Below are 70,539 nucleotides of genomic sequence, written 5' to 3'. Positions count from 1 at the left end.
CTTTCTTTTTCTTACTTATAAAGTCATTCTGCGATACATGGCCACACCTACTTCATAAAGTTTCTTACTGGAGCCACAGGACGATAGTAATTTGTTTGTCGAACCAGCATGATCTATTGATTGTATTCCTAACGCTTGAACTACAGCCTTTGGACGGGGCATTAAGAAGCACAGGGCAAGACAGATCCTTTAGGGACCATAGATGTGCTTTAGAGACTTTATGAAAAACTTAAGAACTCAATCATTTCTTGTAATAGCAATAACGAGACTAAAAACTTGGCAAAGGTTTGCATAACTTCTGCGGGAGAACCAGACCTGGTGGTTGAGACGTTTAACAACCCTTACTAGTCTAGGAAATGCAAGAATGCCTTACGGGGGACAACAGTTTAGTTCCATCTTTTATTGCAAGTGCCGTGCTTAATCTACCAAAACAAAAATGATCTCACCTAAGCCCACGTGTTTCCCCACCAGCCAACATGACGCACTACGTACTGGATAATTACAACAAAACAAAATGAACTACTCCCTACTCGTTTCTTGATGCGGAACAATGGAATTATAAATCGAGACAGTTTTCAAAATTTGGAACTCTTTGCATTGTTAGACGCGTCAGAATATGAAATTTCAATCTTTTGAGAACCGACTTTTCTTCTGGTCCCGATCCAGGGGATCAGGTTCACATCCACCTGATCTAATGGAAGATTTAGCTAATCCTGGAGAGAGTATGGAAGAAGACCCACTGCCAAATTCTACCTCCATAGAAAAACCATCTTATGCTAGCAAACTAAAAGGGAATCTTGCTCCCTGGTCATATTGGAAAGGAGGATGATGATGTTCTTGCGGCCATGGATCTGCATATTGAAGAACTATCTATCAGTGAATCGGAAGCAGTTGACAATGATTCAATTCCTACAATTCAGATTGATAAGGATACAAGAAGAAGAATCTGTTATCCATGGAGACAGTGTTTAATTGGGAAAGTCATTTCTTTTTATTTAAATTTGATGATATTGAAGATTTAAAAAGAGTTATGTATCAAGGACCTTGGTTCATTGGAGGCCATTTCTTATCCCTACAAAGATTGTCCCCTGAATTCAAGCCGTCTAAGGCCTCTTTAAATTCTTTGATTTTATGGGCTATAGTTCCTGAATTACCTATTGAGTTTTATGATAAAGAAATTCTGAAACAAATTGGGAATAGAATAGGGAAAGCGATCAAAGTAGATATCACCACCGATAACATATCTAGAGGCAGATATGCAAGGATTTGTGTTGAAATTCATGTATCAAAACCCTTATTACCTCAAATTAGGGTGGGTAAATCAATTCAAAGGATTGAATATGAAGGAATTCATAACCTGTGCTTCAATTGTGGTATGATCACTCAGAGAAAGGAATCATGTCCTTTGATCAAGCCTAACCAATGTGATAGTTCTGAAAAAAATGGCAGCTAATGTTACTACAACTAAAGTCTCAGATGATTATGGGCCTTGGATGGTGGTAGAGAATCGGAAGAATCGCTGGAGAAACCCAATCCATGGAAAAGAAACTACTAAAACATCTTACCCAGAGAATCAATGAAAATCACCGATCCAACTCAGAATCGGCTAGACAAATGGGGCTGAATCAAGTCGGTGGGCATAAACATCCAAAGGAAAAGAATATTATTATAAGTGGAGAAACCCAAGATAGATTAAAAAGCAGTAAACAAAATCCTCGCGATAAAGATTTGATAAAGAATAATCATGTTTACTTGCCTAGGAAATCCAATTTTGCAGAACCTCTCTGCCACAGTGATGAGATGGACCAATCCCCTCTTGGTCATGCTGCTACATTTATCACTCAAGCCAAGCAAACTGCATGTAAAGAAATACTTAAAACTAGAGAACCCATCTCTTCAGCTTCCCATTACAATTCAAGCCAGTTTCTTTTTTCAACAAAAGATCAAGCATCAACTCAAGGCTTTAGTGAGTACGGAGAATCAAGCAAACAGGGTTATAATAGAAGAAATAGATCCAGAGGTGGTAGTAACTCTGGTGGAAGAGGAGGAAGCATAGGTGACAGCAAAAGTAACACCACTACCCCTGAATCTGTTTTCTACAGACTCAACCAGGCCCTTGGTAGAGACATGGATAGTGGAAGACTTGGTGAAAGCTGCAATAGAGAAGGAGATAGCTCCATGGGGACCATAATTTCAAAGGTTAGTGATACATCAGTGGCCAATTCTTGTGAGGATCAGGAATGCGATAAATCAAATGGCGGACTTTTATGCAAGAGTTCAGGCGAGAATGAGGATGGTAGGGGAGGAAGCGCATGTGGAAGAGGAGGAACCACCAGTACAGAGAGAGGAGATCAAATCAATGATAGACCAAATCAATTTGCCTCGGGACAAATGGGTTACTCTAGTACAAGTAGTCCGTTCACATGCAAGTCAAGCTCCACCAGGGACAGGATGCGCCTTAAAGGTTTGGCCCACGGATTGCGTCCTAGAGCAAATACTACCCCCAACAATCGAGACACCAGCATTAGTAAGAGGGCCAAGTGGACTCATGAGGTTCGAGATGGAGATAGTGACTGGTTGGGATCCTTCCACAGTGGAAAGAACATTCAGTAACTCGATATGGACAGGGTTGGATCCTGCGAAGTTGGAAGAAGGCATGCACAGGTTGAGGAATCAACAAACTTGCAATTGGTCCATGCTTCCAATGGAGGAGACTCACAACTCGCAATTCAACTCATTCCCAATGAAGGTAATGATGTGGAACTGTAGAGGGGCGGGTAAACCCTCTTTTGAAATTGTAGCTCGTGATTTAATCCATAATTACAAGCCTACAGTTTTTATTATTCTTGAAACTAGATTGAGTGGTGGTCGTGCTAGAGATATTGTTCAAAGACTTGGCTATAACAGTTCCTTAATTGTTGATGCTTTGGGTTTTTCTGGGGGTTTGTGGATGTTATGGAACAAAGAAGATGTTTACATTAAAGCCACATCCATTTCTCGCTGGGCTATTCATGCTGTGGTTAATGTCCAAGGAGTAAAACCTTGGACTCTCTCTTTAGTCTATGTTAGTCCTAATCCAAGCCTCCGTGCTATTGTCTGGGATGAATTGAAGAAGGTCTCTACCCTTGACTGTCCCATTAGTATTTTGGGTGACTTCAATGTGCTTGCCAAGATTTCAGACAAAAAAGGTGGTGTCATACCTTCATGTAATCATTTAAGAGAGTTGAATGACCTGATGAACACTTACAACCTCATCATTTTCCGTTCACGAGAAGATTCAATTTTTATTCCTTTAAAAAAAATTATACTTTTTCCATATCAACTTTTTCAGATATCCAACATTCTATCAGTTTAACTTTAGAATGTCGTAATCCTAACAGAAGACAAAGCATTCGTCTTACCCTTATGGTTAAACCTACAACACCTAATGTAAGAAATTGTTACAAGCTTTCCAACAGGTGTTCGGTATTCATTAAGCAGAAGTTAGGAAAACCCTCCTTATTAGTTGTGCTTATCCTTCTTATTTGTTATCTGAGTTCACTTCGAGCATGCGCTAATATCTTCTCATTAATCATGAAGCCTCAAGTTAAAGAAGTGCAGGAGAAAATGAAAATAACTTCCATCTCTGAAAGGCTCAAAGCCCTGAAACAACCAGTTTTATCCACACAAGACTTGATCCAAGGAGCTAATCAATGGAAGTTCTGTTTTTTTAGCAAGCTCTACCCTTACAAAGAATATATTGTTGGAGAGCTAGATAAAGAGATTAAGAAACTATGGAAGAAATGTAAAGAGATCTATATCAAATAAGAGGAGAATGGAGTTTTCATGATCAAATCTTATACTCAAGAGGATTATGATCTTTTGCTTAACTTAAGGCCATGTTTGATAGAAGGATATTTACTAGTTGTGGAACCTTAGAATGCAATGACTCCGAAGAGTAAGCTCGATCTAGCAAACAACTGTTTTGGCTTCGTAACTCCAACATGAAGCCTAAGTTTGCAAATCCTCCAATAGTTAAAAGTATCGCCTTGGCTATGGGTGAAGTTAAAAAACTAGATCCTCCAGACTGCATTGTGCCAAAAGGGAAGATTCAAAAAGCTCAATTCCTAATTGATGTCAGAGATCCTTTGCGCCAGGGTTTTTGGATGAAAAATGTTGTTGGTGAGGAAGTTCGGATCCGACTTTTTTATGAAAAGCATCCATTCAGTCTTTTTGGTTTTGTTACATTATTGACCACAAGGAAGAAGAATGTAAAGTAACAGAAAACTATCATCTTCAGCAACAGAAAGTATTTCTCTCGCCGGACACTACACTAGATTCACCAACCTGGAGTTACCCGAATACAAGAGGTACTAAAAATACCAACAACAACGCTGCTCAAATGCAAACGGACTCGGAAATCCAACATGTAACGGCAGGAAGTGGTGATCATGTTAGTTATTGAAGATTGATTATTATTTCCTAAAGTTAGCCGTGGTTATTTAGGGAAGGGGTTTCCTAAACCTACTAGGATTCTTGGTGGACAAGTTTTTAACCTATATAAATAGGTAATTAGGCCTTGTAGAATTGTATTGTGTAGAAAACGATTAAGAGATCGGTGAGAGATTTCTTGTATAGCTTTTAGGGCTAAAGCTAGGGTTTCGTTGTGAGAGCATATTGGTGAGGAAGAAGAGAAGAGGTTATCGTCTCGGGTAATTGTTGCGGTGTAACCAAGGGTTTGCTGGGATTCACACGACGTTGTAATCGTTTTTCTTCATAGTGGATTTGAGTTGGTGCGGCTCAAAGTGGACGTAGACAATATGTACAAGTTGTATGTATTGGTCGAACCACTATAAATCTTGTGTCTTGTGAGTTGATTAATCTTTCTCGTATTATTATAGTTGCTTGTGCTTGGTTTACTTATTATTCATCATAATATCTCAAGATCCGTTATTTCGCGGTTGTCAGTGATTCCATAAGAAAATCCTGACAACTGGTATCAGAGCTCGGGTTAGAGATTTAGGGTTTATCGTAGTACGATTGGACTGGGAGTTATGGGTGATAATAACGAAAGTACGGTAGCTAGAGTTAAAGTTTTTAATGGGACTTTGAGTTTTGGAATTCTCAGATGGTAGACTACCTATATGAGAAAGACCTTGTTGATCCATTGGGTGGAGTTGCAGAAAAGGGAGCACGCAAAGACGATGAATGGACAACTCTTGATCGCAAGTGTGTAGCCGTGATTTGTAGATGTCTAACGGAGGAAGTCTACAATAACGTACAAGAGGAAACTAGTACGAAGTATCTTATGGATAAACTCGAAAAGTTGTATCAAAAGTCATCAGCCTCGGGGAAGATTATGTTGTGTGAACAACTATTCAATCTGAAGATGCAAGAAGGCAAAGCGATTTCATCACATCTTGGGAAGTTTAAATCGATTATTTCTCAGATTTCAAAAGTTAGTATTAATGTTGATGATGAAGTTCAAGCTTTACGGTTGTTGTCGTCATTACCAAAGAGTTGGGAGAGTGCAAGGACAACCATTAGCAATTCTGCAGGGAGCGAGAAGTTGAAGCTTGATGATGTGCAGCAAAGATTAATTGTTGAAGAGGAGAGAAGAAAGGTTACGGTTCTAGTACTTCAAGCTCGGAATTAACTATGCAAGAAGAAGATAGAGGCAGGAGCAACAACAACAAATCTAGATGGAAGTCTAGAGGGAGATCTCAATCCCGGCCTAGAGGTGTTGTTGAGTGTTGGGCGTGTAAGAAAGTAGGACACTTCAAGCGCGATTGTATGGAAAACAAAGGTGCTAATAATGGTGGAAACAAAGGTAATAAAGAAGAGGTCAACGTAGTTGCAGCTGCGGAACCGGTGGAGGTCCTTGTTGATAACAAGAAGGTGATTACGGAAGGTTTTCTACTACTCTCTGAGGACAAGCAAGATGAGTCTTGGATTATAGACTCGAGAGCTTCTTTCCATGCAACGGGTGATAAGAGTATTATGATATCTTATAAAGAAGGATACTATGGACAAGTATTCTTAGATGACGGTGAAGCATGCGACATCATCGGCTTGGGTGATGTGATCTTGAAAGTCAATGGTTCGACATGGAAATTGAAGGATGTACGACACGTTCCAAATTGAAGAAGAACTTGGTATTTGTGGGCCAAGTTTGTGATGATGACTATGAAGTTGTGCTTACGAAACGCAATTGGAAAGTGAAGAAATGAGTTATGGTATTAGCTCGTGGAGTTAGAGTCGGTACTCTATACCGGACTTCAGATGGAACTACTTTAGCAGTGGCTAATAGTGGTAAAGACAGTAAATTATGGCATAGAAGATTAGGTCACATGAGTGAGAATAACATGAAGATTCTATGTTCGGGAGGATATCTACCTAAGGTGAAGTCTGTTGATATGAGTTTTTGTGAAAACTGTGTTCATGGAAAGAAAAAACGGGTTAGTTTCAGCAGAGGCGGCAGATCCTGGAGAAGTGAGAAACTTGATTTGTTTCATACTGATGTATGGGGACCAATTGATGTTGCATCTCACAGTGGGTTCCAATATTATGTCACCTTTATTGATGATCACTCAAGGAAGGTGTGGTTTTACTTCATGAAGAATAAGTTTGAGGTGTATGAAGTGTTTAAGAAGTGGAAAGCTTTGGTTGAAATAGAAACTGGTCTGAAGTTGAAGTGTCTAAGATCAGACAACGGTGGTGAGTATGACAAAACAGAATTCTTACAGTTATGTGCTACAAATGGAATTCATTTGGAGAGGACAGTTCCAAGGACGCCACAGGAGAATGGAGTAGCAGAACGTATAAATTGGACGTTGAATGCACGTGCTAGGTGCATGAGGTTGCAGTCTGATTTTATCGAGACCTTATGGCACGTGCAACAGAGACGGCTGCTTATCTAATCAATATGATACCTAGTAGTCCATTAGATATGAAGATACTAGAGGAGGTTTGGACCGGTAAAAAGGTAAATCTTTCATATTTGAAAGTTTTTGGTTGTGTTGGTTATGTTCATCTTAGTCCCAATGAGATGTCTAAGATAGGTGCTCAAGCAAAGAAGTGTATATTTCTTGGTTACGGAAATGACGCTTTTGGGTATAAAATTTGGGACTACGAGGGTCACAAAGTTATTAGAAGTAGAGACGTCACTTTTAATGAGAATGAGTTGTACAAGGACGAGAATAAGACACAAGTTGAAGATGTCGGATCAAAAAACGTCGATAAGGAGTTGTTTATCGATATTGATGATGTTTCTGGAAAAAGTGTGGTACAAGAAGAGCACGATGTTGCTGATGGCGGAGAAGTACAAGAAGGGACTTCTGCTGCAGTAGGAGTTACTCCTACAGTTCCACAAGAAGTACGAAGATCATCAAGAACTCCAAATCCAAACCTAAGGTATGCTCTGAATTATCTATTACTTACAGATGTAGGTGAACCTGAAGATATTAAAGAAGCACTAGCGGCCGATGATTCAAGAAAGTGGCAACTTTCTATGGAAGATGAGATGAATTCACTTGAGGAGAATGACACTTGGGTGTTAGTAAAATTACCAAGAGGTAAGAAGGCGTTGCATAACAAGTGGGTTTATCGGATGAAGTCTGAAGCAAATGGAGATATTCGCTACAAGGCGAGGTTGGTTGTCAAAGGTTTCCAGCAAAAACCTGGTGTTGATTACAACGAGATATTTTCTCCAGTTGTGAAGATGACTACTATTCGAGTAGTGTTAAGTCTAGTGGCTTCTGAAGATATCTAACTTGAACAGTTGGATGTAAAGACAGATTTTCTTCATGGTGACCTAGATGAAGAAATTTACATGAAGCAGCCAGAAGGATTCATAGTAAAAGGCAAGGAATAGATGGTGTGCAAACTAAAGAAGAGTTTGTATGGTTTAAAACAAGCCCCGAGACAGTGGTACAAGAAGTTTGAGAACTTCATGCATAGAGGTGGTTATTCACGGTGTAATGCAGATCATTGTTGTTACTTTAAAAGGTGCGGTTATGACTACATCATATTATTACTGTACGTGGATGATATGTTGGTTGCCGGAACATCTCTACAAGAAGTTGAGAATTTGAAGAAACAATTAGCCAGTGAGTTTTCTATGAAAGATCTTGGTGAAGCAAAGAAGATTCTTGGTATGAGAATCATAAGAGACAAAGCTAAGGGTGTACTTATGCTTAGTCAGGCTGAATATACTGAATGAGTGTTGAAAAGGTTCAATATGGAGAATGCTAAACCAGATAGTTCTCCACTTGGAAGTAAAATTCGTCTTTCAAGTATGCAGTGTGCGAAGACAGATGAAGAAAAGGAGTACATGGCTAACGTACCATATTCTTCGGCGATTGGGAGTCTAATGTATGCTATGGTGTGCACGAGACCGGATATTGCACATGCATTGGGAGTAGTGAGTAGATATGCAAGCAACCCAGGAAAACAACATTGGGAAGTTGTGAAGTGGATTCTCAGGTATTTGAGAGGTAACACAAACATACCACAGTGTTATGGAAAAGGTGGTTCTATCTTGAGGGTTATGTGGATGTAAACTTCGCAGGTGATGTAGATAAAAGGCGAAGTACGACCGGTTATGTTTATACTATGGTCAGCTGCAGTGAGTTGGAACTCACAGTTACAGAAGTTGGTAACATTGTAGTAACATAAGCGAGCAAGGAGATGATTTGGTTGTGAGGTTTGTTAGATGAGTTGGTAAAGGAACAACGAGATAGTGTTCTGTTTAGGGACAGTTAAAGCACTATACATTTAGCCAAGAAATCAGCCTATCATGCTAGGACGAAGCATATAGATATTCGTTATCATTTCATTAGGGATCTCTTAGAAGAATGAGAGTTCAAGCTCGAGAAGATTCTTGGTTCGAAGAATCCGGCGGATATGTTTACCAAGGGAGTTACATCAGACAAGCTAAACCTCTGCAAGGCTTTAGTTGGTCTCTCAGAATGAGGATCTGGGAGGGGAGCCGCACTGACATGAAGATGTTTTAGCACCGTCAAATCCAAAGTTGAAGAAAAGAAGAATTGAAGACAATCAATGAGTCTTCAAAGTGGGAGATTGTTAGTTATTGAAGACTAATTATTATTTCCTAAAGTTAGCCGTGGTTATTTAGGGAAGGGGTTTCCTAAACCGGCTAGGATTCTTGGTGGCCAAGTTTGTAACCTATATAAATAGGTAATTAGGCCTTGTAGAATTGTATTGTGTAGAAAACGATTAAGAGATCGGTGAGAGATTCTTGTATAACTTTTAGGGCTAAAGCTAGGGTTTCGTTGTGATAGAATATCGGTGAGGAAAAAGAAACAAGGTTATCGTCTCGGGTAATTGTTGTGGTGTAACCAAGGGTTTGCTGGGATTCACACGACGTTGTAATCGTTTTTCTTCATAGTGGATTTGAGTTGGTGCGGCTCAAAGTGGACGTAGACAATATGTACAAGTTGTATGTATTGGTCGAACCACTATAAATCTTGTGTCTTGTGAGTTGATTAATCTTTCTCGTATTATTATAGTTGCTTGTGCTTGGTTTACTTATTATTCATCATAATATCTCAAGATCCGTTATTCCGCGGTTGTCATTGATTCCATAAGCAAATCCTGACAGATCAAATACATGCATTAAATGGAAGTCAACAGGAAAATGAAAATGAGAATATTACAGCTCCTGATCAAAGTACCGTGCCGATGATAATTATCTTTAATGAGCAAGTACAACTGGATGAGAATGTACACAACAAGGAGGTGACTCAATGACTCAGACTGAGCCAACTACTTTGGTTGAGTGTAACCAACAAGGTATGATTCAATTTAATGTCACGTATCATATTCAAACTGAAGAACAAGCAAAGTGGGGAAGCTTTGCAAGGGTAAGAGTCCAAATCGACATAAAAATCATTGAAGCAGGAAATGACTTTCCTTCTACCATCAAAAAAGAAATTCACAGTTGCTTTCAGATTTGAAAGACTTTCAAGGGGTTTGTTTCTTTTGAGGAAAATTTGTCCATATCATGAAGCAATGTCTAGAGCTATCAAAAGAATGTGAGAAGCTGGGATTTATCTCCCCATATACTTTCATGGAGAAAATGCAAGACAAATCAGTAGACAGGCTCACTGAAGAAATTAATGCCAACTTCAAACCGGAGCAACCACAAAAAATCCAAATAACTAGAAACCACCAAGAATCCCTAGAAGCCATTCATGGAGGAAACCCTAATCCTCAGTCAACAAATCTGGTGGGTCATACCCAAAATAACAACAACCCCAATATTTCCTTAGTTGAACCACTGAGTCTACTACATAGTTGGAAAATCCCATCCAAAACCCAATTCCAGGAATAACATCTTCTGCAAATCTGAAAACTTTCCCTAATAAGTCCAATCCTCAATAAATTGAAAACATTTCGTTGTCACAATCCAAAACATGCATAATGTTAATTCTGGCAATATTGGAGGGAATATTTCAAATATCCTGGCCACCTCAGTTACAACCAACCCGATAGCATCCCAAATACCCGAACCTATTCTCCACCAAACGTACCACCAACTACCCATTGTATAAACATCCCTACACCTATCACCACCACGAGCACTAGCAAAAACCCAAATTCTCTCTTCGATAATCCTGAATCAAACCTTATACTGCATCTTACCCCCACACCACCGGATATCTCTATTTCATTTCCAACTCACAACCTCACCACCTCTGCTAAAAATACATCCCAACCATCATCACCACAACCACTTACCAGTCTCATTAAAGCTGTGACTGAGAACTCAAAGAGCATCAAATAGTGGAAAAGACAAGCAAGAACTCTGCAACACCAAGAACCAAAGTTAATGTTTTCACAAATGGGAAACAAAAGACTAGTCTGAGCTAATGGACTGTGGTCCACCTCAAAAGTACCATTATAACATATTAGGAAAGGCTATGGCGACTTTCCTAGAAAATTCTCAAGGAAAATATTAGTACAATCTTGGAACTGTCATGGACTAGGGAATGAGACGACAGTTCTAACCTTTAACTCATTCCTGCGTAGTTTCAAACCTTTCATCATGTTTTTATCAGAAACTAGACTCAAAGAAAGCAACAGCATAAGAGTATCTAGCTCTCTCAACTTCCAACATTATGATTTTGTTGCTGCAAATGGCAGAAGTGGAGGTCTTGCAATCCTTTGTCAAGATAATGTTGAATTGTTTGTCATCTCCAAAAGCCAAAATCTCATCTATTGCAGCACTGGTGATCCATTCCGAAATGGACTCTCATATGTGTCTCTATGACCCTCCTTCACATCCTCACAAACACACAAGCCATATAATAGCATCCATTAATGACCCCTGATGCATGATAGGGGTTTAAATGTGCTCATGCATCACTATGGGAAGCACAGTGGTAATCCAAATTCAGACATAAGCTGCACATAATTCAAAAACATGCTCCGAGACAGAGATGTGATTGACCTGGGATATGCAAGCCCTGCATTCACATGGTCAAGCAATGCAATGCAAACACAATCCATATTTGAGAGGCTAGATAGAGATTTATGCATCACTGATTGGAGACTTCTGTTCACTGACGCGGCAGTTCTCCATTTACCCAGTATAGATATTGACCATTCACCTATATTGCTTAATACCATGAGAAGACCACCAAAGAGAAAACGAACTAGAAGTTCGAATACTACTGGACTGATCACCTTCAGTTTGATGAAATCATTCAGTCCAAATGGGAAAATACGTAGGGTGACACGGTGAATAGATTACAGAACTTGGGCAAAGAACTTCAGAAGTGTGGCAGAAAGTCATTTGGAGACACTAAGATCATATCCTATGGGTAATCCCCAAATAAAGACTAATTCTTTCATATATTAGAGGACTCATTCAATTGAATGACTGAAGCCACTATGGGAAAATTTAAACAGGAACACTACACGGGAGATTGTCTCGCGTGTAATAAATTTTTTTCGAAGAAGACGGGGGACTGTCCCCCGTCCAAAAAAAAAGAAGAAAAACTCTACACAGACGGGGGGATAGTCCCCCGTCCAAAAAAAAAGCAAAAAAATTACATAGACGGGGGACAGTCCCCCGTCAAAGTCAAAAAAAAAAAAATTATAGACGGGGGACAATCCCCCGTCAAAGTAAAAAAAAACAATTTTTTTTAGACGGGGGGATAGTGTTCCACTTACAACCACTCGTTCAACTGAACGAGTGCACGGTAGTGTTGGGGTGAAGGTGAGGTTGGTAATCCTCATAGTGGCCTCTAATTAGACCAAATTGGTAGTCACTCTTTCAAAATGAAAAAGTTACAATACCCATATGATTTGCTCTAGAAGACAGATTGAGATTGAGAAGCAGAAGCTGGTTGACTTGATGGATATTGGAAAGGATGAGAAGGAAATATGTCAGCATATTTTTTGTTTAGAAAAGAGGGATATAATCTTTTGGAAACAATGAAAAAATTCCAAATGAGTACCAACTATAGATAAAAACATACAAGTATTTTATGTCTCAGTAGTCCATAGAAGGAGTAGAAATAGGATTACTTCTCTAAAACAAAACAACGTAGAATGGATTTCTGATCATGAAGAAAAGAAAATATTATCATTTTCAAGACATGTTTACTAAAGACCCTAATGTTCACCCTAGTTCATTTGTGCTTGAAATATCTAATGTGATTAATCCAGATGAGTGCAGGTCAATTAGCGCTATTCTAAGTGCTGATGAAATTTTCAGTGTTGTTAAAAAATGGGATCCTTAAAGTCCCAAGAACCGGATGGATACCCAGATCTTTTCTACAAAAAGAGCTGGAATGTGGTTGGCCAAGAGGTAGTCCAATTAATTCAAAATTGCTTCACATATTCAGCAATTCCTCCAGGGTTGAATCACACATACTTTGCTTTGATCCCAAAGAAGAAGAATGTGGTAACGACGACATACTACAGGCTTATAGCTTTCTGGAATGTACTCCACAAGATCGTCATTACCAACATGCTAAGCAGTTTTCTTGATGGTCTCATTGAAGACAACCAATTGGCTTTTTTCCCAGGAAGGCATATTATTGAAACATTGTTGTGGCTAAAGAATTGTTTCATTCTATGCGCACTCCATCTACATCTCAGGGTTTTTTCGCACTTAAGCTTGACATGAGCAAGACGTATGACATATTAGAATGAGAATTTTTGAGAAAAGCATTAAACAGTGTTGGCATTATAGAAAATGCTCAAAACTTAATTCTGAGCTGTAATCAAACTGCATCCTACTCTATATTGCTCAGTGGCCAACCGAAAGGATTTTTCACCGGAGAAAAATGGATTAGACAGGCCCCGTACCTCTTTATTATCTGCTCTCACTATTTATCAAACATCATCAACAAAATGGAAGAAGATGGGTTTTATATTGGATATAAAATAAACAAGTGGGCTCCAATTGTCTCTCATATCATGTTTGCAGATGATATCATGCTTTTTGGTAACACCAATTCAATCAAAATTAACTCGATCTCCACCATTTTACAACAGTACTACAATGCTTCAGGTTAGTTAGTCAATCATTTCAAATCATCGATGCATTTTAGCAAAAGTGTGCCTGATTCTTATGCTGAAGAGATAATCCAAACTCTAAGGGTCTCAAGATTGCAGAAAGAGGAGAAATATCTGGATTTAAAAATATTACGGCAAGGTAACAGATTATAGTACTTTAACTACCTGATTGAAAAATTTGAGGAGAATATTTCTGGTTGAAAAAGAAACAACCTATCCCATGGACACACAAAGCATTCCTAAAACTATCCTCAATAAACTCACACAGATTATCAGAGATTTTTGGTGGGGGAGAAATAGAGACAAGAGGAATATGCACTTCCTTAGATGAGAATGATTCAACTTTCCGAAGGAAAAAGGTGAAATGGGAGTATAAGGTCACTGTCAGACCTAAATCAAGCCTTAGTGGCCAAACTGGCATGGAGATTCTTACAAGTTTCTGCGTCGTTATGGGCAAAACTATTAAGAGTAAAATATGGCTTTCTGGGATGCCAAGAAGCAAAAAAAGTATTCGACAACTTGGTCCGTTATGCTTGATAGCATAAATGATTTAAGACAAGGTTGTATGTGGTTAGTGTTGGGGCGATTGGTATCTAACATAATGCTCTGATACCAATTATTGGGGTTCAGATCCATCTGCGTGCTAATCTTGCGGAAACATATTAGCTAACAAGAAACACTTGATCTCTCAGATTGCTCCATGAACCTTACTATGATATGGGATAAGAAGAAGAGAAAGAGAACCACGTAGATGCAAGCCATAAACAAATCAACAAGAAGTAAAGTACTCACGGATTTAATGTGGTTCAACAATATACACAATGTGTGTAATATTGTCTACATCCACCAAACGGCTACGACCTCTTTATTCATTATAGAATCACCACTGAGAACTACACAACTGATTGACTAAATCAATCCATCGACTCACCACAACGTGACCGAACATAAGAACTCTCACAAGAACCCTATAATATCCAAAGTAGCATCTTCACCCATACGAGATAATGTTTACCACATTATCTACCACAACGAGACGATCTTATCTGCACACCTTGATATAGATTATCATGGACGCCTTCAGCTCAACACCAATAATCTAATCCAGCACCACCAAGATGATCTTCTCCTTAACAAGATGTCTTACCAACATCTCCATATGAATACTCCATAACGACATATCTTCCAACATCAATAAGTATCCCATAAACACCATAATGATGTACTTCTTCCACCATTAGGTCTCTCACGTAACCACCTCAATAGGTGGGATGAATCCCTCACATATCTACGAGATTTACATTGAGGATTGCATGACTAAAACACTTAGCCTAGACCTCCTTATATAGGAGTCACAAACTGGGTTCCCAAGTATTAGCCTCCTTGGTTTAGGAAACCAACTCATACTAGGAAACCATGGTCCATTAGGCAACCCATATTATATATGGAAGTTGACCCAATTTAGGAAACCCACCGTTTCCTTACAATTATCCACCTCGGATCATGCATTCATGCATCAGACGATCAACTGTTATCCCTATATGTTCTGAACAAAAAAAATATTGCACCATCACTGGTTGCCTACATATCCTCAATAGGAATCAAACCAAAATGTAGTTCATCCAAATTTTTCCATAGAACCTCCACCATAAGAGAGCGAACCAAACTTGAACGTCACCAACTCAGACTTAACAATCCAACCTACCGGTGATTGTACAAATCTCCACCACGGTGAAAAATCTGACCATATCAACAACTATCATCATATGATCATCCTTTATGCAACATATTGAGAAACACCTTACTCCTTTACACCATTCTAGGTGTATTTCACGCCAACTCAATCAGACCATACACGATCGTTGTCCATATGATACCAATCGAACTTAGTTACAGTCATTATGCACATTTGATCCTTCTCTACCTCTTGAAACTTGCTCCACCATGAGAGCAGCTCCATCTCGGTCTTCCTTGCTCCACCTAAGTTAATGTCCCACTATTCTGAGCCACTAACTCCAAGTTGCGCACCACATCCATTAGAGCTGACATCCATAACTACTCGATAAGCAAATGAAACTATCACAGTAGCCTCCATGCGTCTGCCTAAGCATTACCTTAGCAGAACCATATTCTTCATCTTCGTCTCTAAACTCCAGCCGAGTCAATTGCTTATTTAAACAACTGATCACATACTTGCTCATTTCCACGAGCATGTCCACCAAAGCGAGCTAACGAGATACTTTGTGTTAGTTTTAACAAACCAACCTTTATGTTAGCTTCCAAGAAACTAACCATCTTGTATGTACCAAAGCATATTGAGCATGACTCTAATTGGCACCAAATACAACCAATCCATGGATCATTGCCACTGCGTGCCAATCTCGAGCTCATATCTATGAATCTTGCTTTACAAGCCTATATCCGATTGGATCATGATTCTATGACCATATTTCCCCAATTGAGTTTTACTCCTTTTAAAAAAGCTCATCATATCTTCAACCATTGCATACATACCAAACACGTGTTCAGCTTCACAAAGACTTCGACAGTTGACTCACCAATCTTCTTCTGCACCACTTCAGCAACCTCAACGGGCTTTGACAACAATGTCCTTTTATAGGCATAATTGTCAAGATAGTATTTTATCAATTTCTTAAGCAAGCATGTAGTTTCGACTTCATGACAGTCAAACCACAACACAATCAGACTCGGATAGAACTGTGACCATCGTCGAAGAATTTACTATTACCCTTGTAACAATACATAATGTCACACATTCTCTCTTATGCATATCCCTTTTTCAATCTTGCTCCAAAAACGTACACCAACGTTCGAAATCTGATAATCCGTCCTCACACAAAGACCCAATCACACCCAGCCATAATATGAAACCTTCGGTAACTTCCTCAAGCTCCAAGAAATTCAAGACGCTGTTGTTTTTATAACTTGACGGAAACTATATCGTTGCTGAACAAATTTTCTCAATATAAATTTCTACCTTCATCACTACAGGCTCTGTCACTATTGAAATCAATTTCAATAACTATAGCAGATGAGCAAACCCCCAAATATTATCATTGCTATAATGTTGCTCTCTCCAACAGAAAATATCACACTGGTCATCGGGAAATCAAATAGCCAATTCATAATAAAAGGTTGATGGAAAAACACGCCGAAATTGTAGCCCACTCGAATTCATGCATCGTGTTTTCTCCAAGTAGTATGCGCTAGCTCCCGTAGCCACACCACCATACACATTGTAGTATTGTATCTTTATTCTTTAAACTCTTGGAGTGTCCAAGCGATACCTTTTAAATTCCTCACAATGGGTCTTTACCAAAATAAGAACGTATCCGCAACATAAATAGACCAACCTGTTTCTCACAACGGTCTTGCACTTCAACTAGTTCCGATCGACTTCAAATGGTGTATAGCAAAAACAACTCTTCGATTGAACGTCATCGAAAAGAATCAAAATATCACAAACTATCTAGCTTCTCCATCGGAAACAGTACGAGAGAAACTCCAGAAAACATTGTTCAACCCGACATAATGTCAAACTTCAACACTGATAAACGAACCCTAACAAACTGTGTCGACAAACTGCTTCTTATACAATAATAAGAATCCATAGCTCCACCACAAACAATATCACATCTCATCCAATGATCCATGTCTTGCAACTTATTTGTAGCCACATGCTTCAAATACTAAGACTGAAAATCAAACTCTTCACTTCTGGAATATATCAAACCCTGTCCAACGGACAATATTTCCAAAACGAAACCTACTACCAGATTTCCCAAAATAATTATTGCAACAAACAACTAAGGGAAGAACGAGTATGAATCCATGTTCACATTCTTCAACTTCAGGTTAAATACAAGTAGCAAGATAATCCAATTGATGACGATTGATAACCAAATTATTGTTTCCTTGGTTTGGAACAATAATGAGACTTTGACATGCTTATATTCCGTCTTTACTTCCACAAACATACAAATCAATATTTGTATTCCAACTACAATATTCTTGCTTTCTTGTGTCTTGCCAAGAAAACACCGATTAATTGAAAACCAATCTACGCAGGTCTTTCAAACAGTTCCAATAATAGTACGAAGTATAGATAATAAATAAACTTACTTGAAGCCATGCATAGGGTTTACGCTCCAATAAGTATCAATGTCAAATCTTCAATTTAGAGCACCATAAACATCAAGACAACAATTCTTGACTATATCGAATGTAGATCACCTGATATAATCCCATTCCTTTCGAAGTACACTTCACTTTTCTTTGTTCCCAAAACTGATGAAATCAAATCTCATATTAACTTGAAAACATCAAACTCCGCATCTTCGGAAGCTGTAACATCAAATCCTCACATACTTGATGAAACCAAATCCTTCGTCTTCAAAATTTTCTTCCAACCAGAAAATCCAAAACTTTCTCTTCAAATCTTCTACCCAACCTATAGATCTGATACCAATTGTTGGGGAAATTGGTATCTAACCTAATGCTCTGATACCGATTGTTGGGGTTCAGAGCCATCTACGTGCTAATATTGCGGAAACATATTAGCTAAAAAGAAACACCGATCTCTCGGATTGCTCCATGAATCTTACTATGATATAGGATAAGAAGAAGAGAAAGAGAACCACATATATGCAAGCCATAAACAAAGCAACAAGAAGTAAAGTACTCACGGATTTAACGCGGTTCAACAATATACACAATGTGTGTAATATTTTCTACATCCACCAAACGGCTACGACTTCTTTATTCATTATAGAATCACCACTGAGAATTACACAACTAATTGACTAAATCAATCCATTGACTCACCACAACATGACCGAACATAAGAACTCTCACAAGCACCTTATAAGATCCAAAGTAGCATCTTCACCCATACGATATAATGAACATGGAACTATTCAACAGTTCTATGATTACAAAAATTGGATGAAGACTAGAACAAGATAAAGACTCTTTATGGTACCAACTAATGGATGCTAAGTACCTGCTGGGGAGAAATGTACTGAATATGGATACAAAAGCTAAAGATGGAGACTCATGGATCTGGAAAGGTATCCTTGAAGGCATACAGAACATACAACAACATTGTTATTGGAAAATATGCAATGGAAACAGAATCATAATATGGGAAGACCTCTGGATCCCAAACTCCACATTTAAACTCACAAAACCCACTCACTGCCCACAACATATTCAGATGCTGAACCACCTCATGACACCCTCTGGGGAATGAAATACTAACCTTGTTCAACACATCTTCAGTATAAACACTGCTCAAATTATTCTGGCTCTCACCACTCATCCAGAGGGAGAGGACACAATTTTATGGAACTTAAATGAAACTGGAAAGTTCTCCATAAAAGCCATTTATAAGGCAAAGGTAGATAACTTATACAAGAATGACATCATTACAAGAAATTGGGAAGCTATATGGAAAATGAATATTGCTCCAGTTATAAAGATTTTTATCTGGAATTGTGCTCATGAAATCCTTTCCACTAATGGAAAGACTGCAAGCATTCTTCACTACATTGATCTTATTTGTCAAATTTGCAAAAGTGGGGAGGAAACTATGACACATATGTTTTTAAACTGTCCTGCAGCAATTGATGTTTGGCATGAAGTCCTTGGGGCATCCCATGGAAGTTTTACAACACCACAAACTTCATGGATATTTGTTCAACTCCTGGTTCATATCTGGGAGTACTTCTGAAAACTACAATACTTATGCCACTATTTGTTGGTATATTTGGAGGCTAGATGTGATCTAGTTTTCAGTCACATAAAACCTAATGCCAAACAAACTTCTCTCTGCATTAAGCAACATATATGTGATTATAATAGAGTTCACAATTTACCAACTCATGCTCTAAATAGATTTTCTCTGAATGAGGAAGATCCAGACAATCTGGCAGAAATTACAATGCCTTATGACATGATTCAACATGCTCCACTGGGAATTTTTTTTGATCGCGCACCTGCGCAAGCAGAAATGAGCGAGCACCTCTTTCACCATCGGATGATTAAGATGTGATGTCATCTAATCATAGACTTAACTATAGTTATCTTTTCCAATTTAACCGTATCTTGCGTAATTTTCTTGATATTCAGTTTTTTTTTTGTTCACAAACCTATCTGTTTCACTCCTTATTTTAGGAGCCAAAATATGTCTATCAAATGGTGAGTTTAGACTTTTCTTATAGAATAAAACTCCATACAGCATCATGGCGGGTCTATATCTTCATTGTTTTTTAGGATGCTGATGAGACATATGAAAATGAAGTAAAATGGTTTTTGTTTTGGTTGGTCATTAATTTCCATTGGAATGGACATAACTTACTAGCAAATTGGAATCAAATAAACAACATCATCTAAGAAATCACGTAGAACTACCATTTTTAAACAATGAAAAAGTTGAACAACCGTAATTAATTTAGTCGATCAAGTTGTTTAAAGCTTCTCTGACATGAGGAAAAGAAATTAACAATGAAGAAAAATAAAAAGGAACATGATCTACTGATAGTTGTTTTTTTCGACATTTCAATGAGAAACCAAAATAATCCGATCAAAGCTGACATTGATCACCTGCAATGAGGAAGATTTTGGTAATTAGTTCCATAAAGTACTCTAAAGTTCGAGCCTTGAACTTTAAGAAACTAGTGTACTAACCAGGTAAAGTGCTACCAGAAATTTGGATTTTGCTAATAAATTAGCATGGATAACTTTGTTGCAACATAAGTGCCAAAAAGCTCTGGACAATACATACGTTATAGATAAAACATATATAGAAACCAGGTAAACTACTAGATTATGTCTTACCTCGTTAGATTCCGCACTTCCGACGACACGAGGTGTTGTTTCACCTTCCACCATAGCTAGTTCCTAATTAAATGAACATATTATTTACTGTATCATACATAATAATCTAGTTTATTTAGGAGAAATGAGCGAGGAATTACAAACCTCATTGTCAAATTGTGGACAATAATAAGATGTCGATGGCATGGATGCATGTGTTGGGGTTACTTTTTTGTTGGAGGGAAGTATCTCTAGTACTACATCAGTAACGAATGGAGCTATTTCTTCTACATCAGAACAAAAATAGGATACTTCTATACCATGTTCCTCTACATACCACATAAACTCTTTAGTTTTTATATAAAAAAGATAAGCACATATATAGAACAAACTACACGAAAATACTAGTCATGATATATAACAGCGATAAAGTCATTACATACCAAAAATTGTAGGTTCAGTTTGTGCAATTTTCTTCGCTTTAACGTACTTGTCTGTTGGTTTGACTTGGGGTCGTTTTCGCTTCTTTGCTCTTTGTTTCTCCACCGCTGGCTCTTTCTGTGATTACCTCTTCCTTTTTACTGTTGTTGGTTTAGTTTTGGTTGTTCTTCTCACTGCTTTTTTGTTGCAGAGTTGGATTTATTTTTCTCATACGCCATCTTGATTCTCCCAGCTTCTTCTTACTAGATTGTTTTCTTCGAGGAGGGTCTCGTACGGTTATGTTAACACCAAGCGGAATTTGCAGACTTCCTTCACCCTTGTCTTATCATTCGCATCAACAATATTTTCTTTCTTTTCGGTCTGATCATGTTGATTAGATTGCAAATATTTATCCATCTCTTCCATGGCTCCAGTAAGCAACTTTTTTGTGTATGAACCAGAAGTTCCCATGCTTGTACCCTTCGTGGCTAAAGATAAAGCCATATGTGCCAACTCACTGTATTGTTGGGTAGATGAAGTATTACTACCTTGAATTAGCCTCCCAGGCTCTTCCATACCAATGCCAGCTTTTGCATCTATTGTCCAACGACTCAAATAGTATTGTGACGGTATATCAAGCAATTGATTCAAGTGAAATATCTTCAATGAGTGAGCACACAAGACTCCCGTAAACTGAAATTGCTTGCAACTACACTTAATAGAATTGTCTGAAGAATTATAGGTAACATTACGAGCTAAAGAACAATAAAATGATGTTACCTTGTACGTGAGTATTGGTCCATCCCTGAACAGCAACTTCTGAAATCAAATCCAAAGTACGAAGAATTTCTTTTTGGAAGCGGGAAAACATATATAATGTATAACGTTCTGCTGCTCGAATTTCTATTGGCCGCTCAGTATGCAATTTTGGTTTTTTTGCTTGCTTCTGAAATATTCATAATTTTCTGTCTCCCGGCTAGTAGTAAGAACTTCGTCATATTGAATCACAAAGTTTATGAACGATAAGGTTCTCTTTAACTATTTTTTGAAGAAGTTATTTATGCTCTCAGAACACTGAGTGGTTGTCATACCAGCACAAAAGTGGAAACGACCATAAACCTGTGCCCACATATCTTTCTTTTTGTATAATTTTTGCAACCATTTATTCCCAGTCAGGTTATACTTCAACAACAACAAATTTCACATGGATTCAAAATCTTCCTCAGTCTCATTCTCAGATATGCATCGGGAAAGATGCTTCATAGCTAGCTGAAAGATATGCCATAAGCAAATTCTAAGATGAGTGTTTGGAATTACCTGTTTGATTGCGCTCATGATAGCCGATGCTTGGTCTATAAAAATAGTTTGTGGATGTTTCCCCTTCATAGCATTGAGAACCATATAAACGAGTTTGTACTCTCATCAAGTAATAAAGCGCAGCCAAATATAGTTGTTTGTCCGTGACTATTAACTCCAACAAAAGGTGCAAATGGCTTGTCATAATCATTAGTATTAAATGTTGTGTCAAATACCAGAAAATCAACAAAGAAACTGTAATCCATCATACATTGTGCATCACTCCATAAACAGTTGCACAACTGGCCAGTCTCATCCACTTGTAATTCATAAAATAAATTTGAATTCTCTTTTTGCTTATACTGAAAGTATTGCAATAGATGCTCAGCATCACCTTTTTCTAATACATCTCCACGTCTTCTTCTTTGTATATGATTAGTGCAGTCCATCTTAGTGAAATTTAGATTTCTACAACCCCCGGATTCAGCACTTAAGTACGAAAATATATTTTTCTGACTTATGCCGGCATAATGCAAATTTTCAATCAATCTCGCTTGAGAGGTTTGTATATGCCTATGCGATCACAGTATATGAACCTGAGACGGACATGTAAGCGGATGATTATAATCTTCCACGAATTCTTCAATAGAGTATTTGATATTATCACTTTTTAATTTAATGATCAATTTTGGTTCACAGCCTGTTCTTGCACACAAACGTGGTTTTAAAGGAGATCCCCTAGTATGCTTCTTATATGTTCCTGCATTAGAACATTCGAGAACTCTTCTAGAGATTGTTTTATCCTTACGGTGAGTGCTTGAACCTTTTCGTATACTAAATCCAAATGCTCTAGCATAACGGTTGTAATAATCATAAGCTTGTTGTTCCGAATCAAATTCCTTACCGATATTTAGTACTCCATCGTCCTTGTCGTTATTTTCCAAGTCTCTGTTAATTGACACATTGTCTCTCGTAAACGAGTTATCCATATCATCTTCTTCCGGAAGAGGATGGCTTTCAATAAGGACCATCACCTGTAAAATAAACTAGTAGAAATTAAAACATAATAATCAAAATTGAATCTTCCCGGTTTATAAGTGGGAATTGAACTTTTTTGTTTTTGTATGGCTGTGTTGGGTACTTCACAACAACAATTGAATTACACATTTTTATTTTCATCAAAATACAATAAATCTATTTAAAAAAGTAGCACTACAAAAATAAAAAGACTTATCTATAATCACCACTAAAATCAAATCAAGATTCTTACCTATATTTCTTCCGAGAGATGCCTTTGGGATTTTTGTTTTCGTGATTTTTTTTCAAGGATGCAAGTTCTTCAACATGAAAGTATATATCCTTGTAGTAGATTCAAGCACAGATAGTATTTTAGGTTTACAGATGAATAAAAGATACATTAGGATTTTTTGGCGCTTAAAATAAGGAGGAATGAGAACAGATTTTTTTTGCGCCTAAAATAAGGAGGATAGATGATTCTTTTTGGCGCCTAGAATAAGGAGGGAATCAGGATAGAGAGGTAGGTTAACAAAGAAAATATACTGAATATCAAGAAAATTACTGAAGATACGATTAAATTGGAAAAGATAACTATAGTAAAGTCTATGACTAGATGACATCACATCATTTTCATCCGATGGTGGAAGAGGTTCTCGCTCATTTTTGCTTGCACAGGTGCGCGATCAAAATTTTTTCCGCTCCATAGGAGTTTGGTTTTATCATCAAAATCTGCACTATACAAGATCCTGAAAATATAAAATACTTCTCTGCACTAACTATCTTGGATGCTGTAGGAAACAACATTGATAGCAGAGGACATTCAGGCCACTTGGGAGATTTGGGTGCAACAGGAGGTGCAAACCTAGCTTTCAACTGGGCAAAGGAGCAACAACACATGAATATTGAAGTACAAGCTGAATCCAAGAAAATACTGTTAAGATTCCAGTCTTTATATAACCAGGCAATCAAGGGAAGATTTAACCTTAGCCACTATACGGAATTGGAAAACATTAGTGAAGACACTATCTTAAGAATCAACAACACATAAACTAGTCTTACTTTTATTCATAGACTCCAAAACTTGCAATCCCTTAATATTGCTATTATGTGTAAGAACTATGAACAAGCTCTGCTACTACTTTGTTTGGTTGTTAGACTCCCCCTAAATTTTTCTATAAAAAAGAGAGTTAGTCAAAAACAAAAATTCCGCTAAAATCTCCGTCACTAAATTTTTTCGTGAGAAATGGAGCCGTTTCGGGATTTGGATTGGGCGTATGTGTGAGGAAGATAATGCGTTTACCTGGCGATGCTGGCTCGATACGTTATGCCACATTTTCGGACATCATCTACTCCTTTTTCGTGTATATTAAATTATTCCAAGAATTTAGCACTTCTTAATTATACGCCAGCAAAATGTGGGTCCCGATGTCCCATTTGTCTTGTCGTGTAAACTTGTAAACTCCGATTTTTGGAATAAGCACTGGAAATACATTTGAATTACTGTACTGCCGCTATTCAACTTCTGTACATTGTGTTTTTGACTCGGCTATCTTGTTAGCTGGCCCGGAAACGACCTACTTCGACTCAGTGATTTGGCTTAGTGGGTTGCATAATTTTATGCCTCTAAAGGTTGAGCTCTTGGGACACTGAGCCGGTAACGAACCTGTGAACTATGAAGGGGCTAAATCTTAAGCTCAAATAAGCCACTTAATGCACTACTAAAATTTACAATTAAAAAAGAAAAATGTTACCCTATTTTTTTTTGATTGAAGTCGGACTAAACTTAGGGTCACCTGGATTCTTAAGTATTTTGTGAAGTTTTTCCATGATTCAGCTGAAAAGATCAACTGTAAAGAATATAAAGGGCTCAAGAGACCAACTTAGAAATCAACTGGTGATTGAAATAAGATTCAAAGCTGCATGATAAAAATTGACGACATTTTTACTAGGGGTGTACATACCCTACCCATATCCGCCAACCCTACCCTACCAGCCAGTTTTTTAACCGTATCCTATCCTATCCACTATTTGGCGGGTAGGGTGGCGGGTAAAGATTTTCTTAACCGCCAGTAAACGGGTAGGATGGCGGGTATAGACCATATCCTACCCACCCTACCTAGAAGTGCAGATACCCTATTTCTACCCGCCAACCCTACCCTACCCGCCAGTTTTTTAACCGTATCCTACCCTATCCATTATTTGGCGGGTAGGGTGGCGGGTAAAGATTTTCTTAACCGCCGGTAAACGGGTAGGGTGGCGGGTATAGGCCATATCCTATCCACCCTACCCGTTGTGCAGCCCTAATTTTTACCTTATGGAGGTCTTACAACCTGAGAAATTGTCTTTTTGAGTGCAACATACATGGGATGCTCACATCACTCCCAAGACACTACTTGTTATGTTACCGCAAAGAGTTCTAATTACTGTACAAAACCTGTTAGGATTAGTCAATTTTTTTTCTTTTTCTTTTCAAGCATGATAATATGTATTGAACTAGTAAAAGGCTATTACAAGAGGGTATTCAATATCCGAAGGTTCAAATACAGAAATTACAATAACATGATAGAGAAAGAAAAAGTGAAAATCAATATCTGGATTAGAATTGCATCGGGAATAAGTGTTGTAAAAGGTGGGGTGAATCTGGATGAGGTTGTCCACAAAAAGAATCTGGATTACAATAATATATATGTATTGAACTAGTAAGCCTTCAACAATTGCTTTCCACAAAAAAAACTATACATTTGATGGACATATCCGAGTCTATAGGAACTTGAATGTTGATGATGAATTTGGATGCAAATGATTCAAAAGAATAATCTGTCTATCTCCTTGTTCTTCAGAGTTATCCATATCTTCAACTTGGAATTTTAGCGCTGAATGAGATTTGAAGTAGTATCCAGTCTTCTAATTTCATTGTGATTTGAAGTAATGTTTGTTTCTTGTATTTGTGACAAGCCAAATATGTTGAAGTTTGACTTATATTTGACAGGTCAAAATATGTTGAAAATGAAAACTACATTTTAGCCTCCTGATAAAAATCACACAATATATTCAAATTTCAAACTCAAAACGAATCAATCAAAAATTCAATGCCGATCCTCCCTCACAAAGTAAAAAAGAAAGAAAAAAAAAACCGTATATACGTTACAATACAAAGGGCAAAACCGTCATAAAAAACACAAAAAATTCAAACTCCTAAATAGTCAAGAAAATCTTTGTTTTCACTGCAGTATAATTAGTCAGTGAAAAAGTGGTGGTGGTGACCACGAATGTCCCAACCATCCGTCCTCCTCCACTTCTTCTCCAACTTTCCTTTTCATTTTCATCGCCGTATTTAAAAAAACACTACACCGAGGAGAGAGAAAACACAATATCAAAGCAGCAACATACAGAGGTGTGGAGAAGAAAATAATAATTTAATTAAGAAAAGGGGAAAAATTCATTTTCCATTTCAAAAAACTTCTTCTTCAATCAATCAATCGATTAAATCTTTGATAATCAGTTCTACATCTATTGATTACTACTCGATCTACATCATCACTTGATTTTCCATTTTAGTTATTTTCTGTGCTTGTTTTGGATGAAAAGAAAGGAAGAAGAAGAAGAAGAAGAAGAAGAAGGGGAAAGGATTTTTTGAACAAATCATTAAATGGTACTTTACTGTTCCTTCCTTACCTAATTAATAATCTTATTACTTTTGTGTTTAGTTTTGATTTTGATGTTTGGATTGTTGTACTGAGTCCTGACTGCTGTTGTTGGAGCTGAATCGATTTTTTTTTTTTTGATGAACTACTAGTCTAACTTGATTTTGGTTGATTTGTGATTGTGATGGATTTAGTTTCAATAGTAAGATTGATTGCATGTACTTGAATTTAGATGATAGACTTGGAAATACTATATAGGGAAGAAAGAATACAATTGGGATGAGCTAAGAAATTGAAATTTTGGAATTTAGAGATTGGTAAAAGTTTGGGAATTAGTAGTGTGTATTGATTCATTTTCGAATTCTATGGGGTGCTAAACTGATGTTGGTTTCTTCCTCTCTCGGTGGCTTCGAGTAGAATAGATTTTCAAAAAGAAGTTAGGTCTGATGGAAAGATAAAGATGTTGCCACATGCATATGGTTTTAACATTTTTTTTTTGATAAGCAACTAGTCTAACTTGATTTTGGTTTGTTTGTAATTGTGGTGGATTTAGTTTCAATAGTAAGATTGATTGCATTACTTGAATCGGGATAAGTAGTTGTAAATACTCCTTAGGGAAGTCTACAATTAGTTTAAACATGAGCTATGAAATGGAATTTTAGAATTTTAGACATAGGTAAGTTTGGGAATTAGTGTGTATTGGTTTATTTTCGAATTCTATGAGGTGCGAAATTGCTGTTGGCTTCTTTCGTTTGGCGATGGATTAGAGTAGAACATAAAATTTATCGGTGCAGAAAAGAGGGATTAAGTTGTCGTATGTGCATGATTTTGTGACACAAATTTGATAGAGGGATAGGAGCTATTGGAAGTTCGAGAGCTATGAAGTCATTTTACTAAAATTGGGAACATCTTTCACGAGGATGCGTTCAGGCTAGAGGAATTTGTGTACATGCATCTACATAGTTATAGGGGAATGCCTAAATAAGGCGTGTTTATGAAGGGGGGATACCTTTCTTTTTCATATCTATGCCACTAAACACGCGCAACTTTTCTATGTAGAATTATAGTGTCTGATGTTATGAAATTACATCACTTGGGTTATATATGTTTGTTACTGACACTTGATTTTGCAGGGGACGCCTGTCAATATTGTGTTAGGGTCTCATGTATGGGTGGAAGATCCGAAGTTGGCTTGGGTTGATGGAGAAGTTACCAAGGTCAATGGTCAGGAAGTGCATGTTAAGACTACACATGGGAAATCAGTATGTGCTTTTGTATTTCTTTTTTCGTCTTCTGTTGTATCAGTCATCCTTATACACTTGTATGACATTGTTACTTCAGCTGGAAATGCCTGTTTAGTGCAGTTGGATAAGTTGCCCTGTTTCTATAGCCTGCTGGATATAGTGAACCTCATCATGACACTCTAAGCATTGCCATCTATAATTTTACTGTTATCCCCATTTGTCTCATTGTACTTCTTATACTTTTTTGATACGTAGACGGATATACCATTGTCTTTTATTGGTTTTATCATTACTAGCTATCAGAGTAGCTTGTTTGATTCGCAGTACAACATGTCTATTTCATATCCGTACCTTATATTAGGCAAGTAGGCATTTTTTCCCTTCAAAACTGCTAAGCATGGAATTATAGACAATGCAATCTCCTATATACATTATATTCAAAGTTAGCTGAATATTAACACGTGGAAAATTCGCTCTTGCAAGTAGTATTGCAGTTAATATACAACTTGTGATGCTAGCTACGATATATAGTGGATAGTTTTTCGTTATTTATGAGTTAACTTCTGAATGGAATAATATTTTTTTCTTTTTCTTCAGGTTGTTGTAAATTTGTCGAAGATATTCCCAAAGGATACTGAAGCTCCACCAGGGGGAGTAGATGACATGACAAAGCTTTCATATTTACATGAGCCTGGAGTTCTGCAAAACTTGGCTGCTAGATATGAACTTAATGAAATCTATGTGAGATAATTATATACCCTTCAATACATGCTTCCAAGCTCATTTAGATAATGCAAATAGAGGTGATTGTCATGCAATGCTAACCTTCATTTTTTTTTCCATCTTATGCAGACATACACTGGTAATATCCTGATTGCAATAAACCCGTTTCAAAGATTGCCACATCTATACGATACGCACATGATGCAGCAATATAAAGGAGCGGGACTCGGGGAGCTAAGCCCGCATGTGTTTGCAGTTGCAGATGTTGCATATAGGTTATTCTTATATTCAAATAATTTTCTTATATTCAAATAATAAAAAATTGGTATGAACTTGTACTATTTGAGTCAACAATTATTTGGGAGGTATTTATATGTTATCTTTTATGATATAGAGCAATGATCAATGAAGGGAAGAGCAATTCTATTCTTGTTAGTGGAGAGAGCGGGGCAGGTAAAACTGAAACGACAAAAATGCTCATGAGATATCTTGCATACTTGGGTGGACGATCTGGTGTGGAAGGAAGGACAGTTGAACAACAAGTCTTGGAAGTAAGATTTTGTTTCTGCATGCTCATAACATTATTAAGATGATTTTTAATAATTTTTCTTTTTTGAGTTCCACATTCTTTGGTTACCTTCTTTAATTTGGGAATGCACCAATCACTGACTTGTCTCTATATCAACAGTCCAACCCTGTTCTTGAAGCATTTGGAAATGCTAAAACCGTTAGGAACAACAATTCGAGGTTAGTTATTTCTTTTATCCAATTTTAGGAATCTTTATGTGATAACTGTAGCTCGTATGCAATTATAATCATTTATTGGAGGAAAATAGAGGTCATGTGTTCTATACAACCTTTGTAATTTTGATGATTTCTCAGTCACATTATCTTAATTCTGTATACATTTTCTTGTTTTGGTGTAGTCGTTTCGGTAAATTTGTTGAAATCCAGTTTGACAAGAATGGAAGAATATCGGGGGCAGCAATTAGAACATACCTGCTGGAGCGATCTCGGGTTTGCCAAGTTTCAGATCCCGAAAGAAACTATCATTGCTTTTATCTTCTTTGTGCAGCACCACCTGAGGTATTAGTGAATTGTGATCATTCTGAGTTAATCAATACTTCTGTGTCCTGTCACTTCTTCACATTTGATTATAATAGTATCTAATCATATATATTTTAGGAAGTTGAAAAATATAAGTTGGGGAATCCTAGATCGTTCCACTACCTAAACCAATCTAATTGCTATGAGCTAGCTGGAGTAAGTGATGCGGAAGAGTATCTTGAAACCAGAAGAGCTATGGATATAGTCGGAATCAGTGAACAGGAACAGGTTTGCATTTCTCTTTTTTCAGAAAAATCAGCTTTTTCAACTGTAGCTTAGTTGGTCCAATCAAATATCTGATTATAATAAATTTATTCAGGAGGCAATTTTCAGGGTGGTTGCTTCAATTCTTCATCTTGGAAATATTAACTTTGCAAAGGGAAAGGAGATAGACTCCTCAGAAATTAAGGATGAGAAGTCCAGATTCCATCTGAATATGACAGCGGAACTCCTTATGTATGTTCATATGTAGCTTTCTATGTGCCTCAAAGTATACCTTTTGCTGTCTGGTGTTGTTGATTAACTCAAAGTATATTGGTATAGGTGTGATCCTATGAGCTTGGAGGATGCACTTATTAAACGTGTAATGATAACACCAGAAGAAGTTATCACAAGAACTCTTGATCCTGCTTCTGCGATTGTTAGCAGGGATGGTTTAGCAAAAACAATATATTCTCGCCTATTTGATTGGTAACCAGCTCCACATGCTGAATTACTTTTCTATTATTTGTAGGTACCGTGTGGATTTCTTTCTTCTCATAAAACATGTATGGTTATGACAATTTTCAATTTATGTGGACAGGCTTGTGACCAAAATTAACAATTCGATTGGGCAGGACCCTAACTCCAAGTCAATTATTGGGGTTCTTGATATTTATGGATTTGAAAGTTTCAAGTGCAATAGGTGATGTGCCGGTTTGAAGGAACATTTGCAGTATTTTTTATTAGATCATAGCAGACATAACGTTTGATGGTATTCTCATGCATGTGTTCATTGTCACAGTTTTGAGCAGTTCTGCATCAATTTTACAAATGAGAAGCTGCAACAACATTTCAATCAGGTATCTTAGTGGCAGAAGTTTGACTTTATTGTTGAGGTAATTGCATGGTTCATACCCTTCATTTTTAACATGCAATGTATTTTTGCAGCACGTCTTTAAAATGGAGCAGGAAGAGTACACGAAGGAGGAAATAAACTGGAGTTATATAGAATTTGTTGATAACCAAGATATGTTGGATCTGATTGAAAAGGTTTGTAATTAAGGGAACCGTTCTTGTCATAAAGAAGTGCTGTTGTAATTCTAGCATTTTGCTTACCTTAGGAAAAAATCTGTTGCCTCTATTGCTCTACGTATTCTTATTTGTGGTGGATACTTAATGTCCTTAACATGCAACGACTTAAATCTTTCTGCAGAAACCAGGAGGTATTATCGCACTCCTAGATGAAGCTTGGTATGCTTGGCATCATTACTCTTTTGGTTTATACTGGCTTTAGTTACGCTTCAATTGCGGATTCAACATAATTTTCTTACTTCCTTTTGGTTCTGCAATTATGCAGCATGTTTCCAAAGTCGACGCATGAAACATTTGCCAACAAGTTATACCAGACGTTTCCTAAACACAAGCGCTTTGCAAAGCCAAAGCTTTCTCGTACAGATTTTATAATAAATCACTATGCTGGGGAGGTAAGCATATCTTTGTAATCTTGAATATTTATGATTTTTTTTTTTTTTTTTTTGCAACTGATTTCACAGTTTACCAACTATACTGCAGGTGACATATCAGGCTAATCATTTCTTGGACAAAAACAAAGATTATGTGGTGGCAGAACATCAAGATCTGTTGACAAGCTCTAGGTGCTCCTTTGTTGTTGGTTTATTTCCTATACTTCCCGATGAATCTTCTTCGTCGAAGTCATCTAAGTTCTCTTCCATTGGCTCTCGGTTTAAGGTAAGTTGGGTCCATTCTCTGTAACCTTTCTTATAGTGAAGATATGAACCCCACAGGTCAACTGCTGTTGAAACACAGAGAGTCAGAGACACACATGCATCTGTTAATGTTTACTGAAAGTGTATGGATAATATTCTGCAGTACTTGTATGCTTATGGAGCATGTTTGTCTTTAAATCTAAGACTGGGAATGTTGTTTCAAAATACAAATTCAATTTAATTTGACAGACATGCTTCTAATATTGCAGCTCCAACTTCAATCGTTGATGGAGACCTTGAATTCCACGGAGCCTCATTACATCAGATGTGTAAAGCCAAACAATGTCCTCAAACCTGCTATTTTTGAGAATTCCAACATCATGCAACAATTACGGTGTGGTGTAAGTTCACGATGAGACATAAATGCATAATGTTTTGTTATTTTGTCCTCACCTGTGTTTCACACAAATACAATATTTGTTTGATTAAATATTTTTTTGTCTTCTCTTCTCTCTCATATTTTAGGGAGTTCTTGAGGCAATTAGGATCAGCTGTGCTGGCTATCCTACAAGACGGACGTTTTATGAGTTTCTTAATCGGTTCGGCCTCCTTGCTCCAGAAGTTTTGGAAGGAAAGTAAGTCATCTACTTTAAATACATCTTATTTGGCTGTGTAGGCAGAAGAAGCTTTTAGAAAAAAATAACTGATGTTCATTTCATATGCTTTCTTTATATAGCTACGATGAGAAGGTCGCATGCCAAAAGATTCTGGATAAGAAGGGACTGAAAGGTTATCAGGTGACCCAACAAATCCTGCTTTAGGTGTCGATAAGTTGCATGAAACCCGATAGCATTATTAATTCTCATATGGCCATATCATAGTAAAAATAATTTTTAAAGGATACATGCTATTGACTGATTTCATAATTGCTTTTTTGCCTCAAGAATTCTTTTTATTCCAGTACCTTCAGCATTTCATTGTAAGTTACTTTTTTTTATACTGAAAGTTTGCCATTCCAAACAATCTAACACTTCCCCTGGTTACCAGATTGGGAAAACTAAGGTCTTCCTGAGAGCTGGTCAAATGGCCGAGTTAGATGCACGAAGAGCAGAGGTTTTGGGCAATGCAGCTAGGACCATTCAAAGACAAATTCGTACGTATATTGCTCGCAAGGAATTCCTGTCACTTCGAAAGGCTGCAATTCATGTGCAATCTCGTTGGAGAGGTAATGTTTTGTATTCATAGATGTAGTGTCCAAATGGAGATGTGCAGGAGCTAATTTTTGTTTTTTTTTGATGATGTCCTCCCACCATCACCATGTACATCATCTGAATCTACCTGTCTAAAATGATTTAAATAGTTGACTGCTAATTGATAAATGGATGTTTCAAAAATAAAAATAACAATAAAATCCTTGAATTATAAATAATACATATTTGAAGGTAAAGGATTTGGAAAAGCTGGGATGAGACTCGATGCATTATGACTATATATTCTTTTATGGTATTCATTGTTTTAGTAAAATTTCTTGATTTTTTGATCATGTTACCTGCGGTCAAAGTTTTGATGTTTTATTTTTCTGTCTGTAGATAAGTTTTCATGTATTCGTTACTTATTAGTTTTGCTAGATTTGCTGCATCTCCTGGTTTCCAGAATGCTGATTTATTGCATGTCTTACTATTTTTAGGTAAGTTGGCCTGTAAAATGTACGAAGAATTGAGAAGAGAAGCATCTGCTGTGAAAATACAGAAGAATTTGCGTCGATATATTGCACACAAGTCATACTTGGAACAACGGTCATCTGCTATCAAATTGCAGACAGGCTTACGGGGTATGGTTGCACGAAACGAGTTCAGGTTTAGGAAGCAGACTAAAGCTTCAACCACTATTCAGGTAAGCCATGAGTAAATAACTCACTGCCATATGTTTAAAATTGTTCTTGTCTTCTTTATTTTATTCAAAGGAAATTAAATTCACTTGATATTGTGGTTAAATCTTCGTCGTTTATTGTTCCGCTTCTTAAGATCTTACTTAGGAAGTTTAAGACGAAATTTCATTGGTATCTATTATGGCTTTTTCAGACTCGTTGGCGTTCCCACAGAGATTATACATACTATAAGAGTCTCCAGAAGGCGGCAATTATCACTCAATGTGGTTGGAGAAGCAGGGTTGCTCGGAGGGAGCTCAGAAAACTCAAAATGGTCTGTTACACTCCTTTGTAACTTAATTTTTTTTGGTGAAACATGGTGTTAATCACTTGTATTAATTTGTAAAGGCTTCAAGAGAAACTGGAGCCCTTAAAGAGGCGAAAGACAAACTAGAAAAGCGCGTTGAGGAACTCACATGGCGTTTGCAGCTTGAGAAACGGTTAAGGGTAGGAAATATGTTCCTCTTTGTAGTTTCCATTTAGTTGGTCAGGGTAGTGAGATCATTGACAATGGATTTATTTGTGTTTCTATAATGCAGACTGACATGGAGGAGTCGAAATCCCAAGAATTATCTAAATTGCAAGACACCTTGCGTGCGATGGAATTACAAGTAGAAGAAGCGAATGCCATGGTTATCAAGGAAAGAGAGGCAGCTCGAAAGGCTATTGAAGAAGCTCCTCCGGTGATCAAAGAGACTCCTGTTTTAGTTCAAGATACTGAGAAGATCGATTCATTAACGGCTGAGGTTGATAGCTTGAAGGTAAACATCACCCACTTCTACTTGAACTGAAACGTTCTACTGTAGTACTTTCCACTTTTGTAAAGTTTATTGGGTGAGCAAAGCTTTAAATCACATGATGATCAATCTCAAGTGGAGGGCACTATATCCAAATGAGTTTGATATAGGAGAATTTAATTTTGAAATAGCTGATCTGCATTATTATTTTGATTATTTGGATAAAAAGGTTTTGAATTATAAAAGAAGGAAGTTTTTATATTACTATATTGCGTATTGGAATCCTCAGTACCTTATAACATGAGTTCAGGGTTATAGGTATCCACCAATTTCAATACCCAGTAGCTGAGTTGCATATAACTAGTGAGACTTTTTTAAGAGGCATGAGGTTTATCCTTTTATAAAGCATTGGTTGCCATTTATGTCTGTTCTTCGAATTTGTCCAGACTTTGCTGCTGTCGGAAAGAAAGACAGCAGAGGAAGCCAAACAAGAATTTGCTATTGCTCATGCCAAGAATGAAGAACTGATGAAAAAGTTTGAAGAAGCAGAGCGAAAAGCTAAGGAGCTTCAAGATTCTGTGCAGAGGTTTGGAACTAATAGAACATCTATACACTGTATTTTGCCGATTGGAAGTATTGTATTTACATAGCAGTTTGCTCTATTTAATCTTTCATTTCCTTACTGCCACTTAGGTTTGAAGAGAAACTTTCTAATGTTGAGTCAGAGAATCAAGTACTTCGTCAGCAAGCGTTGGCTATTTCACCAACTAGTAAATCTTTATCTACCCGGCAAAACACAACAATCTTTCAGGTACAGAAAACTTATAACATTTTCAGTATAAGAAACCTACTATCAAGAGTTTCTTTGGCTCCTGTTAAATTATAACCCCTGCTCTGTCCCTGGATAATAATTAATGATGGGCACATTGCTAGAAATTCGTTCTCTTATCCATTTGATGACCATTTTTGTGTTTCATGTGTTTTAACAGAGGACTGCAGAGAATGGAAATGTTCCACATGGAGAACCACGAACTCCAGTAAGTTAACAGCACTTTTTGATATTGGCAAACTGAGCTTTGTCAATGAAGCTGTATATAACCAATACTCTTGATTTTGTATAATGCCCCAGGATATGAGCCTTGTTGTATCTAATCCTCGAGAGCCTGAAACTGAGGAAAAGCCACAGAAATCTCTTAATGAGAAGCAGCAGGTATGGAGTGCCTATGATGCTGATATTTTCTTTTTGATATGTTAGGTGCTCCTAACTGTAGCTAATTTCCTTATGTTGACTTATTTGGTCGCCTTTGGGGTACAGGAGAACCAAGATTTGCTGATTAAATGTATTTCACAAGACCTTGGATTCTCTGGTGGTAAACCTATTGCTGCTTGTGTGATATACAAAAGTCTACTTCACTGGAGGTCATTTGAAGTGGAAAGAACCACCGTCTTTGATCGTATCATTCAGACAATTGGCTCAGCAATTGAGGTATCCGTATCTCATAGATATGTGTATTGGAAATGAATTGGTTCGGAAAATAATTCCTATTGATGCTTGGATTTGATATGCACAGGTTCTGGATAATAATGATACTCTATCCTATTGGTTGTCTAATTCATCCACATTATTATTGCTTCTCCAACGTACACTTAAAGCAAGTGGTGCTGCTAGCATGACTCCACAAAGACGAAGAGCAGCATCTGCTTCTCTTTTTGGCAGGATGTCTCAAGTAAAAAACAGAACACTTAATCTATATACGAGCCCTCTTATTTTTTCATATACATGGTTTTAATCTCCATGTTTGTCATTTAGGGACTTCGAGCATCTCCACAAAGTGCTGGGCTCTCGTTTCTTAATGGTCGTTTGCTTGGTGGACTGGATGACTTGCGCCAAGTCGAAGCCAAATATCCAGCTTTACTATTTAAGCAACAGCTGACAGCATTCCTTGAGAAGATATATGGTATGATCAGAGACAATTTAAAGAAAGAGATCTCCCCGTTGCTTGGAGCGTGCATTCAGGTAGCTGCTTTCCCACATAACTTGTAGTTTATTAAAATTTTAATGGCATTTTCGTCTAATTCGTCCAAAGATGCATTTATGGAGTTTTTTCTGACTTGTTGCAGGAAATGATTGACATAATTTACTATATGTTTTGTGATGCACCTACCTACTTATTACTCATATTTGATAGGTGATGCGAGTATGCCAAGCTAGAGTGTCTAAACTCTCTTTGAATTTAACACAGGCCCCTAGAACATCTCGTGCAAGTCTGGTGAAAGGGTCGCGCTCGCAAGCAAATGCAGTTGCTCAACAAGCTTTAATTGCTCACTGGCAAAGCATCGTGAAAAAGCTGGACAACTACTTAAAGACATTAAGAGCCAATTTTGTGAGTTTTAATTTTAATGAGTTTGATTATGGTAGTCCTATCAGAAAGGAAACTTAAAATGTGAAATTTCCTCTGTTTTACAGGTTCCTCCATTCTTAGTCCGCAAGGTGTTCACTCAGATATTCTCATTCATAAATGTCCAGCTTTTCAACAGGTAAATATTGTCAAGATCATCCATTGTTGCTCCTGGAGGCTAGTTAAGGTGTCTAGTGATGCAAACTGATTGTGCATTTTGCACCACATTTATTTTTGCAGCCTTCTTTTGCGTCGTGAGTGTTGCTCATTCAGTAATGGGGAGTATGTAAAATCCGGACTAGCTGAGTTAGAGCAATGGTGCGTTGAAGCTACTGAAGAGGTGCGAGTAAATCTACCGCTTATTTCCTTTTAGTAGTTATTATCTTGGTGAGTCTTATCCTTGACATAAATTGAATGCAGTACACGGGATTGGCTTGGGAGGAACTGAAGCATATCAGACAAGCAGTTGGATTCTTGGTACGACTCTTATCTGGTCAAAGTATCCAGTTTTACCTTCTGTAGATGTTTTTTTTTGTAAAAATCTACTTTTAGTATTTGAACTTTCTGTTGATTCAGGTCATACACCAAAAGCCAAAAAAGACATTAAACGAGATCACAAAGGAACTTTGCCCGGTATGTCTCTTCTTTTTGAGCATCTCAACCCGATGCAAATTCGGCATTGTGTTGGTTCTTCCACATACAACATTTTGTTTATTCTTCTCTGTTGCTTTTCAGGTTCTCAGCATACAACAGCTATACAGAATTAGTACAATGTACTGGGATGACAAATATGGCACCCACAGCGTCTCATCGGATGTGAGCATCAATGAATTGGTTAAGTTACATCTTAATTCTTACTAATTTTCAGTTCCTTTTGGATAAAATACTTCTCTCATTGATAGGTTATCTCAAGTATGAGAGTATTGATGACCGAGGATTCAAATAACGGCATCAGCAGTTCGTTCTTATTAGACGATGATTCAAGGTACTTGTTTCCTACATAAACTATTTGACATCTTTCTACAACCTTTTTCATTTTACATATTAATTTTTTTATTACTCATCTTTCACTTTCTCGGATGCAGCATACCGTTCTCTGTCGATGACATCTCCAAATCAATGGAACAGATTGACATAGCAGACATTGATCCTCCACCTCTGATCCGGGAGAACTCAGGGTTCGTCTTCTTATTACAACGGGCAGATTGATAACTCTCACCTGTGTATATAATTATATTCCTCTACCATTATCTCGATGTACATTGTCCATCTAGTTGCATGGTTACTCGGTCCAGGGCACTATCTTAAATGCTTCTAGGCCAATATTTCTCTTCATTTACCATTTGATTGATTTTTTTCTTCTTGCACCTCCTCTCCCAACAAGAGGAGGTATTTGTTTTAGAGGTCATATCACTCAGGGTGATACTGCCGCAAAATAGAATCATGCACACAACATGCAGTTCATTTTGTTCTTCCCTTGGCCTTTACGGTTTACGGGTAAATGTAATTTTATACTAGTTAGCCGCATTTTTTAGGCGCATTACATAGTTTTCTTTTTTTCATTTCTGGATTTGCATATACATAGTTGATGTATGTTGGCAATTAACAGAGGATTAGAAAAAGTAGAATCACATCATTTCTGTGTAATGTTTGTTGTAATAATTTTTTATTTTCATTCTGAGTTTCATTCATATTACGTTGGCATATCGCATATCAACAACTTTCTTCATTCATGAAACCACCTGATGTCTGAGAAAATGACTTGGGCATTACAGGAATTTGATTCACAATAAGAATTCCGACTCCGAAATTACAAACATAATCAGGATATACAGATCTAGATTCAGGATTCCAAAATAGTAAAATTGATGAATGCGAACATTCATATGATAGTTACAAGATATAAATGATTGAGAAGAATATGCAAAATCTGTTGAATGCTCACATTATGTTGTTTATAAACTTCTCAAGATCGAGTTTCATTAGGTTTTCTGTTATACCTGGTAGAATCTCTACGAGAAGAAGTGAGAATTTAAAGAGACAAACCAAAGAAAAAACTAAGAAGAACAAGAGAAAATAAATGTTATAAAAACCAAAAGCCCCAGAAATTTTACCTGATGAATTTTCCATGTTTCCTGGGAGAAGAAATGAAAGATCAGGGAGAGGTGAGGGTGGTTTTTGAGAATGTTGCAGACCAATATGGTCATCCTTGATTGAAACACTATTACATCCGAACTTGTCGAATGGTCTGAATTAGTAAATGGGTTGATATATCCATATCAATTTATTTGGTTACAAAACTTAACACACGTCTGTTGTTCAATTCTTTCACACAAACCGTTGAACCAAAAACTCATCTTTCAGCCTTGACTTGCTGAAAAGTTGAGTACCAGCTTGGTGTTATGTCAAAAGTTTTCAGATGGCTTCATGAAAGTACAATAAGTGAGAAACTACTAGGATTTTGTAACAAAATTATTGAAATCTGAAATAGTACCTGAACTCTCTAAACACGTAAGAAAGTCTGGTTTACCATGAAAGTTCAATGAAACCCCCTGCTGCAAAGTTGCCGCAGATTTGGACATAGTGTCCGCCGCAAAGTTTGTCTCTCTGTAGACATGTCTAAAAGAAATTTCTGAAAATCTCCCATGCACTCTGCGCCAACGCCCTAAAGTCCTGGCAAGGCAAGTTACCACTCCTTAATGCAGAAACTCGACTTTTTGAATCTGACATGACCACCATTATATACCGAGCCCATTATTAACCTGTTACTATAGCTTCATCTCCGCCACATTGTTGGAATTAACACCAAGCCCAACAGCCAGAGCCCCCAAACAAGCACTCTGGGTGACTTTCCTCAAAACGCAACCTGCTCCTGAAACATCAGGTGGAATCCAAATGCATTCAACAGGATTATTAGGTTTCACCTTGCCACATCTTACTTTGAACATGTCGAGAAGAACTAGGTCCTCACAATATGGATTCTCAAACGACCAGACTAACTAGACACCAAGTCACCAACAAATGAATCTTAGTTCTAAGAGTATAAAAATCAACCCCAATAACCTGGCTTTCCGAAATTCAGCCGCAGTTGTTAAAATAGTGAGCAACCAAAGGTCTTTCACTTTATACTGCTCCTTCCATTCAAAGCGTTGTAGCACTCCTTCAGATCATAGACCATGGTTGTCTTAAAGACGTCCTTAAGCCAGTTCCAGCACTGTCTTGCTTTATCGTTGAATGCAGCTGATGGTAGTGCGCCCTATTTCATGTGTTGATGGTAGAATGCAGCTTTCACATTTACACCACTTACGCTAAGAATTGTACCCATTGGATCAAGGTGTAGTATGACTCGGTTTCCTAGCTACGAGCAATCAAGAATGGCCATTGATTTCGGTTTCCTTCCTTTCAGCTACTACACTCAGAAGTATTTATGGAATAAACCCAGGATTATCAGGTACTGAGGTACGCATCTATTCCTCCGATCTTCGACGGCTCTTCCTCCTCACTCCTCTGTCCTCTAATGTTTTCCCCAGCCACTTTGCTCTAATACTTTTTCATATCACGACGCTTCTCGGTAAATTTTCCTTTGAGGGTTTTGAAGTACGTTATGTTTAGAGAGATTCTTATGATTAGTAATGTAAATCAATTTAGGGTTTGTTTTTATTCTCAATTATGGCGACACGTTTGCAACTTTATTGTGTTTCTACAAATAAAAACTAGAGTTCATCTGTGTTTCCCGAGATTTGGCTCAAATTGGGATCGTGTAAATATGTTACTTTATCTGATTCACAAACAAAATTCTGTTTCCGTGTTTGAAACTTACTATATTCATATGAAGACTCTTTCCTCTAGGTAAGGTTTGTTATAGGTAAATGGATGTGCTGGAAAGATAAAGAATGCAATAATAGACGTAGGATGCTTTGCAGGATTCCACTTGGTTCATATATCATGTGGTAGTGTATGGGAAAATTGTGGGAACCGTGTACATGGTGACTTGAAAAGGAGTATTTTGCATAAGAACATGAAAAGCTGCAGAATTTGCAGCATATAACTTGGATACAGAATACAATGGACGAAATAACAAGGAAATGCAAAACATGGTTCTTACAACTGATTTAGAGTTTCTAAAGGAGGATCTTAATTACTGTGTTTTGATCTTTGAAAAGGAGTATTTTGCCTTCGTTTTGTTTGGGTGTACATGTTCATTAACTATACCAAAACCAGGATTTTGTAACAGTGCGACCTGTCACAGCTTATTTTTCAGTCACGGAAACATCCGTGACAAGTCCTACAACAGTTATAACTGTTATTAAATTTTGTATTCTTGATAATAATTAGGAATATTAAATTCTTTTATTAGTCACAATAATATTTGTTGACAATTTTACAGACAATCACAATTTTAATTCAAAGTGATGATTCCATCCAAATATTTCACCACATCTAAAACAACCCCAAATTTATAACACTTTCAATTTTACTTGTCACTAATTTTCCCACATTCGTACAAACTAACAATTATATTTCATTTCTATAAATCAAAATACATTTTTCTTTTTCTTTTTAATTTTCTAATATTAGAAAACAGGATCAAGACCAAGTCAACAAGTCATGACTTTATAGAAATTTGATTTTGACATATCTGCTTCTTCCGAATACGGTGAGAATCACCAAACCACCCTTATCAGAATAAGTGCAATAAAAATTCCAAAGATTGTGAAATGACCAGACTACCCTTATCAGAAACAAGTAAAAGTAAATATTACAGACTATGAAAATGACTATTTTACCCTTACTATTTTACTATATTACCTTTAATGGAAAAAAGTGCAACTAAATATTATGCAGACTGTGAAAATTATCAGACTGCCCTTATATCAGAAATAAGTAAAGTAAGTATTACAGACTATGAAAATGACCATATTACCCTTAATGGAAATTAGTGCAATAAATATTATGGAAACTGTGGAAATGACCAGAATATCCTATCGGGGATAAGTAAAGTAAATATTACAGACTGTGAAAATAACCATACAACCATTATAAGAAATAAGTAAAGAAAATATTATAGACTGTGAAAATGACCATTTTACCCTATTGGAAATAAGTGCAATAAATATTATGAAACTGTGAAAATGACCAGACTACCCTTATTGGAAATAAGTAAAGGAAATACTACACATTTTGAAAACGACCATATTGCCTTACTATGAAAATGACCATGTTACCCTTACTAGAAATAAGTGCAATAAATATCATGGAGATTATGAAAATGATTATATTACCCTTACTAGAAATAAGTGCAATAAATATCATGGAGACTTTGAAAATGACCAAACCACCCTTATCATAAATAAGTAAAGTAAATATTACCTACTATGGAAATGACTATTTTACCCTTACTGAAAATAAGTGTAATAAATATTCTGGAGACTATGAAAATGACCAGACTACCCTTATCAGAAATAAGTAAAGTAAATATTACAGACTGTGAAAATAACCATAATACCCTTACTAGAAATAAATGCAATAACTATCATGGAGACTATGAAAATGACCAAACTATGCTTATCAAAAATAAGTAAAGTAAATATTACAGACTATGAAAATGACCACTTTACCCTTATTGGAAACATATGCAATAAATATTATGGAGACTGTGAAAATGACCAGACTACCCTTATTGGAAATAAGTGCAATAAATATTACACAAACGGTGAAAATGACCATACTACCCTTACTGGAAATTAGTGTAATAAATATTATTGAGAGTGTGAAAATGACCAGACAACCCTTATTAAAAATAAGCAAAGTTAATATTTCAGATTGTGAAAATGACCATATTACCCTTACTAGAAATTAATGCAATAAACATCATGGAGACTACAAAATGACCAAACTGCTCTTATCAAAATAAGTCAAGTAAATATTATAATCTTTGAAAATGACCATTTTACCCTTACTGAAAATAAGGTTAATAAATGTTATGGAGACTGTGAAAATGACCAAACTACCCTTATCGGAAATAAGTAAAGTAAATATTACAAACTATGAAAATGACCATATTACCATTAATGGAAATTAGTGCAATAAATATTATGGAGACTGTGAAAATGACCAGACTATCCTTACCGTAAATAAGTAAAGTAAATATTACAAACTGTGAAAATGACCATATTTCCGTTAATGGAAATTTGTGCAATACTGTGAAATTGACCAGACTACCCTTATTAAAAATAAGTAAAGTTAATATGTCAGACTGTGAAATGACCATATTACCCTTACTAAAATTATTACAACAAATATCATGGAGAGTATAAAAATGATTGAACTGCCCTTATCAAAAATAAGTAAAGTAAATATTATAGTATGTGAAAATGACCATTTTACCTTAATGGAAATAAGTGCAATAAATGTTATGGAGACTGTGAAAATGACCAGACTTCCCTTATCGAAATAAGTAAGTAAATATTACAAACTGTGAAAATGACTATATTACCCTTAATAGAAATTAGTGCAATAAATATTATGGAGACTGTGAAAATGACTAGCCTATCCTGATCGTAAATAAGTAAAGTAAATATTACAGATTGTGAAAATGATCATATTACCCTTTTCAGTAAGGCCAATATGGTCATTTTCACAGTCTCCATTATATGTATTGCAGTAATTTTCAGTAACGCCAATATGGTCATTTTCACAGTTTGTAATAATTACTTTACTTATTTTCTATAAGGGCAGTCTGGGCATTTTCACAGTCTCCATAATATTTATTTCACTAATTTCCAGTAAGGGTAGTATGGTTACTTTACTTATATTCAATAAGGATAGTTTTGTCATTTTGACAGTCTCCATAATATTTATTTATTTCTCAAATTTCTAGTAAGGGTAATATGGTCATTTTTACAATATGTAATATTTACTTTACTTATTTATGATAAGGGTAGTCTAATCATTTTCACAGTCTTCATAATATTTATTACACTTATTTCTCGTAAGGGTAATATGGTCATTTTCACAGTCTGTAATATTTACTTTACTTATTTTTGATAAGGATAGTCTGGTCATTTTCATAATCTCCGTAATATTTATTGCATAAATTTCTAGTAAGGGTAATATGGTCATTTTTACAGTCTGTAATATTTACATTCCTTATTTGCAATAAGGGTACTGGTCATTTTCACAGTCTTCACAATATTAGTTGAATTAATTTCCATTAAGGGTAATATGGCCATTTTCACTGTCTGTAATATTTACATTACTTATTTCCGATAAGGGTAGCCTGGTCATTTTCACAATTTCCATAATATTTACTGTACTTATTGCCAATAAGGGTAATATGGTCATTTTCATGGAAGAAATATTTACTTTACTTATTTCTGTTAAGCGTAGTCTAACTCTAGTAATCTTTGAAGCTGAGATGTTCGATTATGATATATTTTGTTATTCAGTTTATCCGAACGAGAAACTCAGGTCTAACTCTAGTAAACTTTGAACATGTGTTGTTCAATTCTGGTATATTTCGTTTCCAGTTCATCCAAACGAGAAACTCAAGTCTAACTCTAGTAATCTTTGAACCTGCGATTTCCATTCAAATATATTTCGTCTTCAGTTTCCGAACGAGAAACTCAGGTCTAACTCTAGTAATCTTTAAAGCTGTGATGTTCGATTCTGATATATTTTGTCTCGAGTTCATCCGAACGAGAAACTCAGGTCTAACTCTAATAATCTTTGAACCAGTGATGTTCGATTCTGATATTTTTCGTCTCTGGTTCATCCGATCGAGAAACTATGATCTAACTCTAATAATCTTTGAACATGTGATGTTCAATTATGATATATTTCGTCTCCAGTTCATCCGAACGAGAAACTCAGGTCTAACTCTAGTAATCTTTGAACCTGTGATGTTTGATTCTGATATATTTTTCTCCAGTTCATCAGAACGAGAAACTCAGGTCTAACTCTAGTAATCTTTGAACCTGTGATGTGCAATTTTTATATATTTCGTCTTCAGTTCATCTGAACGAAAAACTTTGGTCTAACTCTAATAATCTTTGAACCTATGATGTTCGATTCTGATATATTTCGTCTTCAGTTCATCCGAACGAGAAAATCAGGTCTAACTCTAGTAATCTTTATACCTGTGATGTTCAATTCTGATATATTTCGTCTCCATTTCATCCGAACGAGAAACTTAGGTCTAACTCTAGTAATCTTTGAACCTGTGATGTTACATTCTGATATATTTCATCTTCAGTTCATCCGAACGAGAAACTCAGGTCTAACTCTAGTAATCTTTGAACCTGAGATGTTCGATTCTGATATATTTCGTATTCAGTTTATATCCGAACGAGAAACACATGTCTAACTCTAGTAATCTTCGAACCTGTGATGTTCAATTCTGATATATTTCATCTTCAGTTCATACGAACGAGAAACTTTGGCCTAACTCTAGTAATCTTTGAACCTGTGATGTTCGATTCTCATATATTTCGTCTTCTGTTCATCCGAACGAGAAACTCAGGTCTTACTCTAGTAATTTCTGTACCTGTGATGTTCAATTCTGACATATTTCGTCTCCATTTCATCCGAATGAGAAACTCAGGTCTAACTCTAGTAATATTTGAACCTGTGATGTTCGATTCTGATATATTTCGTCTCCAGTTCATCCGAACGAGAAACTCAGGTCTAACTCTAGTAATCTTTGAAACTGTGATGTGAAATTCTGATATATTTCGTCTTCAGTTCTTCCGAAAGAGAAACTTTGGTCTAACTCTAGTAATCCTTGAACCTGTGATATTCGATTTTGATATATTTTGTCTTCAGTTCATATGAACGAGAAAATTTGGTCTAACTCTATTAATCTTTGAACCTGTGATGTTCGATTCTGATATATTTCGGCTTCAGTTCTTCCGAACGAGAAACTCAGGTCTAACTCTAGTAATATTTGTACCTGTGATGTTCAATTCTGATATATCTCGTCACCAGTTCATCCGAACGAGAAACTCCGGTCTAACTCCAGTAATCTTTGAACTTGTGATGTTCGATTCTGATATATTTCGTCTCTAGTTCATCCGAACGAGAAACTCAGGTCTAATTCTAGTAATCTTTGAACCTGTGATGTTCAATTCTGATATATTTCGTCTTTACTTCATCCGAACGAGAAACTTTGGTCTAACTTTAGTAATCTTTGAACCTGTGATGTTCGATTCTGATATATTTCGTCTTCAGTTCATCCGAACGAGAAACTCAAGTCTAACTCTAGTAATCTTTGTACCTGTGATGTTCAATTCTGATATATTTTATCCCCAGTTCATCCAAACGAGAAACTCTTGTCTAACTCTAGTAATCTTTGAACCTGTGATGTTCGATTCTAATACATTTCGTCTCCAGTTCATCCGAACGAGAAACTCTGGTCTAACTCTAGTAATCTTTGAACCCGTGATATTCAATTCTGATATATTTCGTCTTCAGTTCATCCGAACGAGAAAACTTTGGTCAAATTCTACTAATCTTTGAACCTGTGATGTTCAATTATGATATATTTCGTCTTCAGTTCATCCGAATGAGAAACTCAAGTCTAACTCTAGTAATCTTTGTACCTGTGATGTTCAATTCTGATATATTTCGTCTCCAATTCATCCGAACGAGAAACTCAGGTCTAACTCTAGTAATCTTTGAACCTGTGATGTTACATTCTGATAAATTTTATCTTCAGTTAATCCGAACGAGAAACTCAGGTCTAACTCTAGTAATCTTTGAACCTGAGATGTTCGATTCTGATATATTTCGTATTCATTTTATCCGAACGAGAAACTCAGGTCTAACTCTAGTAATCTTTGAACCTGTGTTGTTCAATTCTGATATATTTCATTTCCAGTTCATCCGAACGAGAAACTCAGTTCTAACTCTAGTAATCTTTGAACCTGTGATGTTCAATTCTGATATATTTCGTCTCCAGTTCATCCGAACGAGAAACTTAGGTCTAACTCTAGTAATCTTTGAACCTATGATGTTCGATTATGATATATTTCGTCTCCAGTTCATCCGAACGAGAAACTCAGGTCTAACTCTAGTAATCTTTGAACCTGTGATGTTCGATTCTGATAAATTTCTTCTCTAGATCATCCGAACGAGAAACTATGGTCTAACTCTAATAATCTTTGATTCTGTGATGTTCCATTATGATATATTTTATCTTCAGTTCATCCGAATGAGAAACTCAGGTCTAATTCTAGTAATCTTTAAACCTGAGATGTTCGATTCTGATATATTTCGTCGTTAGTTTATCCGAACGAGAAACTCAGGTCTAACTCTAGTAATCTTTGAACCTGTGTTATTCAATTCTGATATATTTCGTTTCCAGTTCATCCGAACGTGAAATTTTGTTCTAACTCTAGTAATCTTTGAACCTGTGATGTTCAATTATGATATATTTCGGTTCTAGTTCATCCGAAGGAGAAACTTAGGTCTAACTCTAGTAATCTTTGAACATGTGATGTTCGATTATGATATATTTCGTCTCCAGTTCATCCGAACGAGAAACTTAGGTCCAACTCTAGTAATCTTTGAACCTGTGATGTTCGATTATGATATATTTCATCTCCAGTTCATTCGAACAAGAAACTCTGGTCCAACTCTAGTAATCTTTGAACCTGTGATGTTCGATTCTGATAAATTTCATCTCCAGATCATCCGAACGAGAAACTATGGTCTAACTCTAGTAATCTTTGAACCCGTGTCAATGACCAGACTACCCTTATGGGAAATAAGTAAAGAAAATATTACACATTTTGAAAATAACCATATTACCCTTACTAGAAAAGTGCAATAAATATCATGGAGAAAATGAAATGACCAAACTACCCTTATCAAAAATAAGTATAGTAAATAGTACAGACTGAAAATGACCATATTACCCTTACCAGAAATAAGTGCAATAAATATCATGGAGACTACGAATCAGAAACTCAGGTTTTTCTCTAGTAATCTTTGAAACTCAGGTCTTACTCTAGTAATCTTTTAACCCGGGATGTTCAATTCTGATATATTTTATCTTTAGTTAATCTGAATCATAAACTCAGGTCTAACTCTAGTGATCGTCGAAATGAGAAACCCAAGTCCATTTGTATTTATCTCTGAACCTGAAATGGTAAAATATGATATTTCAAATCTTTAGTTTATCGAAATGAGAAACTCAAGTCCATCTGTGATTATCTGTTAACCGGAGACGGCTAAATGTCAATCGTCCATGTTTTTGGAAAAACCTCAATCGTTAAACTTTCCTTTTACTTGTACGAGATCATCAACCCAAATTTCAATCGTCCATTTTTTTGATGGACCAAACTCACCTGTTAAACGTTTCCTTTTATTTTCTTTGTCTTCGTTATCCTCTTCTCTCTCTTCCTTATCACTTTCTCAACTCGCTTTCCCCTTCTCAAATCCTTTCGTCTCTCTCAAATCCTCTAAGGAACAAAAAACAACAACACCCTCACGTCTTTCTCAAATCTTCAAATTAAGAACCCTAATCTTTCTCAGTTCTTAACGTCTCTATAACGAAGAAAAAACAAACCCTAACTTCATCTCTAACCTAATTTCTTTGTTATTCACGGACCTAATTTCTCCGAGCCCAACTCCGATTTGAGAAAAAATGTAAGTTATTTCTTACAATTTATTTTTCATGCGTGCCATTCACACGCTTGGTCACACTTTGAGTCGTAATACCTGTATTGTGCATGTGCCATTCACATGCTTGACAGATTTTCCCACACACGACAAAAAGAACTAGAGGAAAATGACTAGTTATGCAATTGCGTTTATAATCTCTTTTAGCATAATCATACTAGTAAACGGGTTTCTATACGAAAAGTCTATCAAGGACGATATTAGATATCTGGTGGGAATGATGATTGGTTCTGTATACGAAGCGATCGCCAAGGTTATCAAGGAAAGAGAGGCAGATCGAGAGGCTATTGAAGAAGCTCCTCCCGTGATTAAAGTGACTACTGTCTTAGTTCAAGATACTGAGAAGATCGGTTCATTAACGTCCGAGGTTGATAGCTTGAAGGTAAATACCCCTCACTTGTAGTTCATCTGAAACATTCACCGTAATACTATTTAATTAGGGTTTTGGTTAAAAAGTTTATATATTACTACTGTCTACTGGGATCTCCATCCCCAGTTATATCATAAAATAATCTGCCTGAATCATGAGTAGAGTCATAGGTATCTACCAATTTCAATATTAAGTAGCTGAGTTACATGTAAATAGTGAAACTTTGTACTTATATTAAAAAGCATTAGGTTTATCTTCCTTTAAATTAAGCATTGGTTGCAATTTATGTCTTCGTCGAATTTGTCCAGCCTTAATTTGCTGCTTTCGGAGAGGAAGATAGCAGAAGAAGCCAAACAAGATTTCGCTATTTCTCAAGAGAAAAATGAAGAACTGATGAAAAAGTTTGAAGAAGTAGATCATAGAGTTAAGGAACTTCAAGATTGTTTTCAGAGGTTTGGAACTAATATAACATCTACACACTGTATTTTGCCTATTGGAAGTATCGTATTTACATGCAGTTTGCTATATTTAATCATGCATTTCTTTACTGCGATTAGGTTTGAAGAGAGACTTTCCAATGTTGAGTCAGAAAACGGAGTACTTCGTCAGCAAGCATTGGTAATTTCACCAACTAATAACCCTTTAGCTACCCGACAAAAGACAACAATAATTCAGGTACATAAAACTTATGACATTTGCAGTATAGTAAACATACTATCTAGAGTTTCTTTGGCTCCTTCTAGATAATTAACAACCCTTATTCTGTCGGTGATATATAAACAGTACTTTGTGATATTGCTACACCAAGCTTAGTCAATGAGGTTGTACATAACCAATGCTCTTAATTTTGGATAAAGCCACAGGATATGAGTCTTGTTGCATCTAATTCTGGAGAGCCTGAAACCGAAATGCCACAAAAATCTCTTAATGAGAAGCAGCAGGTATGATGCGCCTATTATGCTGATATTTTCTTGCTGATACGTTAGATGCCCCTCATTGTAGTTAATTTTCCTTCATTGACTCCTTTGAGGTACAGGAGAACCAAGATTTACTGATAAAATGTATATCGCAAGACCCCGGATTCTCTGGTAGTATACCTGTTGCTGCTTGTGATCGTATACAAAAGTCTTCTTCAGTGGAGGTTATTTGAAGTGGAAAGAACCACTGTCTTCGATCGTATTATTCAAACAATTGGCTCGGCGAGTGAGGTAACCATATCTTCTATACGTACTGGAAATGAATTGGTTTGGAAAATAATTCCAATTGATGCACGGATTATATTCCAATCTCATGCACAGGTCCTAGATAATAATGATGCTCTGTCCTATTGGTTGTCTAATTCATCCACATTATTACTGATTCTCCAACATACGCTGAAAGAAAGTGGTGCTGCTAGCATGACTCCTCAAAGACGAAGAGCAACATCCGCTTCTCTTTTTGGCAGGATGTCTCAAGTAAACACAGCACACTTTATCTACATATGAGCCCTCTTAGTTTTTTTTCTTATATGCATAGTTTTAATCTCTATATTTGTCATTTAGGGACTTCAAGCGTCTCCACAAAGTGCGGAGTTCTCATTTCTTAATGGTCATTTGCTTGGTGAACTGGATGACTTGCGCCAAGTCGAAGCCAAATATCCAGCTTTACTACTCAAGCAACAGCTAACAGCGCTCCTTGAGAAGCATTATAGTACGATCAGAGATAATTTAAAGAAAAAGATCACTCCATTGCTTGGATTGTGCATACAGGTAGCTTATTTCCCACATTAACCTGCATGTATTGTTTTAAAATTATTAAGACTTTTAGTTTATGGAGTTTTTTCTAACATCTTGCAGGAAAGATTGACATATTTTAATTTTGCTTTGTGATACACCTACCTGTTACTCGTGTTTGATAGGTGATGTGAGTATATCAAGCTAGGGTGTTTAATCTTATCTGAATTTAACACAGGCTCCTAAGACATTCTGTGGAAGTGTGGTAAAAGGATCACGCTCACAATCTCACTGGAAAAGCATCGTGAAAAATCTGGATAACTACTTAAAGACATTAAAGGCTCGTGAGACTACACCATTTCCAGGATTTTGTCACAGGTTGAACTTGTTACTTATATAATTTGTAACGGTTCTGGCCGTTATTAATAATTGTGATGGTGTTTTGTAACGGTTTTATCTGTGACAAAAGGAAGATACAGTCACAGATGAAAAGCGTTACCATAATTAATAGCCACAATTGACCTAATTTTATGAGAGCGACACGTGTCATATTTGTCACATTTATCTTAACGGTTTTTACTGTTACTCTCTATTAACCACAATTCAGAGTATGACACGTGTCTTAAAGAGTCACATTTACAAGAATACTTATAACTGTTACTAAACCTTGCAAAGATTGCCCCAGCGACACGTGTCCTTTTTTGTCACGGTTAGAGTAACACATATTAGTGTTGCCATTAATTTGTAACATACACGTGTCGTCTTTTTGTCACCGCTTTGTAGCGATTAAATTGTCACTCTCAATTGTAACAACGGTAAGATGATGACGCGTGTTATTTTTTCTTCATAATTTATGTCATAGTTATAACCGTGACAATTCTCTCTGTTACAATCAAAAAAAAAAAGGGTAGCCCATATCATTTTGATGGACCTGGACTTCGAGCTTACAGGTCATTATCGTAGACCTGCACTTTCAGTTTACAGGCCTGAAATACAACCACAATTGCAGTTTATTCTTTTCAATATGCAACCCATCCACCATCATTCCATCCATATATTCATTACGAAAACACAAATACGAAGGAATACTTCTATTCATTATCATTATGAAATCTACCCAAAAACAATTTAATCTTATTCAAGTACTCTCGGACAAAAACAAAATCCTCTCCACCTGCTTAGTTGGTACAAGAATATAGGTTACAGGCATGACAAATGTAAACTTAAGCAGCTGGATGCTCAACTCCAAAGCTCAAACACCTAAGATTTGGAGTGGAAATACCTGAAGAGCACAACCAAGATCAAGAACAAAAGCACTTAGTTCTCTTTGGATGCACCAGTTTCAGCATTGGCATCTAGCACTCCTGACCTGTCCAACAATAAAAATTGAGCATAGATATTAGTTAATGACGCAAACAACAGACAGATGTGCTCTTTAAATGCTGCTTCACTACTACTAGATGTGAAGCAGAATGACCACCACTAGATGTGAAGCTCATATCAACTACTTCTAATAAATGAATATCAGGAACAATAATATGCTATAGCACCACCAAGAATAAATAATAGGGGTATGTAGATGAACATGATTGGTGTTCATTATTTCTATCCTACATTATGAGTTCAGTGGTCAAGAGGCAAAAAAAAAATTATATATATATATATATATATATTGCAGGCCATTTTGAACCTGAATTCCTGTTGCAGGCCGGCACTACAATTGATTCATAAGCAAATGGAAACTCATTCGGTTAATATCTAGAGGAAAAGGGAAAAGAGGTAGGCTGTCGTAGGTATTTACAAGTGACTGATCCAATACTGAAATCAAATAGATGCGAATTAGCAAAAGGGACAAGGATTACTGCAACTTCTTGTACTTTACAATAACGTGAAAAGAGGTCCCTTAAAACTCAAACACACATGGTAACAGCTACTTATATATGTACTTGTAAAATTTAATCTTTACTTCTGAACTATTGCTTCAGCTAACACGAAAAAATATTGGACTCTCAAAACCTTAAATACGACATTCTTGGCAAAAAGTAAACCACAAGGTTTTTGGAAGACATTTACAATTACTCTCTATTATGTATGGCTGCATGCTATGGCACCTTACTTCAGCTATGAATTGGGCAAAAATATAAATTAAACTACATTGAACTTTGAAAAGAATAAGTTCTGTAACCTAATGAAGCAACCAAACTAATCCCCATATATTCAGTGAATAAAACTTAAACAAGAAAACACGTGAGCCATAAAACAACTTCCCTCATAGAATGCATTGTATTCAAAATTAGTAATCTATGAACTTACTATAATTCCTGCGTGCCAAAGTCTCTCATACAAATAAGAGTATCCACTACTTCCTGCAAATAACAATCAATGCATTTAGTTTTAGAGATAACTTATACAAGCAAGAGTAAATAAATTAGTTTTAGAGATAACTTATACAAGCAAGAGTAAATAATATCGAACAATGTCTGACACAACGGAAATCGATACAAGCAACCAAGTTTATCAAGGTTTTTCTGAAAAGATAATTATATAATTTTAAGCGACCAACTACCAAGTCCATGAAATGTTTACCTTCTCAACTGGAGGAGGATCTAATTAACTAGGGCCTCTTATGCTCAAGATCAGAACATCCATCTTGGTCAAAATTGCATACTTGAAGGTGTAGGCAAGATACCTGCAATAGACACAATACATACTTCTCAGTTCTATCAATCTTGCACAATAATAACATACGAAAGCCATAATCTAGGATACCTACTTATCATATTAACTCTATACATTAATATTATGTGAGCGAAAGATAATAATTCTAATACATGCCAGGGTTAACAAGAGATTGATAGCATCATTCACTAAAGCCATTACCCATCAACTGCCCTACAATTACTAAACTATACCAAGTATCACTATGAAAACCATAAGAACATATTCAGTGTCTCCAATAGATAACGTATCTAACTTTCAAGTATATTCATGACTGACAAATCCAATACCTCAAAAAATAAAGGATGCAGAATGAAGAATTACATGAGCAAAAGAGAATTGCAGAACATAAGCAAGAATAATGGTTAACTGCAGACACATGTTAATGCTCTACTCCTCTTACGTACTCTCTTACAGACACACAACAGCAGATCCATTGCACTAAGCCACAGCATGACACTGCAAGAGTGCGCTATTAGCATATCATTGCACTAAACCACTCTGGGCATTTTGGTCACCTTGTAAGCACACAAATACGAAGTGAAAGAAAACAAACTTACTTAGTAACATCTATGGTGCAACATCATGTCCTGTTTCATCCACACCTGATTCAAATTACAGAAGCACAAGACGTTAGTTAACATATGCATATTTACAATCCAGCTGGACAATAATGATTGGTGTTATCTTTCAAAGGATACCCGGTAATCATAAACCAAATAAGTGCTCTATCTGTTCTTTCTTTCTTCAACTTACCGTCCAGATATTCCCCAAAGTTATGTTCTAACAGTGCAAACTAGTCCTTCAGATAAAAGAGTTCATCTACAGTCAATTTCTTGGACAATGCCAGAAAAGCAAGGTTAGTGGACAAACCAAATTATGAGACTTGATCAATAATAAAGCAAATTTAGAGAATATTAAAGTACTCACTCTTAATGTAACTTTATATAGATATGATGAGCGCATACAGGATTTCATGAGCCTAAATATTAGAATATCAGTAGGTACTGTTATATCATTGTAGTTCTGAAATCCAAGGATGACCTGCCAAAAAAAAAATAATTAGGAATGAAACTTCTTTCTTAAAACAAATAACCTAATCAAGTTAAAACCAACAAGTCCCAAGACTAAACCACAGCCTGCAAGATTATCATGCAACACCAACATCGCAGCCCTACCATTACTGAAGTAAATAAAGAATGCAATAAGAATTTTACCCTTTTTTCTGTACTTTCAGGCTTTTTCTCTACTTAATGTGCAGTTATGTTGGTCTTCTGTTCAAGATTGTCTTTTGTTTCCACACCTCAATTTCCTTAAAGTACGAGGCCAAACTGCAGAAGAGAAAACTAACACACAATTAAACCAATCAACAAAAAAAAAAACAAATTTTCAATTGAAAACTAAAACCCAGAAAAATAAAACCCACTTATTAAACTAACCTCACCTCAGATCTTTCAACTAAAACAGATTATTCTTTTTTCTCATCAGCACCACCACACCATCATCACCAGAACCCTGAATGGAATTCAATCACAGTTATCTTAACATGATCTGGTAGCATAGATTTTGAGAAAATAAAACGCTAATTAGTCAAATGTACCATATCACCTCAAAACCCAAGAGTCATTAGCAGCATTTACTGCCGATTCCAAGAGATGGATCACCCAAAACAAAAACAAAAAACAAACATTTCAGAGACCAAATACAAATAAATTAGACAGACTTATGCAATCAAAGAAATAAACCTCTAATTGTTCCTGCTTCTCAGCTTTCGACTAATCTACTCAATATCTGAAAAAATCACAAACCAAAATCATTATAAATCCCACAAATTTCAGATCTGAACGATGAAATACTGTTAAGAAAAACACAAATATAATAACCTAACTCAAAACTGAGATCATAAAACTTAAATTAAAACCAAACCCATGATTTAAACTCCATGAAATCAAATGGAGAAACATAAAAATTGCGAATCCTTGATTTGTTTTCTCAACAAATATGAGAAGATCCAACAAACCTCAGAAGAGATATATAGAGTAGAAATTTATCTTGATGGGAGAATCGAACGGAAAATCGAGATACTCTCTGATGACAAAACCAATTACCAGATCCACTCATAAACGCACCGAAATCACTAAATAAAACCTCATCAATAAAGTGATCAGGGACGAAGAAACGAGAGGAAAGGGAGGTGAGAGGGTGAGATGCAGAGGAGAGGAGAATGAAAAAGAGATAAGGTTGATTGATATTCTCTTTCTTCTAGAGATATGTGGAGTATAAGAAAACCTACCTCGAGTAACTAATCAAGGAGATGTAGGCACGCGATTTCTTATTTGTGCGTTTCGCACAAGTACCTTAACTCAGTTATTGTGTGGTATAGCCAGACGATAATTCCCTATAACACCGATGTAATTGGTCCAAGAATATCTGATGGTTAGCTTCTTGCCATGTGTCAAAAGAAAAATTTATGAACAATTCTCTGGTTTCAATAATAAGTGGAGCACCATGTGATATCGTTTAAAGCTTTGGGAAGTATAAGAAATGAGTAATAAGAATGAAAAATATATTTGGAAATCATTAACACAAACACGAGTTCCGAAATATATAAAAATATATTTAGAAATCATTAGACCCGAGTTTCTCGTTCGGATGAACTGAAGACGAAATATATCAGATTGGAAAATCACAGGTTCAAAGATTGCTAGAGTTTGACCTGAGTTTCTCGTTCGGATGAACTGAAGACGAAATATATCAGATTGGAAAATCACAGGTTCTAAGATTGCTAGAGTTAGACCTGAGTTTATCGTTCGGATGAACTGAAGACGAAATATATCAGATTACTAGAGTTAGACCTGAGTTTCTCGTTCAAATGAACTGAAGACGAAATATATCAGATTGGAAAATCACAGGTTCAAAGATTGCTAGAGTTAGACTTGAGTTTCTCGTTCGGATGAACTGGAGACGAAATATATCAGATTACTAGAGTTAGACCTGAGTTTCTCGTTCGGATGAACTAGAGACGAAATATATCAGAATTGAACATCACAGGTTCAAAGATTACTAGAGTTAGACCTAAGTTTCTCGTTCAGATGAACTGGAGACGAAATATATCAGATTTGAACATCACAGGTTCAAAGAGTACTAGAGTTAGACCTAAGTTTCTCGTTCAGATGAACTGGAGACGTAATATATCAGAATTGAACTTCATAGGTTCAAAGATTACTAGAGTTAGACCCGAGTTTCTCTTTCGGATGAACTGGAGACGAAATACATCAGATTTGAACATCACAGGTTCAAAGATTGCTATAGTTAGACCTGAGTTTCTCGTTCAGATGAACTGGAGACGAAATATATCAGATTCGAACATCACAGGTTCAAAGATTGCTAGAGTTAGACCTGAGTTTCTCGTTCGGATGAACTGGAGACGAAATATATCAGATTCGAACATCACAGGTTCAAATATTGATAGAGTTAAAATTGAGTTTCCCGTTCGGATGAATTGAAGACGAATATATCAGATTCAAACATGACAAGTTCAAAAGTTGCTAGAGTTAGACCTTAGTTCCTCGTTTGGATGAACTGAAGACGAAATATATCAGATTGGAAAATCACAGGTTCAAAGATTGCTAGAGTTAGAATTGAGTTTCTCGTTCGGATGAACTGAAGACGAAATATATTGGAATACTGTAGTTAGACCTGAGTTTCTCGTTCGGATGAACTAGAGACGAAATATATCAGAATTGAACATCACAGGTTCAAATGTTACTAAAGTTCAACCTAAGTTTCTCGTTCGGATGAACTGGAGACGTAATATATCAGAATTGAACATCACAGGTTCAAAGATTACTAGAGTCAGACCTGAGTTTCTCGTTTGGATGAATTGGAGACGAAATATATCAGATTCGAACATCACAGGTTCAACGATTGCTAGAGTCAGACGTGAGCTTCTCGTTCGGATGAACTGGAGACGAAATATAACAGATTCGAACATCATAGGTTTAAAGATTGCTAGAGTTAGACTTGATCTTCTCGTTCGGATGAACTGGAGACGAAATATATCAGATTCGAACATCACAGGTTCAAAGATTGATAGAGTTAAAATTGAGTTTCCCGTTCGGATGAATTGAAGACGAATATATCAGATTCAAACATGACAAGTTCAAAGATTGCTAGAGTTAGACCTTAGTTTCTCGTTCGGATGAACTAAATACGAAATATATCAGATTGGAAAATCACAGGTTCAAAGATTGCTAGAGTTAGACCTGAGTTTCTCGTTCGGATGAACTGAAGACGAAATATATCAGATTACTAGAGTTAGACCTGAGTTTCTCGTTCAGATGAACGGAACACGAAATATATCAGATTCGAACATCACAAGTTCAAAGATTACTAGAGTTAGACTTGAGTTTCCCGTTCGGATGAACTGAAGACGAAACATATCCGATTACTAGAGTTAGACCTGAGTTTCTCGTTCGGATGAACTGAAGATGAAATGACCATATTACCCTTATCGGAAATAAGTAAAGTAAATAGTACAAACAATAAAAATGACCATATTACCCTTACTAGAAATTAGTGCAATAAATATCATTGAGATAGTGACAATAACCATACTACCCTTATTGGAAATAAGTGCAATAAATATCGCACAGACGGTGAAAATGACTATACTACCCTTACTGGAAATTAGTGAAATAAATATTATGGAGACTGTGAAAATGACCAGACTACCCTTATAAAAAAAATAAGTAAAGTAAATATTACAGACTGTGAAAATGACTATTTTACCCTTACCATAAATAAGTACAATAAATATTATGGAGACTGTCAAAATGACCAAACTATCCTTATCGGAAATAAGTAAAGTGAATATTACAGACAGTGAAAATGACCATACTACCCTTACTGGAAATAAGTGCAACAAATATTATGGAGACTGTGAAAATGACCAGACCACCGTTATCGTATATGAGTAAAGTAAATATTACAGTCTGCTAAAATGACCATTTTACCCTTAGGGGAAATAAGTGCAATAAATGTTATGGAGACTGTCAAAATGACCAAACTACTGTTATTGGAAATAAGTGCAATAAATATCACACAGACGGTGAAAATGACCATACTACCCTTATTAGAAATTAGTCAAATAAATATTTTGGAGACTGCGAAAATGACCAGACTACCCTTATCAAAAATAAGTAAAGTAAATATTACAGACTGTGAAAATAACTATTTTACCCTTACTGAAAATAAGTGCAATAAATATTATGGAGACTGTCAAAATGACCAGACTATCCATATCGTAAATAAGTAAAGTGAATATTATACATAGATTATGAAAATGACCCTACTACCCTTACTGGAAATAACTGCAATAAATATTATGGAGACTGTGAAAATGACCAAACCACCTTTTTCGGATATGAGTAAAGTAAATATTACAGTCTGTGAAAATGACCATTTTACCCTTAGGGGAAATAAGTGCAATTAATGTTATGGAGAATGTGAAAATGACCAGACTACACTTATCGGAAATAAGTAAAGTAAATATACCTGACAGTGAAAATGACCAGACTACCCTTATGGGAAATAAGTTAACTAAATATTATAGACTGTGCAAATGACCATTTTACCCTTACTGGAAAATGACCATTATATCCTTACGGCCGTAAGGGTAAAATGGTCATTTTTACAGACTATAATATTTACTTTACTTATTTTTGATAAGGGCAGTTCAGTCATTTTTATAGTCTCCATGATATTTGTTGCCATAATTTCTAGTAAGGGTAATATGGTCATTTTTACAGTCTGAAATATTAACTTTACTTATTTTTAATAAGGGTAGTCTGGTCATTTTCACAGTATTGCACTAATTCCCATTAAGGGTAATATGGTCATTTTCATAGTTTGTAATAATTACTTTACTTATTTCCGAAAAGGATAGTCTGGTCATTTCCCCGTCTCCATAATATTTATTTCACTAATTTCCAATAAGGGTAGTATGGTCATTTTCACCGTCTCTGTGATATTTATTGCGCTTATTTCCAATAAGGATAGTTCGGTCATTTTAACAGTCTCCATAACATTTATTGCACTTATTTCCCCTAAGGGTAAAATGGTCATTTTAGCATACTGTAATATTTACATTACTCATTCCGATAACGGTGGTCTGGTCATTTTCATAGTTTGTAATATTTACTTTACTTATTTTCGATAAGGGTAGTTTGGTCATTTTCACAGTCTCCATAACATTTATTACCTTATTTCCAGCAAGGGTAAAATTGTCATTTTCACAGGCTATAATATTTACTTGACTTATTTTTGATAAGGGCAGTTTGGTCATTTTATAGTTCCACGATGTTTATTGCGTTAATTTCTAGTAAGCATAATATGGTCATTTTCACAGTCTGAAATATTAACTTTACTTATTTTTAATAAGGGTAGTCTGGTCATTTTCACACCCCCAATAATATTTATCGCACTAATTTCCAGTAAGGGTAATATGGTCATTTTCACAGTCTGTAATATTTACTTTACTTATTTCCGATAAGGGTAGTCTGGTCATTTTCATAGTCTCCAGAATATTTATAACACTTATTTCAGTAAGGGTAAAATAGTCATTTTCATAGTACGTAATATTTACTTTACTTATTTCCGATAAGGGTAGTTTGGTCATTTTCACAGTCTCCACGATATTTAATGCACTTATTGCTAGTAAGGGTAATATAGTCATTTTCATAGTCTGCATGATATTTATTGCACTTATTTCTAGTAAGGGTAATATGGTTATTTTCATAGTAAGGGTAATATGGTCGTTTTCAAAATGTGTAATATTTCCTTTACTTATTTCCGATAAGGGTAGTCTGGTCATTTTCACAGTCTCCATAATATTTATTGCACTTATTTCCAGTAAGGGTAAAATGGTCATTTTCACAGACTGTAATATTTTCTTTACTTATTTCTTATATGCGTTGTATGGTTATTTTCACAGTCTGTAATATTTACTTTACTTATTTCCGATAAGGGTAGTCTAGTCATTTTCACAGTTTCCATAATATTTATTGCACTAATTTCCATTAAGGGTAATATGGTCATTTTCACAGTCTGTAATATTTACTTCACTTATTTCTGATAAGGGTAGTCATGCATAATATTTTGTTGCTCTTTTTTTCCATTAAGGGTAATGTGGTCATTTTAATAGTCTGTAATATTTACTTTACTTATTTCCGATAAGGGTAGTCTGGTCATTTTCACAAACTTCAGAATTTTTATTGCATTTATTCCGATAAGGGTAGTCTGGTAATTTTCATCGTCTTCGGAAGAAGCAGATATGTCAAAGTCAAATTTCTATAAAGTCATGACTTGTTGACTTGGTCTTGATCCTGTTTTCTAATATTAAGAAAATTAAAAAGAAAAAGAAAAATGTATTTTGATTTATAGAAATGAAATATAATTGTTAGTTTGTACAAATGTGGGAAAATTAGTGACAAGTAAAATTCAAAGTGTTGTAATTTTGGGGTTGTTTTAGATGTGGTGAAATATTTGGGTGGAATCGTCACTTTGAATTATAATTGTGATTGTCTGTAAAATTGTCAACAAATATTATTGTGATTAATAAAAGAATTTAGTATTCCTAATTATTATCACGATTACAAAATTTAATAACAGTTATAACTGTTACAGGACTTATCACAGGTGTATCTCTGACTGAAAAATAAACTGTCACAGGTTGCGCTGTTAAAAAATCCTGATTTTGGTGTGAAATTTATCACAAAGGCTTTCTTAAAAAAAGAAAATTAAAATGTGAAATTTCCTCTGTTTACAGGTTCCTCCATTTTTAGTCTGCAATTGTTCACTCAGATATTCTCGTTCATAAACGTCCAACTTTTTAACAGGTAAATGTTGTCAAAATCCTTCGTTCTTTTGCCTGGAGTCTAGTGAGGCAAACTTATTTTTATTTTTCACAACATTTATTTTTGCAGTCTTCTACTGCGTCGTGAGTGTTGCTTATTCAGTAACGGGGAGAATGTAAAAACCGGATTGTCCGAGTTTGAACATTGGTGCATTGAAGCTACTGAAGATGTGAGACTACACTAATCGCTTCTTTACTTATACTGGTTATTATTTTGTGGAAACATATCGTTGACATAAATTAAATACAGTACACGGGATTGGCTTGGGATGAACTGAAGCATATCAGACAGGCAGTTGCATACTTGGTATGGCGCTTTTATCTAGTCAAATTTTCAAAACATTTTCTCAATGTTTTTTTCTTCCGTTAGAATCAACTTTTGGTATTTGAACATTCAGGTCATACACCAAAAGTCGAATAGGACATTAAATGAGATCACGAAAGAATTTTGCCCGGTATGTCTCTTCCACCTGAGCCTCTCAACCCAATGCAAATTTGGCATCGTCTTGGTTCTTCCACAGACAGCGTTTTCTTTATTCTTATCTGTTGCCTCGCAGGTTCTCAGCATACAACAGCTATACATAATTAGTACAATGTACTGGGATGATAGATACGGCACCCCGGCAGAGTCTCATCGGATGTGAGCATCAATGAATTGGTTGATTTACTGTCTTAATTCATAATAATTTTCAGATCCGTTTGGTAGGTTATCTCAAGTATGAGAGTGTTGATGACCGAGGATTGAGTTATGACATCAGCAGTTCGTTCTTATTAGACGATGATTCAAGGTACTGTTTTCCTTGTTTTCTACAAGAGCAATTCATCAACGTTCTACGACCTTTTTCTCTTCACTTATTTTCGTCATTACTAGTCTTTCACTTTCTCTAATGTAGCATACCCTTCTCTGTCCATGACATCTCCAAATCAACGGAATAGATTGACATAGCAGACCATCACTGATCCGGGAGAACTCAGGGTGGTCTTATATTGTAACATGCAGATTGATCACTCTCACCTGTTTATATAATTATATTCCCCTACCATTATCTCGAGGTATATTGTCCATCTAGTTGCATGGTTACTCGGCCCATATTTCTATTTATTTACCATTTGGTTGATTTTTTTCTTCTTGCATCTCCTCTCCCAACAAGTGTAGGCAAAATAGAATCATACAGACAACATGCAGATCATTCTGTTCTCCAGTTGGTCTTTCGGTTTTTTAGGCGCCATACAGTACTTGGTTCTTTTTTCCTTTTCTGAATTTGCATATACTTGGTTGACGTATCATGTATGTTGAGAAACTGGAATCACATCATTTCTGTGTTATGTTTTGTGTCTTGTATTTCGTTTATTTAATTCATATTACAGTTGCATGTGAGCAACTTTCTTCATTCAAGAAATAACAAACATAATTAGGATAAACAGATCTAAACTCAGGTTTCTAAAATAGCAAATTAATAAATCTGAACATTTATACAAATGTTAACAAGATGTAGGCGAATGAGAAGAATACGCAAGTTTTATAGTTGAACTTCTCCGAGTTTCATTAGGTTTTCTGTAATTCCTGGTAGAATCTCTACCAGAAGAAGTGAGAATTTAAAGAGCAAAGAAAAAATACGAAGAACAAGAGCAAAGATTGCACCCACTGGATGAAGGTTGTGCAGCGTAAGGTGCATCTTGGTTACATATAGTCTAATGGACGAGTGCAGATCAACAAATAAGCACATGGCTGCGCGATTTCAGGCAAATGGTTAATGGTTTAGAACAATACCATTCAAGGACTTGGTTACGCATTGTCATTACAAATTGTAACTATAGATTAATACATACTAGTGGCACTTAAATGTGAATAGTCAATATAAGTTTAGAAAAACAAAACACAGGCCAAGCTATACTCTCTCCGTTATGAAAAAGGGAGACTATGATTTTTTCAATTTGGTCTATTTTGAGGTTAAAATGAAAAAGTAATAATTTCTTCTTTTCACAAACGGAGGTAGTATTAAGATAAATATTAAATCTTGTGAAGCGGGGACAGAGCCGAGGAAATATTAAGATTAATATCAAATCCTCTAAAGCAGGCAGGGTGCCGGGAGTCCGGGACACAAAAGTCCTGGGGTCAAACAATTATACTCTAACTCTGCTTGCTTTGGTATTTTCATTTGCGTCAGTATAAATTTACATCCACAAGACATTAATATTTCATTAAACCCAAGGCTATTTTCAGGGTTTTTCAAAATCTAGTGGCCCCACATGCATTCCCTGCTCTTAAGTATTGAAAGCAAACTTACTACTCCCTCCGTCCCCATTATATAGGCGGAAAAGTGAGTTTCTCTTAAAATAAGAATTTCTTTTGGTTTCCTATTTTTCTATCCTTTTTTCTTTTTTTTTTTACAATTTCCAACACTAAAAACATTAACTTAATTGTGGTGACAGCTACCTATAATAAATAAGGGTAATATATGGAAAAACCCATCTTGGAATTGAAAGTCTGCCTATCTAATGGGATTACAAATTTTTACAACTCCGCCTTTAGAATAGGAACAGAGAGAGTATTACAAATCCATAAATGAACAGATCGAGGAGTGTTGCAATTGAATGGATGATATTGCTTGCTTTCAATTTTCTCCAACATCCTAAAATAATCTCTCGACCGAACATAGAGAAGTGACTTACCAAAGTTGTTTTCCACTTCAAAAGTGGATATTTTGGTGAAACATATAAACAATACATAAATCGACCAACGGATAAGAACTCTGAATTCTTTTTCTTAGACTGGTGAAGCCATTGACAATCTGAACTCTTTGGTGAAGAGTCGTCATTTGGGCATATAAGATCTGGACGACCCTATGATGATGGTTTTGTGTTTTTTTTAGTTGGTAGTACGACAAATCTCCCAGCCAAAACCGGTATCTACATTGGGTCCGGATACCTCCAACACTATATGACTGATTTGGTACGTTTACCTTATCCGAATCGATATATTTATATATTCAAATAATTTTATTAGTGATCTCATGGTTGTCTAATTTAATTGTTTGCTCAATGTAGACATGGAAAACCAAGGATGACATCAAGGAATGGCTTATCCCTAAGGCAAAAGAGAAGATGTGTGTGGTTGTTCAAAGTAGACACATCGATTGTAACAAGATGGAAATGGTATGCGTGAGAGCGGGTAAGAAGGAAGAAAGCCCAAAGGCAAGAATTACAAGTATGAGAAGAAGACTGATGGTTTTTTTCAAATGATGTTGTAAAAGTGGTAAAAACTGGGTTCTTTTCAGACTTGTGAAGAAAACAATTTTTATAGATTTAAATTAAACAAGCAACTAAATAAAATAATTCAAAGTTTTGTAGAAAAATACCAAGACTAGGATTCCACCATTGACCAAATAAATAGTAAACTCTAAATAATATTCATGCAATTCTATCTTTAAAAATAATTCTAATATTTGCCTCAAATATATTCTTGAAGTAATAGTTGTAATCAAAGAGTATAAAACATCAAAAGTATTTAAAACCCAGCATGCTTCATCAAATTAATTCACAACTATTCGATAAGAACTAATATTTCAATTCAATCCCATGCAAATAATCAAATAATAATATTGCAAATAAATAGTAAAATTAGAATTATACCAATTAATGTGGAACAATGGCTTCCTCCGTTGCCTTGGCTAATGGGTTTAGCTCCTCATCCCAAAAACACACTCACAAGATAACTTCATGGCTAAAATAGGTGTTTTTATTGAAGATTATATGATGAAATAGGAATTAGCAACGCTGTAGAAGTGTTACAGCGTCACTGTTACAAATGGTGTAAGTGCTGAGAAGAAACGATAGAACCAAAGTGCTGTAAATAGCGACACAGGGTGTTCTTACAAAGGGTGTAAGCTGCTGGAAAGAACGATACAAGTCGTGTGCTGTAAACAGCGACACAGCGTGTTCCCTGTTGGAACTGTTGAAGAACGACACTTCTGAAGTGTCTGTTCTTCGTGTTCTTCACGGCTTCAAGAACAGCAGCAACAACAGAACTTTTGGTCTTCAATCGATTCTCCACGGCTCTCCTGGGATCTAAACTCTCTCCTAAGGGTTTCTCAAAACTTTCCTATGACTCGACCCAACACTTATATAGCTACCAAACCCCCAAAAATCTCGAGTGAATCCGAATTCTTCTTTTTTTTCTCTTCTCTGCGCTGTTGAGAGAATATCTCTCCTGTCATCTCCCTGTACGCGTTTGTTAGCTATAAACTTTCCCCAAGACTCTCCCAGGACTTGAATAATACTATAGAGAGTCTATCCAGCGTGAGACTCGCCCAAAACTCTCTCAAAAAAATCTTTGAAACTTCAACAGAAAGTACGTGTCCCTGTTTGGAATTGGTGTGATTTTTCCGACTTATCCAGCCCAATTGGCTGGGTCTAGACGATTTAAACAGGCCCCTTATGTCTTGTAGAGTCCATACATACCAAATACACCAATTGAATCGCTCTAAAACAGCTCCAAGATCGAACACAAAATCTGCCAGTTCTTGCATGCATTTTCCCGCCATTATTTCAGTTTGAAACTATGAAGATGACCTCCCCTTATCCAGTTTGAGAGTCCCTTTAGCACATGCCCTGAAATGGGGTGCCCCTTATCCAACTTAGTGGTGCCTTTCGCAATTCTTCCGGGATGTTTTCCGCACTTCTTTGGGGTTCCTCCGGGGTATTTATGGGGTACTTCCGGTACACTTATGGGGCGCTTCCGGTACACTATCAACGGAGGTCCAAATGCCACATTTTTAGCCAATTTCGCCGCAAAGCCTTATTTTTCCAAAAACACCTACAAATAAATAAAATAAACAAATAAGTACAAATTCGAGCACTAACAATGTATACAATTAATACATACTAGACACATAAATGCATCTATCAAATACCCCCAAACTTATTATTTGCTAGTCCCGAGCAAATCAAATGGAAAATAAAATCCTAACTCACTGTCGCAGGCATCGTCGATTGCATTTAGCGTATGCAATAATCCTTTAAACCCCTAGGTGGCCCTAGTGGCCGAGTTAAAGTCTCGGGAGGGCTTACCAGAGATATACCCACAAAACCTTTACTCCTAATTGGTCACAAGTATCCAAAGAGATATGAGGACATACATATTCTCAACCTATCTCCAAGTAACTAGAATGCCAGAGAAATTAAAGGTGTCAGCTCTAAAGCTAACTGAAGAAAAGGGGAGACACATCCACACGAATGCTAGATAAAGAGATATCCGCTATACAGCTAGATAAACATTGTAAGATGCGTCCGCTGCTTTACAGCTGGATAAGATTAGGAGAGAGACAAAAATGAGAGGGACATCTGCTATACAGCTGGACTAATTACGTGTGATGAGTTAAACCAGTGCTAGAAAGATCTTGTGTCAGATTGAAAGCATACTAACAAAGAAACCAAAATGCATCTTTCTTCGACTCTCTCACAGTGCCCAGTAGAAACAACGCCTTCTTCGGTCTTCAACTGTTGATGATAAACTCTCGAACCTCATAGAACCTTGACAATTAACTCTTCTCTTCGATTTCTTGCTTGACTTATAAATTTCTTCTTCCCTATGGCCTTATTGAACAAAAATAACGTAATGATGTTTCATTTTATTTTTTTCATTTTAGTTTTTTGTTTTTTGATATAATATTACAAGACAAAAATTTACATGGCCATGAGAGAAGGACTTTCAATACTTGGATCTTCGCAACTTGTGATGTCTTGGTATCATGGATTCTAACAACTTATATCATTTGCTCTTATAACTTCAACTTTGATTTTTGAATTATTCTCTTCTATTGTTGCTTCTAAACCTAAAACGTCTTCACTTTCTTCATAGATTTTTATGTCGCTCCGCTTGTTGATGATGATAAGTTTCTACTGAGAGAGAGTCGCAATCCAGTAACTAAGACTACATTGTGAGATTTCTTTGTCTTTCTGGCATTTCCTGACCTACTTGCCTTTCCATCATGTATGGTTAGGTCCATCACGGTTACCCTCTAAAAAGAACAAGTTCTCTCCTGAATTTCAAGGATCTCAATGTCTTTTTCTCTAATGTCTCAATAAGTTGTTATCTGTAGCATTCCAATTTCTATCTTTTCGGTGAGAAACAGTATGTAAACTTAGCTAACCGGATACCATGTGACGCTAGAAGTTTCAAAAGTGCAACACAAAAGTTTCTCCCATACCCCCAAACTTAAATCTAACATTGTCCTCAATGTTTCGCATGAAAGAACAGTACCAAAAATATAAGTAACATGAGGAAATAGTAAAGAGAGAGTTCGGAAAGATAGTACCTGAGTGAAGTGAAACCAAAAACTGAATACAAAAATTATACAACATACAAATCGCCTCGATGGTCAATCAAGGGTAAATAGGGTCCTCCATAGGGACCTCCTCAATATCACCTGTAGGAAAAGGCTCGAAAAAGGGCTTCAATCGCTGACCGTTAACCTTCGAAGAACTACTACCATCCAATGTCTCTATCTCAACAGCTCCATGAGGAAAAACAGTACGGACCACAAAAGGACCGGTCCACCGAGACCGCAGTTTCCCGGGGAATAGATGCAAACGAGTGTCATACAGAAGAACTTTTTGACCTGGAGAAAATGACTTCCGTAATATGTTTCTATCATGCACAAGTTTCATTATTTTCTTATACTCCTTCGCACTATCGTAAGCATCTATACGAATCTCGTCCAACTCATTGAGCTGGAGTTTCCTATGGGCTCCTGCCTTGTCAAGTGAAAAATTTAGCTGCTTAACAGCCCAATAAGCTCTGTGTTCTAACTCAACAGGTAAGTGATATTCCTTTCCATAAACAAGTCGATAAGGCGACATTCCAATGGGGGTCTTAAACGCAGTACGGTAAGCCCATAAGGCATCAGTAAGCCTAGACGACCAGTCTTTCCGATTATGATTAACTGTTTTCTCTAATATACGTTTTACCTCCCTATTGGAAACCTCTACCTGACCACTAGTCTGTGGATGATACGGGGTAGCTACCTTATGTGTAATACCATATTTCTTCATCAGAAGCCTAAAAGTCCCATTACAAAAGTGCGACCCTCCATCACTAATTATAGCTCGCGGTGTACCAAAACGTGTAAGTATATTATTTTTCAAGAACTCAATCACAACCCTATGGTCATTGGTTTTACACGTAACCGCCTTAATCCACTTAGAGACATAGTCTACGGCGACAAGGATGTATAGGTTACCAAAAGAATTAGGAAACGGACCCATAAAGTCAATACCCCACACATCAAAGACCTCAACAATTAAAATAGGGTTCAAGGGCATCATGTTCCTACGGGAAATGGTTCCTAATTTCTGGCATCGTTCACAAGTAACGCAGTAACTGTGGGAGTCTTTAAACAACAAAGGCCAATAGAATCCACAATGCAATATCTTAGCAGCAGTTTTCTTAGCACTAAAGTGACCCCCACAAGCATGATCATGACAAAAGGAGATAATACTGGACTGGTCACTCTCAGGTATACATCTCCTAATAATCTGGTCTGGACAATACTTAAACAAATAAGGATCATCCCAAAAGAAGTGCTTAACCTCAGCTAAAAATCTAGAACGATCTTGTTTACCCCAATGTTGGGGCATTCGACCAGTAACAAGATAGTTCACTATATTCGCATACCAAGGTAATTGGGTAACAAAGAACAATTGTTCATCAGGAAAGCTATCCCTTATAGGAAGGGAATCATCTGGGTAACTAACAACTAGCCTAGAAAAGTGATCTGCTACAACATTTTCGGCACCCTTTTTGTCTCTAATGTCTGGAGAAAACTCTTGCAACCACAGAATCCACCTAATCAATCTAGGTTTAGTATCCTTCTTAGACAAAAGATATTTTAAAGCAGCATGATCAGTATATATGATGATCTTAGAACCTAAGAGATAGGGTCTAAACTTGCCTAAGGCAAACACAATGGCTAATAGTTCCTTCTCGGTAGTGGTATAGTTCAACTGGGCATCATTCAGAGTTTTGCTAGCATAGTAAATCACATGAAGTAACTTATTTTCTCGCTGACCTAGCACAACACCAATAGCATAATCTGAAGCATCACACAAGATCTCAAATGGTAGGTTCCAGTTGGGTGCCTGGACTATGGGGGCGGTAGTGAGTAATGACTTAAGCTTCTCAAAAGCCTCTAAACAAGCATCATCAAAAACAAACTTAACATCTTTTGCAAGCAAATTGCAAAGAGGTCTAGACATCAAGATAAAATCCGTAATGAAACGACGATAAAAACCAGCATGTCCTATGAATGACCTAATATATCTTACGGTTTTTGGGACCGGTAAAGTTTTAATAAGGTCAACTTTGGATCTATCCACCTCTATACCCTTTGAAGATACAATATGCCCTAGAACAATTCCTGAACGAACCATAAAGTGACATTTCTCCCAATTAAGCACTAAATTCTTTTCCTTACACCTAGTCAAAACTAATGACAAATGATGCAAGCACTCATCGAAAGACGAACCAAACACTGAAAAATCATCCATAAAGACCTCTAAGAACCGTTCTACCATGTCAGAAAATATGCTCATCATGCAACGCTGAAAAGTCGCAGGGGCATTACATAGCCCGAAAGGCATGCGTCTATACGCAAAGGTACCAAAGGGACAGGTAAAAGTGGTTTTCTCCTGGTCTTCTGGGGCAATAACGATCTGATTATATCCAGAGTAGCCATCTAAAAAGCAGTAGTGACTATGTCCAGCTAATCTTTCTAGCATCTGGTCGATGAAGGGAAGGGAAAAGTGGTCCTTCCTAGTGACCTTGTTCAATTTCCTATAGTCAATACAAAAACGCCAACTCGTGGTCATTCGGGTCGGGATTAACTCATTGTTATTATTCTGGACTACAGTAATACCAGATTTCTTGGGAACAACCTGAATGGGGCTGACCCACTTACTGTCTGAAATAGGGTAGATGATGCCTGCATCTAATAGGTTAAGAACCTCAGTTCGAACTACTTCTTTCATATTAGGGTTTAGTCGACGTTGAATATCCCTAGAAGGTTTGGTGTCTTCCTCTAAATAGATCTGATGCATACAAACAGTAGGACTTATACCCTTAATGTCTGCTATGGTCCACCCTAAAGCTTCCTTGTTGTTTTGAAGGACGGTTACTAGCCTACTTTCCTGATCTATATCCAAGTCGGAAGAAACAATCACAGGTAAAGTCTCAGACGGGCCTAAAAACACATAGTTCAAGGTATCTGGCAATGGTTTTAGGTCCAACTTAGGAGGCTCTTCTAAAGAAGGAACTAGGGTAGACTTAGAAACTGG

At 36.4% G+C, this 70,539-nt stretch overlaps 1 protein-coding gene, 1 long non-coding RNA gene and 1 pseudogene across 7 annotated transcripts; 2 read left to right on the top strand and 1 right to left on the bottom strand.

The window, feature by feature from the left end:
* Positions 1 to 26,448: 26,448 nt before the first annotated feature.
* On the top strand, positions 26,449 to 38,488 carry LOC113347670 (myosin-17-like). The gene is made up of 39 exons (XM_026591343.1): positions 26,449 to 26,752; positions 27,878 to 28,006; positions 28,586 to 28,729; positions 28,841 to 28,986; positions 29,106 to 29,262; positions 29,400 to 29,458; positions 29,638 to 29,797; positions 29,897 to 30,046; positions 30,138 to 30,274; positions 30,362 to 30,508; positions 30,621 to 30,722; positions 30,822 to 30,879; positions 30,968 to 31,069; positions 31,233 to 31,270; positions 31,377 to 31,503; positions 31,592 to 31,768; positions 32,016 to 32,147; positions 32,272 to 32,381; positions 32,483 to 32,543; positions 32,794 to 32,971; positions 33,434 to 33,639; positions 33,828 to 33,947; positions 34,022 to 34,120; positions 34,213 to 34,434; positions 34,857 to 34,996; positions 35,104 to 35,221; positions 35,400 to 35,447; positions 35,540 to 35,620; positions 35,726 to 35,896; positions 35,982 to 36,137; positions 36,221 to 36,427; positions 36,654 to 36,794; positions 36,878 to 36,948; positions 37,050 to 37,149; positions 37,230 to 37,286; positions 37,386 to 37,442; positions 37,545 to 37,625; positions 37,712 to 37,794; positions 37,895 to 38,488. Exons 1-39 carry the CDS (start codon positions 26,750 to 26,752, stop codon positions 38,016 to 38,018), a joined length of 4,599 nt encoding a protein of 1,532 aa, XP_026447128.1. The 5' UTR covers positions 26,449 to 26,749; the 3' UTR covers positions 38,019 to 38,488.
* Positions 38,489 to 48,600: 10,112 nt separating this feature from the next.
* Positions 48,601 to 64,449, top strand: LOC113351042 (annotated as a pseudogene).
* LOC113347668 lies at positions 51,648 to 55,521 on the bottom strand. 6 transcript variants are annotated; one of them, XR_003359172.1, is made up of 11 exons: positions 55,312 to 55,521; positions 55,037 to 55,082; positions 54,892 to 54,930; positions 54,731 to 54,806; positions 54,509 to 54,622; positions 54,222 to 54,335; positions 54,048 to 54,126; positions 53,852 to 53,896; positions 53,160 to 53,262; positions 52,887 to 52,939; positions 51,648 to 51,942 (listed from the first exon to the last, which is right to left on the bottom strand). It is a non-coding gene; the product is annotated as an uncharacterized LOC113347668 (long non-coding RNA). The 6 variants fall into 6 exon arrangements; XR_003359169.1 differs by having other exon boundaries at positions 54,736 to 54,806; XR_003359171.1 differs by having other exon boundaries at positions 54,509 to 54,637; positions 54,900 to 54,930.
* Positions 64,450 to 70,539: the final 6,090 nt, after the last annotated feature.

Source organism: Papaver somniferum, chromosome 2, assembly GCF_003573695.1.
Source record: "Papaver somniferum cultivar HN1 chromosome 2, ASM357369v1, whole genome shotgun sequence".
Taxonomy (NCBI): domain Eukaryota; kingdom Viridiplantae; phylum Streptophyta; class Magnoliopsida; order Ranunculales; family Papaveraceae; genus Papaver; species Papaver somniferum.
Note: the sequence above shows the minus strand (reverse complement) of the source record. Positions and strands in the feature narration are given on the sequence as shown.

Coding starts and splice junctions, on each gene's coding strand:
- LOC113347670 (XM_026591343.1), top strand. Junction 30,047..30,137: donor GAATCAGTGAACAGGAACAG/GTTTGCATTTCT, acceptor AAATTTATTCAG/GAGGCAATTTTCAGGGTGGT. Junction 37,795..37,894: donor TTATTAGACGATGATTCAAG/GTACTTGTTTCC, acceptor TCTCGGATGCAG/CATACCGTTCTCTGTCGATG.